Source organism: Gavia stellata, chromosome 3 (assembly GCF_030936135.1).
Source record: "Gavia stellata isolate bGavSte3 chromosome 3, bGavSte3.hap2, whole genome shotgun sequence".
Classification (NCBI taxonomy): Eukaryota; Metazoa; Chordata; class Aves; order Gaviiformes; family Gaviidae; genus Gavia; species Gavia stellata.
Genome location: NC_082596.1, coordinates 44179421 through 44251509, shown reverse-complemented (window position 1 = coordinate 44251509; position 72089 = coordinate 44179421). Strand labels below are relative to the sequence as shown.

The following is a 72089-nucleotide window of genomic DNA, read 5'->3' as shown; positions in this document are numbered from 1 at the left end:
CATCACATCTCACTCCTGGCTGGCTCCTGTACAAAGGTATGCCAAAAGGGTCTGTTGTTCGTGTTCCCCACATCCCACCACCTTTGTTCTAAGGTAAAGGCATACCTCAGCTCCACACAAGGGAAACAAGACTACCAGAGCATAACTACAAAGCCCAAACCCTTGACATCCACCCCACTGAAAAGCCAGTAGGTCAGCCTCACTGCAGAGAAGGGACAGCCACTTGTCACAGAGAGGAGGTTGGAGAATTTTCAATTTATTTTTTTCACCTCTCCCCCTCGTGAAAGATGATTTTAGAATTGCTAGGTATTGCCGGTGCACCCCCCCTTGTATGACTGCAGACGTATATAAATTCATGTTTATACATGAATACGTGTCATTCAAAGTTTCTCCTCAAACATCCATTTGCACAACTTTTTTCTGAAGGAGCAAGGAAAAGATATGCATAGTGTCAAATTGAAATGGTTTCTAGCAAAATGTTTGTCCCTACAGTTCTTCACACATTTCCAAAGGCAATAAGCCCTCCAGCCTCCAGGAAGGCTGCATGTGTTCTCAGGTTTCTTCCAGGAATTCCATACACATCTAAACTACACTGCTGTGGAGACAGATAGCATCACACTAGCTCCAAAAAAAACCCTAGTCTTTGCTCAGCATAAGTTCTTTCTCAGCACAAGCTACCCACAGGAGTCTTTATGCAACTTTTTAGACCACTCGTGGCTTTCACTGAGTTCCCTACTGTCCTGGCTGTGATACATACAGGTTGGCGAATTTCACCACAGCTCATGCAATCTCTAAGTTCTCCAGCTGTGAGAAAAGTGAGCAAAGGAGAAAACGTTTACAATGATCAGTGATGCCCAAACTATTCAGCTGGACAGGAAACATAGCCCACCTTTAATGGTGTAGATGGCCTGTCCTGAGCTTCATGCCCACAGTCAAAGTGCATGCAAGCAGCACAGTCCAGCTGCAAGTGTGTATTAAATTCACTCCTTTCTGAAAGCATCGGACTTGCAGTGTCATGCCTTCAGTGTGTATATCCTGTCAGTTTAATTCCCCATCTGCTCACCACCAAGGAAATCCATGAGGTTCACCTCAGCTTGTCTGCTGTGGCAAGCAGCAAGGATTTATGCACATAATGTGTAATGCACGTGCTATGAACCTGATGTGAGAGTGACTAGGAAATGCCTTTTGCCATCACAGCAGATCGTCAGTCCTGTAGGGACAAGGGACCTTCAAGAGTGATCCAGATGAGAGTCTTCCTAGTAGACTACAGCTCCCACCAAGCATCTGGATCTGAAGTGTTGGAAAGATTTAATGTTTTAAAGCCCCACATTTGAAATTTTTCTCTGCTAGCACTTCAAAGTCAATTTTTCTCTAACCCCAAAGGAAATCTCATTTACTGTGTTGAAACCACTAAATATTATCACAGAACCAATTTGTCAGAGTTTACAGACAGCTGGCATTTCTATTCACTGATCTGTTTTCAAGTATGAAGTACCAATAGACACTGAAAAAAAAAAGAAAAAACCCAGCAAATTTAACAGGGAAAAATGTGTAATTATGAAGCCGCCTTCACGTAGGCAATGTCTGCCAGTAACATGAGACATCAGAAGTGATAGCTTATTATGTGGTGAACCTGCTGTATTCCTTTGGAAAACCATGCCTGACATAACAAAAAAAAAACCCCTACATATACTGAAAGTTCAAAATAAATGTACTTAAGTGTTTCTGTGATTCACCTGTAGAGAAAATTCAGGCTCAAAAGCCTCACTGATGACTTACAAGTTTTGCTCAGCTAGCCAGCTTTAAAGGAACTTTTCCACAGCTTCAGCAGTTTTTGCAAGTTCATGGCAATGAAGAACAGATTTTCTGTGACTAAAATAGCAAAGCTATCCATTACTGTATATTCAGTTTATGGCATATCATAAAAACTTGACAGGTTTCAACACAGACCACAGTATTCAACAAATGACTCTTTTGCCTGCAAATTCTGGGCAAATCCTGCATCCTTCCATGAGATTTACCATTTCAGCTGGGGGCTTGCCCAAAGAACTGCAGAATTTGGCCTATGAAGGAACGTTTGGCCTATGAAGGGTTCTGTCTCTGCTCACAGGTTTAATTAATCATTAATGAATAATTTTTTTCTTCTCTTATTTTTGTTCCAAAACCGTGTATCATTTCTAACCTCTTAAAGAGAACAATAACAAGCTGATAACAATAACAAAATTTTATTTTACCTCAGTATATTTAACACGCTGTGGAGCTATGTGTTTACAGTGATTAAGGACAAGCATTTCTCCCTCTTAAACGAGGTCTTTTCTCTGAACAGTTAGTGGTTAGACACATTAAAAGCCCAGTGCCTTTGAGATATTTTCTCATGTCATAAGGTGGAGCTCAGTGACTACAATTGAACACTTGCATTCATGTAAGTTACATAAGAACTTTGCGTCTAAAACAGTGACCAGCTGGAGCAAGCCTCACAATCCGGGGATCAGAAGTTGCTTCTGACAAAACTTTTGGGTTTGCTTTGATTTAAAGCAATGGGACTTACCCATACAGTTCAGGAATGTTTCAAAATAGTTTAAACTTTTATCCCAATTACTTCAAGTGGCTCTTTTTCAACCAGGACTACATTTGTATGTCATCTCTTTGCAAAGAAAAGAAGAATTGCTCCTTTTGCACAAAGAAGTATGAACAAGTTAACAAAGTACAAATAGGATATGGTCTCATGGTTTTTTTACTTGCATGTTTCTACTTTGTACAGTAGTAATAGGAAAGTACACCCCAAATAAAGCAGATGCCATGCAAAAGTATATTTCACCATGAATGACTGGGAGGGCAGTTTGGTAGTGAAGCTGACATCTACCAGCTGCTGCATTCTAAGAAAAGGGGTTTCAAAACTCAAAACAAAGCGAAAAATATCCTAAGGTAAATCATTCCTAATTTGGCCAATAACAAACTTAATGCAATGATTAGCCAGAAACAGAAGTAAAATAACATTTGCTAAGAAGAATTTTCAAGGTTGTGCCACAGGAGAGGAAGATGGGGAAAGGAAGAAGGGCTGAAGTTTGTTGCCCCACCACCTGCATATCTCTACCTGATTAGTCCATATGGCTTTGAAAGTGCAAACTGAACCTAGACCAAAAGGAATGACTTTATGAAAAGAAAATGTGTTTCCTAGCAAGAAAGGCAACAGCATCAGCTATCATGCAAACCCACGTATTCCTTTGTGAACCTAGGGATCATGTCCCACAAGCATACTTCTTGCAGCAGACAGGCCCTTAAGTTCTTCCAAAAGCAACAGGAGCCAAAGATAAAGTATTCAGTGTACATCTATTTAACATTTAGTTCAAATCAGGGTTTCAGTTTTGAAGCTAATCTCCCAGTTTTACCCACTTACCATTCTTAGTTTCAATTTGCAATCTCAGCACGTGTGAGCAGCCTCTCATAATTGCAGCCCTAAAAATCCTCGCAGCATTCAGCAGCAGGTAACTTCAGGAACACGGTGGTCAAAACCTAAAGTCTTTGTCTATGCCCAGAAATGCCTCTATGTCTCTGTCTATGCCCAGAAATGCCTCTGTACTCAGGATATTGCCCTTGACAGGAAGGAGGTGTTCTTCATCAACTACAATAACCGTTTAGCCCAAGCCACACCAGGCTGGACAGAGCGGAAGATACTTCCAGTTTAGTGCTTTTGAAAGTAATATGTTGTTTACAACAAATTCATCACCTTCACAAAACAAGCAGACAAAGCTTTCATTTGATTTTCTGTAAGCATCTGGATAGAACTGGAGCTAACCTTATGCCTGCCAGCATGCTAGCAGGCTATTTGATAAATTATTAAGTAAAGCATATTAAAAAAAACATATTAACAACTTCCAAGATTAGACACAAGACCAGGAACAAAAGTCCTTTCTCCCATTTGCTCTGTCTTAACTGAAGGTAGACTCTTGAAAGGTATAATCTAATGTTATCTAATCTTTGAATTTGAAACAATATAGTTACATTGACACAAGCACCAACTTTAACCCTTACTTCCTATTAGGAGTGGTAAAATTCAGATTAAGTTAATGTCAATAAATAACTATTTAATTTAAGTCAAAGTGGACTGCAATTTTACCCATATTTCAATTACGTTATTGCTTTACAGCATCATGATATAAAATAGCTCTACTAGCGTAGAGGAAAATATACCTTTCACCTGCTCTGGAGATTAAATGCCATTGAAATCAGTCTAAATCCTTAATCTACATAAGGATACCATAATCTCTCTATATACTTTATCTCCTAGGCAGATATTTGACAGTCATTAAAGTAAGGCACTTATAGTTTATAATGAGTAGTCCTGAACATGCAGCATTTACTGGGTCAATCCTGATAGATTGATAGATTCCCATCTATATAGCAGCCCATCAGTTCTTGTCTAATGTTATTTATTTTCTCACTTAACTTTTCGAATCCCACTTCAGTTCAAAAATGTCTCTGAAACTCATCTTTCTATACAATCTTTCACATATTCTGGCCTGTTGCTAAAACATCTGTTGAAAGTGTTGGCCAATGGTAAGACGTGCATGTTTTCCTTTCATCTCTGCCATAGCTTTATTCCAACACTGTATTTTGGCAGAAAAGACACTATTCCCATTTCTTGGGCAAGAACGTCTCTTCTTTTCCCATGCCTAGAAACTCCTACTACCTGTGAAATCACTGCTTCGAAGCAATAGCTGGCTATGGCTTGCTACAGCAGGGACTCAGGGAAGCAGCACTGCTGACTGAAGGAAGGTGTAATGACAATTTTATCCTTCTGCACTCCCTTCCCTCTGCTGCACGCTGTTTCCTTTGAACTTTCTCAGTACTCCCACATGCTTTCCTGCTGAGGTTTTCAAGGTGCTCCTCATCTTTTCCATGTTGTGGGGGCATAGCTTGCAGTTTTAGGCCAGGATACACCACACTCCACTGTATTTATGTTGAGAACCTGGAATGAACTGAGATAAATTCACATCTCAGGTTAACTCCATTGATTTCATTGTTTGGCTCAATCTATCAGTCATACACACACACAGAGAGCTGGTTTTAGGGCTTTCCATCCCCCTTCCCCAGCCAAAAGATTTCTTTCAAACTAGCTTTGCTGTGTTACTGAGGACACTAAACTCTCTGGTAACAGGGAGTTTCAATTTTCTCTTACCATTCCACATAATAGGTCTTTAACTGATAGAAAAATAGAGCTGCGCAAAAATAAATTCACCAGCAATGTATATTCACAATGACTAGAAATTATAGCAAATTAACACTGCCTTAATGAAACCATTTCAGCTGGTAAAAAAGAGCAAAAATATCTAAAACCCAAATAGTATCAACATTATGAAAGGTGTATTTTTTTTCTTTAAGATAGCCAATATATTTATAAATCTCTTTTAAAAAAATGGCAGTGCTTATGCAACCAGAAAATTTATCACAGTATTTAGTTTCCGTTAGGACAGTACATTTAACCCACTTATTTTTCTCCTTTTCAGCTATGAAACACCACAAAATTTCACATTTTTGTATAGTTCCAATCGTAAAATACTTGGCAAGGGAAATAAAAAAGTAAAAATCACTGGGATCATCAGATAAATCAGCTTGTTAACAATTAAAATACATTCCCCTTTTCTGTCTGTTTTCTAAGTAAAGTCATCATTAAGATTGACTAGAAACTATAATTCAACTGACTTTATTACAGTTAGAATTCACAGGTCACTGAAGACTGAATTCAGTTTTTGACAGTATTAATCTTGTGTAACACTGCTGGCTTTTCCCTGGTTTAATGAAATAGTCATCTTTTGTGATGTTGCCTTTTCCATTTCATTTTTACTTTGTAGCTGATTCATTTTCCTGAACTGATGGGTTTACAAGATAAAAACGTAACAATTATTTTAACCTATTAAGCTGAGAGTAGCTCTCTCCTTTAACAAAATCCCATCTCCCTTAATAGAGGAAGACACTGCTTTTACCTGACCACAAGAGAAAGAGCACTTGGGGCTAGCGGCAAGGCATGGCCACTCCTTTTAACTGGCAGAGGAGGCTAAAGGCACTAATTTTAGCTGTCCCCTTCTCCCCAGGTAAATCCATCCTTGCCTTCTATTTGTCTTTTGAGACTGGAAACTGCTGGAGTCTATTAGTAAAACTGCTGGAGTCATCGCTTATTATTGAATAAGGCACCACTGCAAAACTGAACCCTTGAGTCGTTTTTCTCTTTTAAACTGCACAACAGAGCCAGGCAGCCCTGCTCTGGGGTGGGACTTTCTGTTCTCTGACTTCTGCTGTCATTATTATTCCCCTGCATAAATACAGCCTGAATGTGTTGCTGCCCTGTCTTCTTACTGCAGCATTTCCACTTATCGGTTGCTTGCTCACAGAAAGAGTAAAGGAGAAAAAAGGGAAAGGCTTGGGTCTTTTGGAAAGGTTCATGCATTCAGTAAAAAATAACAGTTTCTAATTGGAAGCAACTGACTCAGCCATCCCTGCTGATGTTTCAAAGTCCCTCACCATAAATAGATGCACATAACAGTAATATAAATTGCATTAAAATTCCTTACTCCTTCCACCTCGGCAACACAAGCTGCAAACATCCCTTACAGCGTGGTTCTGTTTCCTGGTTAATGTTGCCGGGGGGGAAAAGCAAGACCAGCACATGAGGTACCTTGCTGGCAGGCAGGATGGTAAGGCTCCTGACCCACAGCCAGCATCATAGTCACTACGGGGAGTGGAGACCCCCCCACAACCACAGAAACCCAAGGCAGGTGCTTGGTAATAGACTTCAGCTCAGTCACTGCATCAGCCAAATGTACTGATCCCAGTAATACGCAGATTGCGTGTATCATCATGTTAGCTATTTATTTTGCGGTAGTAGCTTGAGATTGACTTAACAGATATGTTTGTAAAGCTTAGAGACTGGACATTTCCTTGAGTCAGTGTTCCCTTTTGCCCTCAGAAAAGACTGTTTGGATTACTGTATTTTGCACAGTGACAGCAATCACTTGAAGTTAATAGAAGCAGTATTTCCACAGCTAGGATAATTTGCCATAGGTCCTAGAAGTCCCTATTTACAATCTCTTTCTAAATGTTTATTTTAATAATAGCTGGTTCTTTTCTTGAGCACCAGGTTGTTTTCACAAGATGAAAAAAGAATTCCACCACTTCATTATCAAATTGAAAAAATGTGTTTTAAAAAAGAGAACATGAATGTTACACATCCATCTCCAACTGAATTTCGATGAGAATTAGGTCCATAACACCTCCCATAGATCCAGGTGTAAGTTACTATAATTCTGTATTACTGACCTTAATCAATACCACATATATGAACTTCCAACAAAATGCAGCTGCTCTTCTATGACACTTTTAAGCTTGAGTATTCATTGACACCTTCTGTTCACTGCATTTTTCATTTTCCCTTCATCTTCTGACAAAAAAAATGCCATAATGATTTTAGTATTTGCTACTTAAACTCTAGCTTTTTCCTTTTTCTTTTTAACAGTGTGTCTTCCCGCCCACAAGGTGTTACTGCAGTATTAACCCAACGGGCCAGAACCGCTTGCCCTTCAGCAAACTCATTGAATATTAAAAGATGTGCATTAAAAAGATTCAGTCTCTTTAATCTTTACCTGATTTTATTTAAAAAGGTTGTAAAGGAAGAAGCTTTGGTAAAATAGGTGAATTATTCTAAGGGTAAGGGGAAAGAGCAATAGCTTAAGGAAGATAAAGGTGTTATTAGGCAGTAGCAGGAAAGGGAAAATAAGTAGAGGGAGGGAGGAGACTTTCAGACAAACTAATTTCAATAGTTGAACTATAATATGGTCAGTAAGGCTCCAAAGGTGATTCAGAGTACCTCAACCCAGAGCTCAAATATAACCCTTCATTACAAACAAACTAGACTCCTAACTTAAGTATCTAATTTAGAAGACTACCTAGAAACTAAGCAAAACATTTCTTTAAATGTGTTTATTTTAAAAACTGTGCACGACTAACCTTTTTTTGCAGTTACATTGAAATATCGAACATTATAGCCAAATATGTTTCAGGTATACTTCCATTGGTATAGCAAAATTACACTGAAGATGTCTGTGGTCTAATAATGTAGTTTTAAATAATTATTTCTCAACTGCTGGTAAGTGATACAATCATAAACAATTCTTGACAAAAAATTACCTTCTCTCTGATAAACAATGGCTTTCCAGACTTCAACAAATTATGGATTCAACTCGCTTCTTTTAAAATGAATGGTATATTGCACTATGCCATCTCAGTATGCTGAAAGCAAGGTTAATAAACTGTGATCCTGAAATTGCTGAATGGCTCTTTATATCAGCAATATTAAGTAAATCTGTCACCTATAGCATGTGTATTAGCTTCAGGCTATCTTACCTGCCTTTGCAATAAAAATGTAGCAGAGAACATCTTAAGCTTTTGAAAAATAGAAGTACTATTCCAAATCAGAGGAATACGTGCCTAAAAATGACTGTCCATTATGAATGGGCATGGAGGTTCTCTTTGCATTTGAACAAAATGTAAAAGGATTTGCTTGTTCAACAGATCTGCAATACGCTTATATTCCTTCACTCCCTACTCAGCAGTTTTTAATCACTTATGGAAAGTTTTCATTGCAGCAAATGTCTTTCTGGGCCAAGGATCTGGGATTACAACACGGGAAGGGATTAGATAATGCAATCTTTAATTGCCCGTAGCAGTAGCAACTCTTCTTCCTTTCCTGAAACACGGAGAGCAGTAGTTAGAAAAGAAGTAACGCCCAAACACCCATAGGACATGAAGGTCCTGAAGGGAAGAGAGAAAGACTATGTTAAGGAGGAGGTGTTCCTCTTGGAAGAGTAGACCTTGCTATTAATGTCAGGTAAACCATCCACCTGATAAGAGAGAAACAGTGGAAGTCAAAAAAGCTTGAGAAAAAGATAGGAGAAGGAAAGCAAGGAAGATGAACTCCTGAATGGGAAACAAGTCAGCCAGGTTTAAAACACAGTAGGAGTTGAAGTTTTTTCTAAAATAAGTGAGAAGTAGGGCAGAGTAAGAATTAATGGAAGTGGATCTAAAGCATACGATTCCTCTGCCTCTAGCAGTAATGTCATTTGATCCTTCCAAGATCTCTTGAAATTCAGCAAAACATTTTTTTCTACAGTTGTAGATGAACCTTTGACAGAATATGCTGGTTTAATGGGCATGGTGGTGTTTGATGGTTGGACTTGATGATCTTACAGGTCTTTTCCAACCTTAGTGATCCTGTGATTCTGTGACCCCTTCCAGGCACAAGAAAATACTAGATTTTGAGATGGAAAGCCGTTTCAGTTTCATGTCATCTAATGCTATCCCAGTATTAGCAAATAAGATGTTCAATTCACAAAAGAGCTGTTCTTAAATAACTAATAACTTAAATAACTAATCTACAGATTAGTTTTTTCCATTCAAAGTTAATTAGCTGTGTGAAACACTTTTTGCACTGGAATGCAAGAAAAATAAGAATTTCTGCTTAATAACAGAATACAAAGATTTTCAATTATATGAAACATAAACTTTAAGATTTTTTAACAATTTTCCACTAACAATTTTATGACCCATTGAGTAGCCCCTTCATTATCAGCAGAATTCCTTTAATCATTTCCCATGCAGAGAATTAAGGATTCTCTTCCACATCTTTACCTTCCATGATTCACTTTGAAACATGCTTTCATATTTCAATAAAAAGGTATCTCAACATTATATTATGTTGTCTCAGTTGTTTCGTTTTTTTTTTATTTTAGCAGCATTTAATTTTATATTTGTATAACATACCAAGACATTCCTCTTCTGCTCACCAAAATTACTTTTTTTCCTGACAATACTACTTAAGAGCTTTAGTTTTGTTTTGTTGTTCTTTTTCCCACAGCTTTTAGGGCAACTATTCCACCTCTTTGTGCTTCTGTTTTGTTTCTCTTTCCTTCTCTGTCATGTCTCTTCACCTTGTGAGCAGTTTACATTTTAGAAAAGTAGTGTTTAAAATTCTGTCAACTCATTTCTCTTTCTGGTATCTTCAGGTACCTCTTGTAAATCCTTGTTCTCTTTTGAAGATCACATAAATAATAAGGGAAAAATAAAATATTTCACTTTGCCAAAGGCCAAGGCATATTTACTGTTTTAATTTCAGCACATTTGCAATACCTCAGATTCTAAAAACATCAGGTCCTTCCTATTTTCTGGATGAGATGAGCTCATGAATGGAGATCAAATTAGAGAAGACAAAATCATGTTACCAGTATAGAAAACAATAACACACCCTTCCCACTTTACTAACATCACGAATTTAAAGGACAGCAAGAAAAATGACAAGACAGGCCATATCCATAGGTACCATTTTCTCCATTACACACATAAGCAATTTGTTCCCACTGAGTCTGGGTCTACTCACAGTGTCTTTTGTTTAGTCACCTTTCAATCACACTGCAACAACTTATTCTGTGGTCTATGATCATCACAAAAAAAAACCCTAAAGCTGACACAGTGTTTGTTGTCAAAGAGAATAAGAACTTTTGTGGGTACATCACACCTGTCTTTTTCAAGATTGTCCTATTCTCCTGTTCTTTCTTCACGTTGCCATAGCTTTAACTTTGAAATGGGCTTTAATCTACAAATTGAGGTCTGTTAGCTCTTGGATTGCACAAACTTCAGGGAAATTATAATCCACAGAAAAAATACTCCTGAGACAGCCTCTCTAAATCATTGGAAACAGAAGGTATGCAATGTTAAGATTTCTCAATGCCAAATTGCTTTGCCGGAAGAAAAACACAGAATATCTGTGGGAAAGATATTTTTCTTTTGTCATTTAAAGTATTTGGTAGAATACCGTATCAAGAACATCTCTTCAAATTGCTAGAACAACTTGCTGTGCAAAGTTTGTCCTTCCAAGTGAATGCTATATAGTTTTTCATTACAGAAATTGATGGTTCACAAACATTTTTATTAGATGTCATTTCTAAAATTCACTCAATTAATTTCTAACTCTGGGTATTTTCAGCATTTTTAAAATTCTTGTTATTGAATAAATAATAAATGAAAGAAAGTAGCTTCTTATCCTCTATGTCCTCTTTCTGCAGATCAGTTTGCAGCAGGCAGGACTTTTTCTTGGCCATATTTTTATGCTACATGTCAAGATTCTCCTTCCAGCCTCATTCCAGAAACAAGGTCCAAGAGCTTGACACCTTTGAACCAGTTTTAAAAAGGCTTGTGTCTGTTTCTGCATCAGACTCGGGTTCACTTCAGACATTAAAACACAGTAGATTTGGGGCTTGGACCTAAACTATTCATTTATCTCACAGCAACAGTTAATTGTTTGGGTCCTTCAGAGTTTTAAGAACCTGCTTTAAATTCCACACTCCAAAAGCAGGGAGGCTATAGAAACAACTTGTATCTGGACTCCTTTCTGTTGATATATTCAGTATGGCTTATGAAATGAGGGAATCTAAATTTGTTTTCTTAACATGATTTCACCAAGATGGCATTAAATGAAAACAATGTCATTGATTTTTCTTACCAGGCCTGGTTTCTCAAAGTGACAAAATCCTGCAACTTCCACCCTCCTCAGCTGCTTAGCACTCAATTGCATTTGGAGGCAGGCCTAAACCCGAAAACTTGGACGATCGTGATTTTTATGAAACATATCAGAAATTCAGTTTTTCATTCCTGATCTGTGGCATGCTACATATCTATACCCTACATGTCAGGACCCAGTTTACCGGAGGTTATGAGATTCACTGATGTAAAATTAGCCCCCATCTCTATTGCTCTGCAAGAGACTTTTTATTTATTTACATCAAACTAGAGTATTGCATGGCTTATTGTGCTTCCAGTAATTCAGTCACTTGAAAAGAGTACACAAAATCTGTTTCTCACATAGTGTGCTAAATCCTGTCTGTTTGTCATGCCTGGCATACATATTTTATTGTAGCCAACAGTGTGTGGGTAGGCCTGAATAGCTCCAAGTAGGAGGACAGAAATGGTAGTGACAAACCCTGTGGGATCAATACTGAGCCACAAAGCTGCCTCTGGGCTGCCACCACCCCTCAGCACCTTCTCCTTTTTACAGCAGTCCCCTGGAACTGGTGTGACCCTGATCATCTACTCCTCACACCTACCCCAAGAGAGAGGGAAAGCGATTACTGTGATTACTTTCAGCCTATCAAGAATATCCTAACACCCTAACACGAATATCCTAATACCCTAACACGAATGCTGTCTTTCGTTTATGATGGTATTACACTTTGAAGCAGATAGATAGAAATAAAAATATGGCCATAAAGCAAGTTTTGTTTCTTTGTAAAAATTTAAGAGGCATGCTTTAGTACCTAGAGCTTTAACAAGCCTATTAATGCCTTTACTGCCCGAAGGAGACAGGACGTGCTCCTAGGAACCTGCCACATTCATTCCCATCACCACATGTAGAAGATGTTTATGGTGGTGACCACACAATCCCATGTTCTTAAAGCAGCCACAACCTCTGCAGCTCTCCCATCAACTCATTTTGAGGAAGGAAAGGGCCTTGGGGCCAATTAGACTGCATAATAGCAGCCATAAAATGCAAGGGTATTCAAAAAATTATGACAAACTAGAATGTTTCAACATCCAATTATCAAAAGAAAATTTTTCTAATTCCTCTTTATTGTGCACTTCTCTACTGATTTGTTGAAAATGGCAGTCTAATTTATTAACAGCTTTGAAAAAGTGCTTGCTAATCATGTTCTGTCTTTGCTCTATATAAATTATTAAGTAGTTACAGACAAATAACACATTTCAACAGGAGTAATTTATATAAAATTATAGTTACTAAGAATAATCATAGCAGAAATGCAACTGCTTTTTGAGTGAGGCCACCGTTTGGAAACTTGCAAGGTGATGGTTTTTTATAAAATACATCAGAAATTGAGTGCTGTAATTCTTGAACTGTGACAGCCTTCATTTCTAAACCAAGCATGCTGGTATCCATTTATTTGATCCTACCATTTCTGCCTTTCTTAGCAGAGATGACCTTTCACAAAAATATAGTAATAAATGTAGAAAGATTATTTAAAAAAACAATGTATAGATCAGAGCTTGTATAAGTCTATTATTCCTGAATATACCACTTTGGAAAATGGCTGTCTCAGAAAAAGTAATTGCTTCAGCTGAAATGTGGCAGAAGATACTCAGAAATCAAGGGACCTGCCTACTAGAGGAGAAGTCAGATTTCACATTTCGCTTCATTTCCTTTACTTCTGCCATCACACTCTACAACTGCTCAAAGCATGTGCTGACTCCCAAAGTCTGGTTCTCATGTGGCATCTCCAGCTGGTAACTTAGAGGATCTTCATCAAGGTTCAGAATTTTCAAATTTAACTGAAGCACCACACGTTATATATCTCTTTGAGGGATGATGCTTCTGCTGGGGGAATTCAGCCCCACAGTGCCATCTACCGAGGGCAGAATTCGGATTTAAACATTTTGCTTCCTTTCCTTTGTTTCCAGCGTCACATTCTGCAAAGCACTGACTTCCCAAAATTACTTATTTGAGGTCTAATCTGTTAGTATGAGGGAAACAATTGTGTCTGGTTTTACAAACTAATCACAGAAATATACTGAATTTTCCTTACATATGCTACTGAGTATTTAAAATATGAGGGGTTTTTTCCTCTCTTTCTCTTCCTATTCACATCCTATCTTGCCAGTGCTCAAAATCCAATCAGAAATTCTAGAAGCTTATGTTTTTAGTTATTAACTGTAATTTTGTCTGTTCATTAATGTATAAGCAACTATTTTCTTCCTGCCTGGAACCTTTCTCATTACTATCGCATCTATTCTTACATGAAGACTTCCCAAATCTTCCAAGAAGATTTTCCAAACAAAAGATAGGAGGCCAAGTTCCAAATGCAGCTGAAATAACTTCTGCCAGATCTGAAGTCACTCTTTTCTGTCTGTTTTTGGAGAGGAACATTACTCTTTTCATGACTGTCATACATTGCTCATTTCAGTCCTCCGTTGCCCTTAGACTGTGGACTCTTATCTTACTGTCCTCTCCCTTTCATTAGCAGCCAATCATCCTATTTTACATGGAGCCCAGATGGTCTTAAATGCCATAATAAGCACAACTAGTCACTGAGTATCTCAGAAGTGAGACTTCAAGTGCATTGCGCTGAAACATTTTCCTTTGGGTTTTTTTTGTAACAAAAACTCCGAGCCTGAAGAAACCTGCATTTAATGGTCACGTACATCTACAAAGCACCTTCCATATTTATGAATGCTTCCTATGCTAAGCTTTGCACTTGTTGTTGAAAGAGTTTTGGTAACTTTGCAAAACTCAATGGTGTGCTGTGATTCATTCGTTACAAGAGAGGCCAGCATATACCAGGAAAAGAGATGAAATCACTGTGCATGTACATGTGCCTCTGAATGTCATTTCTTCCTAATGGCTTTTAAACCTGCTGATCAAATGTCAATCAAATATGACAGAAGGGTTGGCTTCTCAAAAGTGTGACATTCCCACAGATTTCATGAGGTAAGACAGCTGGTTACAGGAGAGAAAAATCGCCAAAAGAAAAGCTGTATCTTGAATTTATTAGTGTTTATATCACTTTACTTTACCAACCTTGCATAGTAGATGAACGCTAAGATTCACAGAAGTATTCCAACAATTAATGTAGGCATAATTAAGACACTGAAGTATGAGCCAGCATGATCCTCAGAGCTTCTGCCTTTACTCATAAGCACCTGTATTTTCACTAGGTAAGTCGCTTAAGCATGTAAGCCCTGCTTCTGCTCATACCCAGAAGACTTCGTTTTCAATGCTCAGCAGCTACTTCATGCCTTCAACTGGGCCTTCTACTGTAAAGCATCCAATTTACCAGACAAGCTCAGAAGTTCACCTAAAAAACAGGTGGTGACTGTTGTCTTCAAAGAGAGCAAAAATATGTGTTTTCACACACTCTCCTCCCACAGTTTTTCTTCAATAGCCTTCTGATCAGAGAACTCAAAGACTCAGTTGGACTTCTCTCCACACAACAAAACTAAAAATATTGTCTTTTAAAGATTCAGTCAGAAAGGGTCAGTAAGAATAAAAGAAAAGCAACATGACTATTATTAGTGATTAGACAGCTCTCTTGGGAAAGGGCAAAATGCATTGTCCATCCATATTCTAAAATCTATTTCTGCCCTTGTGTTACTCAATCATTAGCTAACATGCAGTCCTTGGAGTAAAAACATGCCTAAAGAATCCCATGTATAGCTTACTGCCTATTGCATGAACTTGAGAGTTGAGAGCTGTTTCAGACCCCTCAGGCAATGGCAAAACATAAAACAGGGAGTCCTACGTTTTTGGTAATACTTGCATCCCTATAATGATTTACCCAGGAGAGAAGAGGGATGAAACATTTCAGTTCTTTCCTAAAAGTGAATTGATTTGGACCTTCGTCTTAAGGAGGGAGTTTACTGAAGGAGGAAACAAGTCCATGGACCCCAGGTTTAGATACTTGAGCTCTGTATAGGAGTATAGGAAGGACTTTAAACTTATTCCCAACATCAGAGAGTTTTCTTGTGGCTGGTTTTCTCTACTCTGCTTTCCATACACCACAGAAAGTATAACTATCCTCCACAGGACTTAAGATTTCACTGTGCAAGGTAAGTAACTAAAAATAATGGGTGCAAGGATCAGCCTTGCAATGCCCAAGCCCATTTTTAGTTGCCCAGGAGATGACATGAAAAAAATTAACCTCATTTAGGTTATAAATCGGATGTGGTAGCTGAGGGGTCTGTCGTGCTTTGCCCTAAGAAGGAACTAAGGGATCATGCAGTGACACTATTTAAATGTTCCTCTCCTAAAAAGAGTTGGTAAATATGTTCTAAGCCTTTCCCAGAGTTAGTTTTAAAGGTTGGACCATAATTTAGACTTGGTGAGGTGGACTGTTATGCTATTGCAAAGTTGCTGAATGAGAAATCTAGAACGCAGCTTCATGAAGAAGCCCTAATGAGCATGGACCAGATAGTGTTTCCCTTTTAACTTAGAGTATCAAACCACTGTAACACTTGAAGATCCCACAGATAGTAGAGAATCATAGAATCATAGAATTCTGTAGGTTGGAAAAGACCTTTAAGATCATTAAGTCCAACCGTAAACCTAACACTGCCAAGTCCACCACTAAACGCCTAAGCACCTCATCTACATGTCTTTGGGATACCTCCAGGGATGGTGACTCCACCACTTCCCTGGGCAGTCTGTTCCAATGCTTGACAACCCTTTCAGTGAAGTTTTTCCTAATATCCAGTCTAAACCTCCCCTGGTGCAATTTGAGGCCATTTCCTCTTGTCCTATCACTTGTCACTTGGGAGAAGAGGCCAACACCCACCTCTCTGCAACCTCCTTTCAGGTAATTGTAGAGAGCGATAAGGTCTCCCCTCAGCCTCCTCTTCTCCAGACTGAACAACCCCATTTCCCTCAGCTGCTCCTCATAAGACTTGTGCTCCAGACCCCTCACCAGCTTTGTCGCCCTTCTCTGGACATGCTCCAGCACCTCAATGTCCTTCTCGTAGTGAGGGGCCCAAAAGTGAACACAGTACTCAAGGTGTGGCCTCACCAGTGCCAAGTACAGAGAGACAATCACTTCCCTAGTCCTGCTGGCCACACTATTTCTCATACAGGCCAGGATGCCGTTGGCCTTCTTGGCCACTTGGGCACACTGCTGGATCATATTCAGCCAGCTGTCAATCGACACCTCCAGGTCCTTTTCCACCAGGCAGCTTTCCAGCCACTCTTTCCCTAGCCTGTAGCGTTGCATGGGGTTGTTATGACCCAAGTGCAGGACCCGGCACTTGGCCTTGTTGAACCTCATACAATTGGCCTCAGCCCATCGATCCCACCTGTCCAGATCCCTCTGCAGAGCTTTCCTACCCTCGAGCAGATCAACACTCCTGCCCAACTTGGTGTCATCTGCAAACTTGCTGAGGGTGTACTTGATCCCCTCATCCAGATCATTGATAAAGATATTAAACAGAACTGGTTCCAACACTGAGCCCTGGGGAACACCACTCATGATCAGCCACCAACTGTATTTAACTCTATTCACTGCAACCCTTTGGGCCCGGCCATCCAGCCTTTTTTTTACCCAGAAAAGAGTACACCCATCCAAGCCATGAGCAGCCAGTTTCTCCAGCAGAATGCTGTGGGAAATGGTGTCAAAAGCTTTACTAAATTCTAGGTAGACTATACGCACAGCCTTTCCGTTGTTCACTAAGCGAGTGACCTTGTCATAGAAGGAGATCAGGTCAGTCAAGCAGGACCTGCCTTTCATAAACCCATGCTGACTGGGCCTGATCACCTGGTTGTTCTGTACGTGCCACATGATGGCACTCAAGATGATCTGCTCCATTATCTTCCCTGGCACCAAGGTCAGACTGACAGGCCTGTAGTTCCCCCGGATCTTTCTTCCAGCTGTTCTTGAAGATTTGCTAACATTTGCTAACCTCCAGTTAGCTGGGACCTCCCTGGTTAGCCAGGACTGCTGGTAAATGATGGAAAGTGGCTTGGTGAACACTTCCACCAGCTCCCTCAGTACTCTTGGGTGGATCCCATGTGGCTCCATAGATTTCACAGAATCACAGCATCACTAAGGTTGGAAAAGACCTGTAAGATCATCAAGTCCAACCAAAAAAAAAAAAACAAAAAAACCAAAAAAACCCCACCAAAACAGCAAAAACCAACCCACGCAACACCACACAGCACCATGCCCATCAAGCCACATCCCACAATGCCACATCCACACGCTCCTTGAATACCTCCAGGGAGGGTGACTCCACCACTTCCCTCGGCAGCTTATTCAAGTGTTTCACCACTCTCCCTGTGAAGAAATTATTCCTAGTATCCAGTCTAACATCCCCTGGAGCAACTTGAGGCCATTTCCTCTTGTCCTGTCACTAGTCACTTGAGAGAAGAGACCAACACCCACCTCTCTGCAACCCCCTTTCAAGTAGTTGTAGAGAGCGATAAGGTCTCCCCTCAGCCTCCTCTTCTCCACACTGAACAACCCCAGTTCCCTCAGCCGCTCCTCATAAGACTTGCGCTCCAGACCCCTCACCAGCTTCGTTGCCCTTCTCTGGACACACTCCAGCACCTCAATGTCCTTCTTGTAGTGAGGGGTCCAAAACTGAACACAGTATTCGAGGTGCGGCCTCACCAGCACCAAGTACAGGGGCACGATCACCTCTTTCCTACTGCTGGCCACAGTATTTCTGATACAGGTCAGGATGCCGTTGGCCTTCTTGGCCACCTGGGCACACTGCTGGCTCATATTCAGCCAGCTGTCAACCAGCACCCCCAGGTCCTTTTCCACCAGGCAGCTTTCCAGCCACTCGTCCCCAAGCCTGTAGCGTTGCCTGGGGTTGTTGTGGCCAAAGTGTAGAACCCGGCACTTGGCCTTATTGAACTTCTTTGTGGGTGTCTAAATGGTGTAGCATTTCCTCTTGGATTGTGGGGGCTTCATTCTGCTCCCCATCACTATCTACCATCTCAGGGGGCTGGGTACCCAGAGAACAACTGGTCTTACTAGTAAAGACTGAGGCAAAGAAAACATTAAGTACCTCAGCCTTTTCCTCATCCTTTGTCACTGTGTTTCCCCCTGCATCCAGTAAAGGATGGAAATTCTCCTTAGACTGCCTTTTTTTGTTAATGTATTTATAGAAACATTTTTTCTTGCCTTTTATGGCAGAAGCCAGATTAAGTTCTAGTTGTGCTTTGGCCCTTCTAATTTTCTCCCTGCTGTGCTGGTTTTGGCTGGGATAGAGTTAATTTTCTTCATAGTAGCTAGTATGGGGCTGTGTTTTGGATTTGTGCTGAAAACAGTGTTGATAGCACAGGGATGTTTTAGTTACTGCTGAGCAGTGCTTACACAGAGTCAAGGCCTTTTCTGCTTCTCACCCCACCCCACCAGCGAGTAGGCTGGGGGTGCACAAGAAGTTGGGAGGGGACACAGCTGGGACAGCTGACCCCAACTGACCAAAGGGATATTCTATACTATATGATGTCATGATCAGTATATAAACTAGTGAAAAAGCTGGCCAAGGAACCGCTGCTTGGGCTGGGCATTGGTCGGAGGGTGGTGAGCAATTGTTTTCATTTGCATCACTTTCCTTTCTTGTTGTTTGTTGTTGTTATTTTCCTTTTCATTACAATTTTTATTAGTAGTATCATTATTATTGTATTTTATTTCATTTCACTTATTAAACTGTTCTTATCTCAACCCACGAGCTTTCTCGCTTTTACTTTTCCTATTCTCTCCCCCATCCCACCTGGGGGGAGTGAGTGAGCGGCTGTGTGGTGCTTAGTTGCCAGCTGGGCTTAAACCACGACACCTGCAAAACCTCACGACATCCTTGTAGTCTTCCTGAGTGGTCTGCCCCTTCTTCCAAAGGTCGTAAACTCTCCTTTTTTTCCTGAGTTCCATCCGAAGCTCTCTGTTCAGCCAGGCCGGACTTCTTCCCCACCGGCTCATCTTCCGGCACATGGAGACGTCCTGCTCCTGCATCTTTAAGACTTTCTTCTTGAAGAATGGATATAAATGCACATAGAAATAGGATTGTATATTTTTTTAGGAGCAATAACTTCATCCACCAACAGCTGCCCTGACATGTTTTTAGTTTTTTAACTCTGTTTTTTCAACACCTCTCATTTCAGCCTGGCCATGCACCAATCTGGGGAAAACCACAATGGTCAATTGTTTAAGACCCTCAACTTCTGTTTCAGCCTTGAAAAAAGAACAGCATTTGAGATTGACTGCAAGCTTTTAACACTGTTGAGAACACAGTGTACTAAATACTAGACTCAGAGCAGAGGGCTTGTTTTTCTAATTTTTTCCCCAGAATTGTCTTCATAATGGGTTTGCATATCACTGACGATACAGTAATGTACTTACATGTTTTCAGGGAATGTGACTGAAACCTGGAATGCCCCCAACCCCAGATGACAGTCAGCAGCAGCCTCTCCAGCATGGCACTCAGGCTGCCGCGGAGCCGGTTCTGCAGGGCCATTGTCTTCTGGGTTTTCACAACTGAATGTATCTCCTGAAAATCCACAAGTCTGAGTTGCCTCGTTCACAGCCCACAGAAGCAAATAATGACTCTCACAGAGCTTTAAGCAGAAATGCACTTCGCTTTTCCAAAAGGCCTTCCAGGAGACAAATATAAAATGTTTTTCACTTGGACTTTCAAGATATGTTTCCCTGAGAAAGAAAGCAGTAAAGAGATTCCTATTTCTTATTACAGATCCACAGCTTTCAACAAATCCCATATAATCTATAATCTTCTGACGACTTTAACAACTGAGCAAGAAGAAATCACACCATACTACAAACAACTAACAGTAATAAACACACAGAGTAACTGCAGGTCTTTAATGAAGTCTTACAGTCTTAAAAACACTAAAAAAATCAGTGAAGACAATTAAAAGACATTAATCTGTATATTGAGTCACAATAGTTTCCAGTTACCCATGTCAAGTTTTTTGCCATGTGCCAGCCTATTTACCTTGCTCCTCTCTTTGGCAAGCCTTTTTATAATTTTCATACATTGCTCTCTTACGCCTCTGCTCCATTTTGCATGCACAGCATGCCTACACTCATCCAGAAGCCCTTCCACAAGCCCTGCATTCTCTCCACTGGTGACGTCACTCTGCAAGAGTTTCTCCTGTGATGTAAAGGAAGGAGTTCCTTGTTGTCCCAGTTCAGGAGGGTCTTGGGTGTCTTGTGCACTGTTTGTTTTTAGAAAGTCAGTAGAATATTTTTTGTTTCACTATCTTGTTCTTCCATGTCACCATTGTTCTTCTGGTTTACAGCTATTTTTAACTTGGGAAAAGACCAAGCCTACTTCTGTATTTGATGACAGAGCATTGTAGATTATACTGGAAAAATGTGTATACATGTCTATAAATGCAGATAAACAGGATTGCTCAACCAGCTGTTATATTTACATTTTTGTACCAGAGATGTGCTTGGAAAATCAAGATGTACGTGGAAAAGGTGATCAACAATGAGTCTGATCTAAAACCCACAAACCTAAGGGAAGATTCCCATTAATTTTAGAGTTTTGAAATAAACTCTTTCATATGTTGTTCAGTCAGTTGTTACAGCATTTCCTGAGGAAATTACCATTTTACTATTAGAGGAACTTAAACTACCATCATATAAAGAAAGCTACAATGCATAAATGATTTAAAAAGACTTCAGAAACTTTACTCAGCAGGAGAAAAGCTAGGATCTGTGCTTGCAAATTCATGTTTCTTTGAAGGCTGCGGATAAAGATCAATCAGAAGCAAGTAAATTATGGCAAAGTAAAGTAGAAATTTAATTAATTTGAATTAAATGGAATTAATGCAAGGATGCTGCTAAAAATCAGTAAAAGTAATTTTTTACAAAAAGAAGCCCACACTCCCCAACCCTACCATAGTCATAGCACAATATGGAGAGGCATAAGAAATCAACAAATCAACTAAACATCATCAGGATCTTTGAAAATTTGATAGCCAAGAGATGTGACAGATGGCTGAACAGCAAACACACGGACATCCTTGTTCTTATGTGGAGCAAAGCTTTTTTCCAAATTCACTCAAAATGTAATTGCTTAATTTGCTGAATTAGTTCACCTCCTACATTTGGGGAAATCATAGCAAAGAAGGAAGGAAATTTTGCCGATTTCAGAGCATTGAGATATTTTAAAACAGCAAGATCCAGAATCTCAAAGAATTTTTATTCCAGCTCTGCAGATGGAGAAACTGAGGAACAGATGGATTGAGAGGGCCTCTCATGCACTGAGAAACTCCCCTTGAATTCAGTCAGCAGTGAACACAGATTTGGTGAAAACAAGATTGCATAGGAGAGCTAACAACTACTGGAGTTAGAAGGTGCGGCCTCACCAGCGCCGAGTACAGGGGCACGATCACCTCCCTACTCCTGCTGGCCACACTGTTTCTGATACAGGCCAGGATGCCGTTGGCCTTCTTGGCCACCTGGGCACACTGCTGGCTCATAATCAGCCGGCTGCCGATCAACACACCCATGTGCCTTTCCACCGGGCAGCTTTCCAGCCACTCATCCCCAAGCCTGTAGTGTTGCATGGGGTTGTTATGACCCAAGTGCAGGACTCAGCACTTGGCCTTGTTGAACCTCATACAATTGGCCTCGGCCCATCGATCCAGCCTGTCCAGATCCCTCTGCAGAGCCTTCTTATCCTCGCGCAGATCAACACTCCTGCCCAACCTGGTGTTGTCTGCAAACTTACTGAGGGTGTAATGTTGCATGATGCCTTAAAAACCAGTTTTCTGTGTAGAAATCATTTAATTAAAAGCTGGAAGGGACTTCAGTTGACCTCCTTTCTGAAGCATGAGCAAGTAGGTCACTGCTCATCAAAAATCTGTTCCTAATGAATTCCAAAGGTGCGGACTCCATGTCGTCCCCAGATGTCCCACGGCAGCTTAGAAATTCCCCTTACAGTTACAAAGTTCACATAGAGTTTTTCATTTTCTCTTTGAAGTTTTATTTTGGTATTTATTTTATAGTAGTTTTATTTTGGTACACGAGCTTGGGAAAAAATCTGTTTAAAGTATGTCTTTTTTTTAATTTTTCTTATGCAAAGTCTCTTCATATTTGAGTACTGTATGAATAAAACTACAACTTTTCAGAAAATTTCACTTATTTTTTTCTTCAGGCAAAACGTAAGCTTATTTATATCCACATTATCACAAGAAAAAATGTTTTTCTATTACAACAGAAAAGATACATATGCAATTGTTTAATTGTTAATATTTCCTCCCAGAAAAACTCACAGCATTGAGATCACAGAATCACAGAATCACAGAATCACTAAGGCTGGAAAAGACCTGTAAGATCATCAAGTCCAACCACTACAAAAAAAAAAAACACAACACCCACACACAAAAACCACCACACAAAAAACCACCCACACCACACAGCACCATGGCCATCAAGCCACATCCCACAATGCCACGTCCACACCCTCCTTGAATACCTCCAGGGAGGGTGACTCCACCACCTCCCTGGGCAGTCTATTCCATTCTGTTACCACTCTCTCAGTAAAGAAATTTTTCCTAATATCCAGCCTAAACCTCCCCTGGCACAACTTAAGGCCATTTCCTCTAGTCCTGTCACTAGTCACTTGGGAGAAGAGACCAACACCCACCTCTCTGCAACCCCCTTTCAGGTAGTTGTAGAGAGCGATAAGGTCTCCCCTCAGCCTCCTCTTCTCCAGACTGAACAACTCAGCTCCCTCAGCTGCTACTCATAAGACTTGTGCTCCAGACCCCTCACCAGCTTCGTCGCCCTTCTCTGGACACGCTCCAGCACCTCAATGTCCTTCTCATAGTGAGGGGCCCAAAACTGAACACAGTATTCGAGGTGCGGCCTCACGAGTGCCGAGTACAGGGGCACGATCACCTCCCTGCTCCTGCTGGCCACACTATTTCTGATACAGGCCAGGATGCCGTTGGCCTTCTTGGCCACCTGGGCACACTGCTGGCTCATATTCAGCCGGCTGTCAACCAGCACCCTCAGGTCCATTTCTGCAGGGGAGCTCTCCAGCCACTCGTCCCCAAGCCTGTAGCGTTGCATGGGGTTGTTGTGACCCAAGTGCAGGACCCGGCACTTGGCCTTGTTGAGACTCATACAGTTGGCCTGGGCCCATCGATCCAGCCTGTCCAGATCCCTCTGCAGAGCCTTCCTACCCTCCAGCAGATCAACACTCCCGCCCAACTTGGTGTCGTCTGCAAACTTGCTGAGGGTGCACTCTATCCCCTCATCCAGATCATCAATAAAGACATTAAACAAGACCGGCCCCAAAACTGAGCCCTGGGGGACTCCGCTTGTGACTGGCCGCTAACTGGATTTCACCCCATTCACCACAACTCTCTGGGCTCGGCCATCCAGCCAGTTTTTTACCCAGAGAAGAGTGTACCTGTCTAAACCACGAGTCGCCAGCTTCTCCAGGAGAATACTGTGGGAGACAGTGTCAAAGGCTTTGCTGAAGTCCAGGTAGACAACATCAACAGCCTTCCCCTCATCCACTAGGCGGGTCACCTGGTCATCGAAGGAGATCAGGTTGGTCAAGCAGGAACTGCCTTCCATGAACCCGTGCTGGCTGGGCCTGATCACTTGGTTATCCTGCACATGCCTTGTGAGTGCCCTCAGGATGAACCTCTCCATAACCTTCCCCGGCACCGAGGTCAGGCTGACAGGCCTGTAGTTCCTCGGATCCTCCTTCCGGCCCTTCTTGTACATGGGCGTCACGTTGGCAAGCCTCCAGTCGTCCGGGACTTCCCCCGTTAACCAGGACTGTTGATAAATGATGGAGAGCGGCTTGCCACGCTCCTCTGCCAGCTCCCTCAGCACCCTTGGGTGGATGCCATCAGGCCCCATAGACTTGTGAGTGCCCAGGTGGCATAGCAGGTCGTTAACTGCTTCCTCCTGGATCACGGGGAGTTTGTTCTGCTCTCCATGCCTGTCTTCCATTTCAGGGAGCTGAATACCCTGAGGATACCTGGTGTGGCTGTTAAAGACTGAGGCAAAGAAGACATTAAGTACCTCAGCCTTTTCCTCATCCTTCATGACAATGTTCCCCGCCGCATCCAGTAAAGGATGGAGATTCTCCTTGGCTCTCTTTTTGTTGTTAATGTATTTATAGAAGCATTTTTTGTTATCCCTTACGACCGTGGCCAGGTTGAGCTCTAGCTGGGCTTTTGCCTTTCTAATTCCCTCTCCGCATGACCTAACGAGGTCCTTGTATTCTTCTTCACTTGCCTACCCCTTCTTCCAAAGGTGATAAATTCTCTTTTTTTCCCTGAGCCTCAGCAAAAGCTCCTTGTTCAGCCAGGCCAGTCATCTTCCGCGCTGGCTCTTCTTATGGCACATGGGGACTGCCTGCTCCTGCGCCTTTAAAGTTTCCTTCTTGAAGAAGGTCCAGCCTTCCTGGGCCCCTTTGCCCTTCTGGACCGTATATATATTTTATTTTGGTAGACAAATTTCTAATTTTTGTGAAAGTGACGTTTCCCAGGTTGCATTGTACTGTATTATGTGTGAAGAGGTACTTCAGCAATCCAGTCACAGGAATATCAATACCATCACTGTTGGTCTCAGAGGGATCAACAAATCATTAGCACTTCTATTAAAGGCTTTTTACTCATGTTCCTCACTTCACACACATGCAGCAGAAGCACGTACTGGCCCTAGATGTTAAATCACAGTATTTTAACCACATGGCAGCTGGAAGTTTTCAGAATTATCTGGTGCTCGGATCTATTATCCTTAAGAGAGGAGGACTTCCTTGCCTTGCCATGCCCTCCTCTTGAGAGATATACATTACAAAAACCACAAAAACGTATTGCTAAACCACTTGGCTGGGAAATGTGTGCTCAGGTTTTTTTCTGAGAACTTAATTTTACTTGGACCTTGATAAATGCATGCTTTCTCACCCATGGTTTCTTGGTATTAATAAAAGGAACCCATAATTTAAAACTAAATGTTTTATTTCATCGAAGTGCCAGCTGTTCTTACATATATAATAATTGAAAATTGCCTAGGCAAGCTGCATAACTACTCAAGACATGAGAAATCCTCCAGCGATACTGGCTCTGGCAGCTTGCACTTAATCTCTTTCTTCTTTAGGCATGAGCAGCAGATGATAGCCTTGCATCCATATGGTACATCGCCCTCTCTAGAGTTGGCAGCTCTGACCCTTACCTTCAGCCTGTGTACATAAGCTGGCCAAGGCTAACGCTAGCCTTATGACCTCGGTATCCTTATATCGCCCTTGCAGGCAAAAGAGGGAGATGTATTCCTCCCACTGATGGGTGAGGGTGGCTGTGCCTCTGTTGCCTCTTGAGGAAACCTGAGCCAGTGAGCCCAAACAGACTAAAGTCAGTCTTTGTGAATATGTCCCGGTCTCCACTCAAGCAAATTACGATAAACCCATCATGCATGTCTCTTAATCCAATGGCTTGTTAAATGTGGGATGATGATTTTAAAGCTTTCCTTACCACATTAAGCTTTTTCCAAAAGTCCATTCTCAAGCAACCGCTGATAAGAAAACCAACTGGGAAGATTGTTTGCATAACCTTAAATTACAGGGTTTTTCTGAAAACTGATAACACAGTCAGTTCTGTGCCACTCCATGTTCACCACTGCAATATTTTCCATGTCAATATGTGTTTAGTTTACAAGTAAACTTCCTCTGATTTTTAGACCTATACATAACCAGCAACAAGAAGGCCAACTTGATTTCTTTCCATCTCATCTTTAATAAAAGGTTAAATTGTACTCTAAAAGTATATCCAGACAATAATCATTTAAGTGACAAAAGCAAATAGCTACCCAAGGAAGTTGAGTCAAGTTGAGTAAAGGATCACAACTGTCTAATCAGGCAGGGGCAGATTTGAGCACTGGCTAATATACCACACTCTGATGTATACCAATTTTATCCATGAAATATCTTGGTCTTCAGTGTGGCATTCATAGTCTCTTACCTTTGTGTTTGCACAGATATAACCATTTTCAGCAGGAATGTAGTACTTTTATGTATTTAGGATTTTTGCAGAAGTAAAAGTAGTATCCAAATCATTTACTTTTAGAGTTCTACAGTGTTCAATAGCAAAAGTATGAGCTAAAATTTACTTTTTTAACAAAAGTAAGAAGATAAGCCTGGAATGAATGACAAGTGGAAAAACAAGCCAAAAAAAAAAGTACTGTGGATGTAATCTACCCTCAGAATAACCCCCAGCTATAAGCGGTTATGTTTGTATTTTTAATTTGCATTATCAAATTAGCATTCAGTACCCACAGTCAGGGTAAATCCCACATAAATTTAAATTAACAAGTTACAGTACTGAATTACAGCAATCTAAGATTAACTACCCTATAATACAGAGATTAAAATTTAATTATTCTTTGGAGATATTAAATTAAATTAGATTCCATATTTTATTGGAAAAAAAATCAGCGAAGTTCTCAAATCCTGGACAAAGAGTTTAGAGCCTGAATTATGTTGGCAGTGTTCTCACAAGACTGAGGGTTGTTTTTTCAGTCCAGAACTTTTAACTAACAGACTAATAATTCATAGAAATTAAAGTGACATTTTGATCCTCAATAAAAACACAAATATCACAAGCACAGTCAGTGATAAGCTCTACTGCCCCAAAATAAAAAATCCCTGGAGATATGACTGACTTTGTCTCCTGTAATATTCTTTTACATTAATTATATTGTTCCCTCATATTCCACTCCCTTTGCCTATTTAGAGGCCTCATTCTGGCTTTCGTGAGATTTTACATTTGTCCTTGTGAAGAACAGGAGCTCTATAACTAAAAAGCATGAAAAGGTTAAGACAAACGTTTCCTTCCCTATTCCCAAGATAGAAATAGGAGAATAGTCAGGGAAGGTTGTAGACATCAGTACCAAGCTTTAGCAAAAAAATTCCTACACCAAAATATAAATAAATATTTGAGTAAGGAATGTTTGTCAGGAGATACAAATTATCATAATGGATAAAAATGAAAAAACTTTCTGTCATAGAAGCTGAATAAAGAAATGAGTCAATGTCATTACATTCATGATATATATAATTCAGCATAAAATATCATTTGAAAGACAGAAGACTGAAAAAAATTACCAGGATAACTTTTTTCCAGTGTTCTGGATAAGTTAGTGATAAATGTAAAATCTGTGTGGCAGGACTGAAAAAATAAACATTTATTTTGTCATTAAATATCAGCTTCTGGAGGTCACTTTTGACATGCCTCTAACTTTGATAAATCTCAGAAATCTATAAAAAGCAGCACAAAGTAGGCAAGTGGGTTTAAAGCAGTTTTGAATTAATTTTATTAACATGTCACATATTACTTTAATTTCAGTTTCGTGACTGGAGATTCATGATGGTATAGTTTGGTAGAGAAAAAATCCTAGTTTTCAATATCTTTGGTCTGCAACTGAACCACAGGTTTGTGTTGAAGGTGTTAGTAGCTGTTGTCTTTGCTCTGCTTAGCTGACAAGCTGTCCTGAGACTTTGCCAATCATTGTTTGACAATCCTTTGGTTCCCCAGTCAGGTATACTATTTAAAAGCAAATAAACAATAAAAAAGAAGGCAAGGTAGAGTCAATTCTGTATGAGATATGTGGAAACAGCTCATTGTAAGTGTGAAAACTGTATTCTGGTTTAAAAGAGTGCATTTCCCATATTTAAAAAGCATTAATCGCTATATTCTTATGTTAAAGATCAGTAGAGACTACAGAGCCTCGAGAAATATATTTTTTAATGAAAATAAGGTGTTCAGCTGCAAATATAGGTGTTTCTACCATGTTCAATTCTCTACAATATTTCTAAACCATATGATTTTCATCAGCTTACCCCTATCTTTATCTCCACACTTGCATCTACCCGTCTTGATGGTGAGGTAAGGAGTACAAGACGTGTTTCAAAGCCCTCAGTCTTAAGGAAGGTTTCTCTGAGAAACTGTGCACAATATCTAATGGCCAGCTTCTGATTCTTATCTCAAAATTCTCATATACCGTATAAAAGGTAAGCCAAGTGTGAGAGATTATATAAAACTAAAAAGTAAAGATTCATACCATGCCTGCAGAAGACTTCAGGGTTACCTAAAATACATCTATGCCCAGCTCAGTTCTTGGAAAGGTCAAGGGTTAAACATATGGCCCACCTGAACTGTTGCATGCACCTACAACATACAGCAGAAACTCTTCCAAAGGAGCAAAAAAATTGTATAAAATTATGCAGTTTTGAAGCTCTGTAAAAAAAAGAATTATGGCAAACTAAATAATACATCAGCATTTGGGAGAATAAACACGAGAAGGAACCCTCAAGGAGATGTGTGTCTTACTGCAATTTAAACAAATATCAAGGTAGCTAACTTGCATGATAAACACATGGTCATTTGATTGCAGTAATTTCTTAAAAGGAATAAAATGATATTTTTTTTATCTCAAACAATTACCAAAATTGCATAAGCTGCTGTTATTTTCAAGCACCATTTCAGTCCCAAGCATGAATTACAGAACAGATTTTTTTTTTGTATTTCTAATGCTTTTGAACCACAACTTGTCCTACACAGGGAATTCATGTTCCATAGGTTTTCTGGGCACAATTAAGGTCATGCAAACACATCCTTCACCATTTTTTATCCCATCATATGCTAGCTATATCCTCACACTCACTTCTAGTGTGAAATGGGTTACTAAAAAATCAGGCTTTTAAATTATCAGATCTATTTTCTAGGAACCCACTTACCCTCACCCCATCACCACAGTACCTAAGTCACGCAAGATTGTCACATGTAGAAACAGGCTTTTTCGTGGTTCAGTCTCTACAGGTCTCTCAAGTTAGGTCTTGCTTTGTGCTCCCAACCAGTTCTGTCTGCAGCTACATACCCCAGGCAGAGGACTCTTGGTCCAGACCTCCTCATCACAGTCGGACCCTACAGCAAGACAGTTTCTTCAGCCAGCGGGAGGTGGTACCATTACAGCTGTGAAATTACTTAAATCCTATAGCCCATCTTTGTAAAGGTATCTGAAAATGCAGATACGCCTCCAGTGTTATTTTTAAAACATACTGGCACCCAGCTCCTTCGGGGAGTCAGCTGCCTTAGCATTTCCAAAGTAATCTTTCTTGAAACTGCCTTGCAAAATTTTCCCACCTGACTTCCTTGATTTTCTAACAAGTATCTGTGACAGTGTCTGGGAGTGAGGTCCAGCTTCCCAAGTCTCAGTTCAGGATATCTGCAGGATCATCCTTAAACTCCCAGAGCTGCTAATTGAAGAGCTAGACTGGGAGCTTTGTAAGGGGCAAAACATTACCAGCTTTTTTTTTTTTTTTTTTTTTTTTTTGCAAGCAGTAGCTTTGTTAAAAGGAATTTGGAATTCCCAGTCAGTTTCCACCAATGCAAGTTTCCCATGGTTACTATTTAGCTCCACTTGTTGAAAGCAAATGAATAATGTGGTGTGGAACAGAGCTAGCATCTGCACATTCACTTATGCCCAACACATTGTGCTTTGTCATATGATACGCCAAAACACAGATTCTTACATGATCAAATCTCAGATCAGTCAAAGCATTGCCTGCATGAACTCGTGCTAACAAAGCAGAGAGTAAGGAAATAACTGGAAAAAGAGGAGAACTCTCTTTTCAACTGAAAGCAGCTGCTCAGGCTGTCTGAAAAATGAGAATTCAATTTGTAGCAACAAAACCAAAACCACTTGAAAATGTTGAGGGAGAGAGAGAAAAATCCTCAAATACAGACCTGACAAGCCTCCCACACTTGGCAAGACACTCATGCAGCTGGCTCCCATCTCGCGCTCCTCCTCCAGCAGAGCTGTGTCCCACTTCTTTGCAGCACAGTGTTATGGCTTCTCTCCCACTCCGTGTCAGACGTGGCCTTGGGTATCTGGGTCTAACACAGCAGGTCTGACACTGCCTGGGCAGGGCCCACTTTCCAAGGAGCCCAGCAAAAAGTCTGAGCGTCCTGCCTTCACAGCCCCTTGCGATAACATAGCTTCTCTGAACCCCCCCATGCAGGTCATCTCTCCCATGGCATGAGCCATTCCTGGGTCTCGCACCCCTCCAGAGGAGAGGTCCTCACAACTGGAAAGTGACTGCCAAAAGATTTCATTTAGTCCAGGGATGAAGCCACCATCTAGGACATGGGAAAGCCACTTTACAGGCCCTGAACACCCCTTTACAGCTGTACTAAACTCAGTCTCCTGTATCCCCCATAAGCACACAGCACCTGAACTGCAGCCCCTCTGGAGGCTGTTGTGTTTGTTTTCACTAAAAATTACACCCTTCCCTAAGAAACCTCCCCTAGAAAGGTTTTATCAGCACAAATACATTTGCAAAGAATTTCAGTTTTGACAAAACAATACTTGCTAGTGATAACTACAACTCTCACGGTTGCATACTAGAGCAGCAATGTGTGCTAATTACTGGGATGTGGTGAGCTTTGTTCGCTGTTTACAAAAATGAAAGCATAGGCATGAACTCTTTCTGACAGCTGTCATAATTAGCAAGAAGCTGGTGTTCACTGAAGAAAGTTTCTGGCAAGTTGCCAACCAGAAAATTGAAAATCAGAAAGAGAACATTTATCAGACTTGAAAAAACAAGTGTCGCATTTAAGCATGCTTAATGCAAGGCTTAGTTTCACGGCAAACAGCTGATCTGCGTTGGGTGGAACCAAACAGAAACGGGTATCTGTTGAGAGAGAAGGAAGGGAAGAGACTAGCTGACAGGGGGAAAAGTGCTATGGGAATTTGCAGGAAGGTCTAAAGCATCCAATTTATCTTGTTTACTAAGTTGGAAATTTCTGGATATAGCTTACAGTAGAAGCCCTTCCTTATCTGCCCGTTTTTGCATATCTACCGAGGGAATTTGCCTTACACTTGCTACACAAGTGTTTCTATCTCCACTGAGGACAATGAAGAATGCTGAACTGGAAAAGACTTAACCAAAAAGCCACGAAAGTTTGTAGGATTCACCATGTCAAATTGGCCTGTTGCTCTAGCAAGATCAGTGTACTACTACCATAGAGACAGTGACAAATGACTTGGCAGAGGGAAAAATGCAACATATCTGAACCCAGATTTAATGGAACAACTACATATCAAACTGGCATTTAACCTCCTAATTTCTCATTGACTTTTAACTCCACTGATAAATATTTTGAAGCATGATATCGGATACTATTTTTCTAGCATATGTAACTACATCAAGAACAGCTATATAGAGCCTTCACACTGAGTATGGAGCATGTTAGGAATATATGCAAGGCTTACAAATAACAATCCAGATGAAAGCAATCTAAGACCACTTCAGGGCTATACAACTCTACTTTTATTACTGGCAGGGCTGTAACAAGGAACAGGACAAGCCATGCCTGCCCTGAGATGAGGGAGAAGGGTTGCCAGATGAATACAGAAGGGCGGGGTCAGGAAATGGAGAGTCTCTCATCTCAGACACATGCAAGATGAGGTATTTGGAGATTATGTATTGAGTCAGCAAGATAATTTTAAAAGAAATGACATGGTTACTCTAACAGCTTTTTTGAGCTGCTTACCGCACTTCAGTAGAAAAACTTCCCTCATAAAGAAAAATACCCTCTATATTCCCATATGAATCCTTCTTTAATGTCCAAAGCAAGGAGGGAACGATCTGGCAATTTCATATCAGACTAACACCATAAAGAAGAAATTTCCTGAGTAGTGCATTTAGTTTGCAGTGTGGATGTTATTCACGGAAAATATCACCAGGGAGAAGACTGACTGTCTAACCCTGATAATCTGTGCGCTCTTCTCCATCCCTCAAAATAATATTGTGATGCCTCAAAGGCTAGATTGAGTGGCTTTTCAGATTTAACTTTAAAGATACAGGCAATATTGATGGTTCCCAAAGGCACATCAAGGATGGATGCCCCTCTGCGGGACAAATTAACAGGGAAAATATTTCCATTACCCATCAGCTACTACTGCCCAAGAATGAAATGGCAGCAGCTGGAAGGATCTTGGGGTGGGATAAGGGAACCAAAAGGGCAGCTCCCACAAGTGCCTACCAACTGGCTGATTGTCTTCCTCACGATGACAGATGATTGTTTCCAAAATATTCCCCATCACCACCCTTAAGACTCCAGGACCTGTGTCAAATGCAATGTTCATGTTTAAACTTCTGCTTCCAAAGTACTTTCTTATCTTGAGAAGGAAACTGCCTAGAAGCCATACCAGTACATATTACCAGTCAGAGGTTATAAACCAGCATTGCTTAGATGGGCTATTTCAAATGCCCATCTTGCCTATAACAACTTCAACTTGTCTCACCCTCTCTAGTTAGCTGTTTCTAGGGAGAAGGTTACTATGAATACTTTCTTCTGGACTATCTCATTCAGCTTTTCATGGAGTTATACTGACCCAAAATTTTTCTGTTCATATGCAGCCCACAAATACTGAAAATTCCTTTGAGGCACCCTCAGCATGGGAGCAATATAATGAGTCTAGGAAATGAATAGTGTTTTTCAAGATGAAAATGAAGCTCTTAAAAACTTAGCTGTTCAGTAAGTACTAGTATCTGAATAAGCAATAGGCACAGGAACAACGTTCTCCATAGGTGCTTTACCTGGGCTTGGCAAAATGCATTTTCAGAGCTTAGTCAAATGTGATGACAATTTTTAAAAAGATTTCAAAGGAATTTTCAAGTTGGTGAAAGTTAGTTGCAAAGTGCATATATTCTTTTTCATGTTCACCAAGAGGGAGAGCACAGGACGTACAAGGAAGGGCTGAGAGAGCAGGGTTTGTTCAGCCTTGCAGAGTGGAGGTTCAGGACTGACTGTATTACCTCATCCAACTGCCTCATAAAAGGGTGTAGAAACATGCAGCCAGGCTTATTCTGGAGGCGCGTGGTGAAAAAATAATGGGCGCAAGCTAAAACATGGGAAATTCCAGTAAGGTACAAGGAAAAAATATTTCAGCAGGAGGTTGGTCAAAAACTGGAAAAGGTTTCCCAGAGAGGCTGTGGGATTTCCATCCTCACAGATATCCAAAACTATGTTGGACATGGTCCCTACATAATGGTCTCTCCTTTAAGCAGGGGTGGGATTAGATGGCCTCCAGATTTCCCTTCCAACCTGAATTATTCTGATATTCTATTACAAGCAGTTAATGAGATTAAATTACGGCAAGGTAGTTTGTTAGACATGTAGATAAAACTTACCAACATCAGGAAGAGTGAAAGTCTGAAATCACTTGCCTACAGAGTATGAACAGGTCCCCCAAGCACAGTGTAGGGGAACATATCAAGTCTACTTGATCCTGTTTTGGGGTGGGATACTGGGAGTTCTATTCAGTGTTTAGACAAGTTGCCATAACATCTGAAGTGAAAAGCCTCAATGCCCTTTTTTAACACTGTGTTAGAAAGCAGAAAGTTATTGACCTACTTAAGCCATTTAAAGGTTAAAATAAACACATGTAAATGAGATCTGTCAATCTGCCAAGCTCCAACTTTGAAACAAGGTACTAGAGAAAGGCAAAGGCATTGAGGCAAAAAATTTTCTTAGATGAAACAGAAAATGCTGTCAGATTAACTCCTTAGAGGACATACATAGAGAAGCATAAGGCTGGTAGTAGAGAGATTTCTGATGTAACCCATTTTCCACAATAAAAAGGACAGACCTCGATTTGCATCTAGTCTTGCAAAGTCCCAGCTTTGCGACTAACCTGAATCATTTCCCTTTAATAAGAAATCTTCACACTATGTAGCCTGGAGAGACATTATCAAAGGTATGATCTTACTTTTGGGACAAAGTTTGCTATGCAAATTGTGTATAAAGAGCTTTTCACAATTGTACGCATGAGAATAAGTAGAAACCACCATGACATTGTTGTTTCCAGTAGACAAGGGGCCTGCTAGCAAGTGTCTCGTTTGATTAATCTCCCACTCCATCACCAAGGATATAAAAGTCCAAAAGAAGATATGGACAGGTTTACAGACAGTCAGAGGTAGGGACGAATGTCAGGTTAAAAAAATTTAAATAGTGATTGGAGGCTAATAGCTGATTAAATATATTTCAAGAGTAGGAAAAAATGTTTATGAATATGTGAGTAAAGAAGGTATTTCAAAATTAAAAATTGTGATAATGCTTATTGTAATTAGAAGCAGAAAAATACTTTTTAAAACTACAAGCTACAATCACAAGACAAAAAAGCATACTTAACAGTACCATCTTTTATAATATTACAAAAATGTCTTGATCACAAGCAGAAAGTTGTTCAGGATGCCAGTTTAGCTCCTTGAGCAACTATTAGCTCACAAGCCATTTCCTTCCTGCTCCAACAACATCTGCCCACTACCAGCCTCATCAGGGGCTGGGGATCAGAGTACCAGGCCAATAGCAATACGCTATTTTTCCCCAGAAAAGAAGAAAAAAGATTCTGATTTCCTATCCCGTTTTTCCCCCTCCATCCATCATAATGTTTTTCTGAAAGGAATTCCATATTCAGATGAGCTGTATTAATAAACAAGGCAGCTTCATCTAGCAACTCCTTCCCTGCTAAGCAGCATATTTCCATTTCTTTCCTCCACTTATTAAAGCGATGATTTATTTTATACTTCGGAGCGTTCCTGTAAGGCTGAAGCACCCAGGATGTGTGAAATGTTCATATCACACCAAGCCGCAAGACACTTTACAAATTCATAAAAAGCTGTTAATATCATAGTAATCTACAAATATTTTTCTCACTGGCAGATTTTGACCCCTGTTTGTGTTTGCAGGGGGAAGAAAGCTCATTCGACAACGCTCATCTCATTAAGACCTCTTTCCCCAAGCAGTCACTTTAAAAATATGACTCTCTAGGCCCTGCCTGAGTTTATTCCAAGCCTTTAAGAGTAATAAAAGTAAGTGGTGGAGCTGAAACAGAACACACTTTGTGTTTTATTCTGAAAATAAATGTTTAGCAAATAGTGGATAGGCAGCAACAGAACAGATATGTGAATGCTGTGGCCCGCCCTAATCTTTCCTATAGAATCTTCCAGCATGGCATATGCTCCCAACCATGCAGTGACATAGCTGGCAAATAGTCAAGTGTCCCCATCGATATCAGTGCTTTGTCTGGCTCTGGATGGAGCTAAAATCTCTTAAAAGGCAGCACTTTTTAATCTCTCATTACCCAAATGAGAGAAATTAGAGAACAAATTTGTGAAAAAAATATTTTCTTTCAAGACATTTTTGCAAAAGTATTGCCATATATCACTTGTTTGGGGAGGAAACCAGATAAAAGGTGAAAAGAGTAAAGCAATATCCAAGAAGTGTCTTCTAAGTGTTTGCTAAAAGACCAGAGGTTTTTGAGATAAAGAGCGGTGTAACTATTTTTTAGCTTCTGAGGAATGTTTTTCAGTTTAGTTGACTGAATTGCTCACAGTGCATGTTGAGACAGCATAGTCTTTTCCGTGCATGTTCACATGTCATTTGTATCTTGCCATGAGGTGCCACAAAGTTTGTTAGACTGCCATAAAATAGAACGAAATAAAATAAATAAAATAAAGTGTTCCTGGGGTGTGTAATGTTCAAGGACTTATGACTAGAGCCAATACTGACAGACCAGATCAGATGAAAAAGTCATCTCTATTACTTCACTACACTTCTCCCGCAAACAAAAAAAAAAATCTTAATTCTAGCAATTATATAAGCTTAACAGCAGTTTTATAGCATCTATGAACATTATGATGACAAAGGACAAGGTGAGGTGGATTAATGTATTACAATTAAAGCAAAAGCCTGCACTAAAATCTTGATGATTGTTAGGATACAAATGCTATTACTCTGATTTTTTACCTGAGCATGGCAGTATCCATGTACCCAAGGTACTCCTACCTATATCAGCTTCTTAATCAGCGATACCCAACACTGAAACTCATCCTCACTGGGATGGAGCATAGGAATCAAAGCTTTTTGAGTAGGAAGAAGTACAAACCAAGGCTTTCAGCTGCATTTCCTGTGATGGCTACAGGGCCAGAAGATGCCATTGCAATACCTCTGTGTAGATGCCTCAGCCTTTGAATTGCCTTAACAAGATACAGTTATTCTGTAAAACAGGAGGTCCTCAGAGTATCATCTGAGGGACTAAGTATTTTCCAACCAACATATCCTCCAGTCCTGTCTCCTGCCTGGTTCCTTATACTTGGTCAGACCAATCCCTTTCCCTTGTCATGAGCCACTGTTTGCCCTTTGGGAACATCTCTGCTGTACAGAACATCAGACTGGCTGGAAACCATATCTGCTTGTTTTCTGCAAAACCATAGCATTTCCTTCCAAGGGGCTGGCCAGTTATAAGCCTGGCAATTCACCTCAATAACTAAATAGCTTTCTGCATTTCTTCAGCAGGAAAGAAATGTTTATTCATTGTATGTATTTTGTGAAGTACTTTGGGATCCCTCCAAATGAAAAGGGCTATAAAACAATACAGTTTTATTATTTTAATTTATTTGTAAGCTCTATGCTGTTTGATAAGACCAAAATGCTTCCTACAGAACAGCATGATGCTTGTCCTGACTATCATCCGATTTTTTTTAAGCCATATAAATGAGAAATATCCCTTTATAAAAACTTTCTATGTTTTCCTATACCGGTTAAGAAATGAATAAAAATGTTATACATGTATTGTACAGTGGTTGTATCAGGGAATTTAATGTGACATGTTGCATATGTGACACCAGTTAATATTACTTGAATAGGTAGGATTCAAAACTTGTGTGCTTCTGCCCAGAACTGATATGAAGAGTTAAGCTTGCAAGTTCACAAAAAGAGCTCTATATTAGTCATCTGATGTTAATGGGGTCTGAGTGGCAGCTATGATGTTCATGGGGTTATCATTAGGTCTATGTGACTTAAGTGTATTTTATTTTCTGTTTAAAATGCATTTATCAGAGTGAAAGCAGAAATGTGGTTTCTGTCACCCACAGAACAATTACTTTCAGTACAAAGCCTGTGAAGAGAAAGGTCTGATTCTCTTTAAAGAATAGGTAGAATTTAACAGAATTTTGTAGGCCAGCAGCATACTTTCTATATCTTACCCAGCTGCCAATTAACATTACAGAAACCTATAGGCATATATGTGTTCCTGAAGTTTTCCACATGTCGAAATTTTTGCTTTTTGTATGCCAAGCCTGTGTCAAACCCAAGCAACTCCTTGCCTAGTTCATGCTTTTGCCTTACAGTTGTGGCTTGGAAACCTCTCCCGCATGTCTCTTGGGCTTCAACATAAAGTGCAGTTGCAGCTGCCATCATTTGGCATTCAAATAGGTGAAAATAACACTGTAGTAACAGCATTAACGTGGGGGCAGAGCAGTCTACACCATGCTCAAATCCAGCTCTGAGACCTACTACGTGACGTTCTAACTTGTATCACTCACTCAGCTGAAAGTGCCCCAACAATGCACACGGAAACTCCTCTGTGTTGCAGAAGGTTTGTTGAAAGCTGAAGTTACGGAAAATGAAAGCTTTTCCACCGTATAAAAACAAATAAAGCCCATTGGCCATAACTGAAGAGTTCTCGGGGGATGAGGAGGAGTCCTGTTCTCCCCCTGGTCCCAGAGACAGTACATCCATTTTTTCATTAAACAAATGAAATGTCTCAAAAGTCTCATTTGGCCAAGAAAAATATTTCAAATACTTTCATAACATTTTATACGATTCACTTGTTATTACTATTATTATTATTATTACTCACTCTTATGGCCGTCACACTGAAGAATCAATTTATATGTACCTCTGGGTTATGGTGCAATCAACAACAAAACATTTTTAAAACGCACAAACAAAAATGCAATTAAGAGCCATCGATATCATCATATGTTGCTGATATCTACAGGGTGCAGTACAGTGGCTAAATTTCACTTTGCCTTGTCAGATAAGAAAAGATAAACTCCATATGAAGAAACAGCTGTCAGGGAGCACTTATATACAGGGCAGAACTGTAACACCTGCCATAGTTCACCTAAGGCCAAAGCACTATATTTTTAAGGTGACTCATATAGTTTGAGGTACTCACTGAATTTTGGGGATATATAGGAGTTGCTAAGATGGGAAAAAAAAAAAAGAAGGAAAAAAAAGCAAAAAAAAGAGGGTATGGATGTACAAATAACAGCTTTATGCCTACATATAAAATTTCTAAATCTTTTTTTTCAGCCAAGAAGTCAGGAGGTGGAGCAGGAGCGGAAAGAAGAGGGGGGCATGATACACTAGGTAAGCCTAATCCCTGTGCAGGAGTTGTGCTGCCTGTGGCAACACCAGCAGCACCTCCTTCCTCAGCTGGTACCATGACACATTGCTGAGCATCAGTCAGCCCATGCTTCTCCCCATCCTGCCCTGGACACTTCTTGCATGGTGAACAAACCAGAGACAAGAAACATCACCAGACTGAGGAGGAAAAATGTGCTCTGAGAGCACAAAATACCAGCTTACCTACTACAGAGGGTAGTATGTTAATGCTATTTTTGAGCTGAATAAAGGCATTTTTAAATAAGGGCATCTTTGGCCATATAAAATTCTTCTTCTAGAAGAAAGGGAAGACAGAAGGTAGGTATGTATCCCTAAAATGTGTCCTGCTATTTTCTTGGCTAATTAACAGTGGCTTTGCCAAGTACATTGTAATTTCACAGTACAAGAGTATTTTCACAGATCAAGCAAACAATTGTCCAACAGATGCAGAACTTCAATGCTGTGTTTCAGACTTTTAGAAATGGAAAATAAATACATTCAACAGGTTTCTTGCCCACTGTAAGCAATAACTGAAGAGCAACTTTTAGTCCCAGGTCTATCATCAGACTGCCTTCATGATTGCTTCCTGGTGTTGCTTTTTGAAAAGCTTCTTGTACAGCAAAATATTTTAAGAATGTCATGGATTTTTTGGACATAGCCAGCTAAGTATTTGCTTTGACAGGAGACAGTCTGGAACAAAATGCATCAGCAGTAATAAGTAGTTTTCTTCCAAGATGTGTCTTCTTCCAAGACATGATGGCCTCTACCAAGAAATTCTGCAGTATTTCATAGAAGTTTCCAAACTCCGTTTTTACCTTGCACCTTTTTCCCACTATACCAAATCTCATGCCTTACTTTTGTACTTCAGTACCCGTCTTTTCTACTGTATTGCCATGCACTGAGGTCCTCTAAATTGTTTATGTTTTCAAACCTTTTAGAACATATTTCAGTTGATTTGAAGAGAGAGAGGTTGCTTTTCTATTGAAATGATAGGAGGAAATACAGACTTCCACCTTCCAGAAAATAGACACAATTCTTTCAGTTTTTTTCTGAAAAGCAATTATTTTTCAAATACAATTTTCTTCAATTCTGAGTTTGTTTGAAATGGAAATATTTTTATTTTTCTTTGTCTGTGCCATAAGAGAAAATGCAAATTAAACAATTCTCATTTCAGATCAAAATATAAAATCCTTCTTCTATTAAAATCTTTTAAAATGAGATATAAATAGCACTTTGGCATGCCATCCCGTCTCTACCATTAGTCCTCAAAGCCACATTGACATTTTTCCTTTGGTAATAGTTTTTCTCCACTTTTTATACATCTCTCTTCCTTTTTGTAGACTAGAACTCAGAATGGCAAACATGCACTATTTTACAGAATCGTTAGCTCAGCCATTGCCAAAATATTTCATCCAGTCTTACTGAGTGCTGATGACCATTAACAGCTTCTCCACAATACATACACTTCATCTTAAAACTCAATATTCCAGGACCAGTCTTCTACAAAACAGCATTTTATAGCACTTAACTACTTTACGACAAAATTATTCTACTAGTAAAATTTGCCTTAGGACAGATACAGAGATCCAGCACTCAAACTCTGCTAAGAGCTGGTTTGTGAAGAGGATTTGCACACAGAAGTTGTCCAGGATGTCCATCTATGCACGTACTGCCAACCTGTATAAGTCAGAGGGATGCCACTTTTACCTGGCATTTTTATGTTTCCCTGGGGCTTCAGCTCCACCGTAGTGATGCTACCAATAACTATCTTTTTACTCAGAGCTACTGACTTATGCTTTATAGTAGCTTTCTAAAACTGTGAGATCAGGGTTCTGTGCCTTCCCATTACCAAACTCCCAGACTCTTACTTCAACAGAGAGATGAGCAGGTAATTGTGCTGCAATGAATGAAGAAACACTTACAACCAAATATTTACAACAAGCATTAGGAAGAACATTATTACAGAGTTACAGAGAGGAATCCACAAAAACTTAAGACCTTTTAACCCTCATGCTTTATGAAATCTGAATTTACCTGCAGTCTTCATTTCTAAGCCAGACCAAGATTAAATCCATGTTTAATTCTGGAGTCTTGTGGAGTATTTCCATTCTGAGAAACAGATGGTAAAGTCAGCTGTTTCTTTGATGTAACCCATGTAAAACAGACACAGTTTTTAATCAGGAAAAAAAAAGAGAGATCTTGTACACCCACACATGCTCACACACCCTATTTCTCATGTCTCCTAGCTTTTATACTCTTTTCCTAAGCATCTGCTGTCACTGTTAATACACTTTTCTCAAACTGTGTACCCACTACCAAGTTTCCATGCCATTAAATCACTAATAAACACTAACACCTCCAGGAGGTTACAGGTTTTGGTGCAACTTTGCAGTGGAGTGCAAATCAACAGATATTTCTAATATTCCTTTTAGCAGAGAAGTAGCAACCTAGATCCCTACAGCCATCAGCCTTCCCCAGGACTTTGTTTCTTACAAGGGAGATGGGTATTTCCCTTCTGAAACTCCCTAAATCCATTTGAGGTGTTGCCATTGGTATAAACAGCTTTGGGAGCTGGATGAGAGAGCTTGTATTTGCTGCCAAGTTAAAATCAGCATTGGAGGGAAAGCACGCTGAACAGGCGGGTTACTTCCATGATTACCTTCCGTAAGTGGTGTAACCTAAAGCTGAGCAGTCCTTGCACACAGCTTGTGACAGGTAAGTGGGCACAGGCCAGGACTTACGCAAGGCAGCAGCCGAAGCAGCTGCCGAAGCCGGTGGCCTCCCAGCACAGCAGCGCGGCTCATGACAACAGCCTGAGCTCCTGCGCCAGCCGCTTTCCTCCAGCAAGCAGCTCTCAGTGCTTGCACGCCACCTTTCTTGCATTAACCAAACAGTTGGATGATTTCTGGATGTCAAAACGCTTTTCAGTTAAGTGATCAAAATTTGCCGTCAGAGACCACGAATACTTTGCCCATCAGTGCTTTATGCAACAGCCGCTCCTGAGCCACACACAGTCCATCAGACAGCTGCTCAGATATCTGAAGAAGCAGGTAAAGCTTGTAGTTTTCTGGACTGTTACAAAACAACTTTGCCCCCACAACTAATCATTTATGAAGAAAGATATCATTATGCCTCTGAATTACCAAAACTGCTGCATATTGGCTTAGAATTTTACAATTCCCTTCAGAAGAGGAGAATATTTTCTTCCTTGCTAGAAAAGCAAGGAAAGTCAGAGCCCAAATGTTAATGTGAGCAGAAGACTTCAAAACAGATACTAAATCTTAGCTTTCTAATTATCAAATGCCTCACAGTCCTGATCTACTCCAAGGACATGCTCAAAGCTATCAAATCGCCATTTAGGAGGCATAGGCAGCAAGGTCCCCAGAATTTCTAATCAGGGCTGAAAACGTGGTAAGTCATACAGACAAAACAATCTTTATCTTCTACCTCCTTGATGTCGTCATCTCTAACTACGTGCTTTCTGAGAAAGTTTCAGCCTTAGCATTTTACTTGCAATCACAATAAAAAAGCTTCACCTCTTTAGATACTTTCATCAAATATGGTATCAAGTAATGCTGAGCAACGTACCCTGCTGTTTGCATGTAGTACGAACACAGCTGGAGGGAGGAAACTGTTTATTTTCCCAGTTACATTATAATCAGTCACATGAGTAATTTGTGACAAATACTTGTATTGATTTTGAAGATGTGGACAAAACGCATGTCTTTTGAAAACAGGATTATTTTGTCAATTATCCCCATGTCACACATGCAAAGCACTGTTGCAGATACTGAAGGTGAAAACATGGTTTTCACCTCTTTTATTTTTCACAATTAGATCATTTCATGCATAATAGAGCATTGGCATTATAGTAACAATGTTTTAAAAAGTTGTATATAGATCAAAATGTAGCATAGAATAGAAACATATAAGGAAAATATTATTAGCTCTTAAATTCAGCTGGTTGGTCAAACACTGCTGTGTTTCTTTATTCCCTAGAATGTACTTTATGAAAATGTCCATTTTTTCTTTTTTAACTTACTAAAATAGCACTTCTTTACTATCCAGCAGATACAGAATGCCTTGGCACATACACCAAAGTACATCATCAGCTATTCCTTTCCTAAGCAATAGCTCTCATTTTAGATTCTATTTTAAAATTGTAGTTTCTCAGTCCTAAGGAAAAGCTGCTTCTTATAACTAGTTTCCCTTCCCATCAGACACTGTAGTTCAGCCTAGAATTCCTGGGTATCCTTCCCAGAGCAACATCTACTCAAATGCCCTGCTGCGCTAAGCAGGGGTTTGGAACAAACATGGACACCAACTTCCCTTGTGTTAACACCTGTTATGTCTCCTAAATACCTGGAATTTGTGTTATACTCCTGGCAAGGTTGGTGTTAGTTTAATGTCTGAAATGGTGGTTGAAAACTTGAAGGTTTTCATTCTCCTAACTTTCTGATTCAACTACATAATTCTTTTGGACTATGACTGAGCCGTGGCCTTTAATTTCATGTGCTAAGGATACATGCTCTGTGTATAAAAGTAACGATGCATAATCTTCCTTTAATATTTTATGTATCCATGTAGCTAGAAAACATAATGCCAAATATTTATTTCCTCTTCAATTCAATGCACCCTGAATGCACTAGCAGTGAGGCACTGAACATTTTTCCACATGCATGTGCACCTGCACGGGAAGAAAAGTTATTTCTCATGCACCCAAGCAGGGAACACAGAAGGTGACACCCTAATATACACGCTAGTTCATTGGAAAGAAACGCCACAAGCAGGTCAAATGACCATGTATCATACTTTTGCAATAAGGAATTTTTGGAACCTTCCAAAAGGAAGAGAGGTGAGACTGGCTGCAGCAAGTACGGCTGATTCCCAGGCTGCCTGCATGTGTCTGCCCCATGTTGCCTTCCTCCAGGACCCATGGGACAGCACAGCCTGTCCCTGCTGCCCCATTCCCTACCCAGCACTACAACAGCTGGGCCGGGCAGCTCTCACCCCTGCCTCCACCTCTCGCTGCCTCCCGGAGATAGGCGGCTACACAAGAGTGAAGGCAAGTCATTTGTCTGGAGTTACACAGAAAGTGACATGTTTTACAAGGCTTAAATACAGGTTTCCAAAGTCACCGTGCATGTTCCTGTGAGAATAATTGGTCTTGCCTGTTAGTCATTCCAGTCTGGGAACTGCTGAACAAACAACGGGAATTTAATCATCTGGAAGCAGATTCTGTGAGCAAAACCATAATATTATTATTTAATACACTTTCTCAGCTACAAAAAAACTTGGCCAACTTTCCTTTGCTGTTCAATGAAGTGTGGTAATTGGCCTAATTTGACAAGAAAACCTCCAAGACTCCTTTCTGCTGCATCCACACTAATTTGGCTGTTAATGTTCCATGAAAGAAATAAATCTTTAGAACACATTCTTATACCACTTTTCAAGCCTAATATTTCCATACCACAAAAAAATTGCTAGGATCTCATATTTTCCTCCCACTGTGAATAGGAAAGATGGTCTCCTTGCTAAAAACATGATCACAAAAAAGAATTATGATTGTAAAGCTCCTTTTTACAAATTAAGTACATTGATTTTTCATTACAATGAGGAGCACTGCACATAATGTATAAAGCAATAACAATTGAAACACAGATATACATATGCAAATGGTAAATCATGAACAAGAACACAGGTTATTTGGAATGAAAGTAATTCATTAGGGCCTAGTTCTTTCACAGTTCATTTGCTCCCAACTTGATAAATACCTTGAATTGTCAATTTTTACCTTAAACATTCCCTTTTTGTGATGGTTTAAAGGTCAGAACTTTATTTAGAAAGGTGTATGCATGTAAAAAAAAGAAAGAGGGACAGAGTAGGAAGTTAGACTCACTCAATCAGTTGTGTGAGCATCATTCATCTCCCCAGACAAATCAAGTATCCTGAGGTCAGCTAGTCACTCATCATGTAGAAACAATCAGAAAGTGCTAGATTTGTCCAGAAAGGATTATCTTGAATATTTTCATTAACAAAGATAAGTGCATTAGAGCAGCTAGTTCTCAAGTACCAGACTCCATGGCCTGAATCTCACAGCTCTGCTCCACACGGCAGCACCACTGGAAGGCTGTCAACACCTCTGACTGTTCGGGATTGGTTTGGTGCTGCAAGACGAACATAGGAGCACTGCATTCATCAACCTGATATCAAAAATATTTGACATACATGACTGTATTAACAATAAAGGATGTGGAAGTTATGCAGAGGGATGAATCTTTACACCATTTCCACAGGAACTGTACTGCCAGCCACAAGAGCAAATCTCATGATTTATACTGGTGTGCATAAAGGATTTTTGGTCCACTAGGACCAAACCAGACTGTGTTTAGTTTGGAGAAAAATTGCCATGCAATGAAGGCACCACCTTATTCATCATTTTGCATAAAGGACAAAGTTACCAGGAAGATGTCTGGTGAGCAGATCTGTTCCCAGTGAAGATAATGAGAACATTCCTCCAAACTTCACCAATAGCAGAAGTAAGAGTAATAATATATAACCATTAGGAAGATAAAAGACTACAGACTGAAAGTTAGGCTCAGTTTTATCATAAACTTACCTTCAGCAAGCCAGGAACTTGTGTAGCTGTGCCTTGGCATCTCCATCTTCACAGGAAAACAGAGAAATTTACTGAATTCATATGACTGTATCAACGAAAATGTATCATCATCAATAAAATAGGAATTTTTCCAATCAAGTGCCATTAAAGCATCCAGATAATTTAATCTTCATTTCCTTTGTATCAATCGAGTTAATCCATGTGCTAATTCACTAGTTTCTAATTCATCAAATATTTATTTTAGTCACTTAGAAATTGTCCAGGAAAACAAGTACAGCACTATTTTTAAGTATGTCTGTTTGTCCCTTTACTGAAAATGGAATGCAATTATTTCCCCCCATGTAATGAATGTGGCATGGTTTTTCATCAGTTTTGTAACAAGTGAAGTATTTGAAGTTTTCTAGCCTCTTGTTCAAAATACACTCTGAAAACACATATTATATTATTCACAATCAATAAATATACAATCATCTTGGGAAATCACACATAGAAAACATTACACACAGGTGATTAAACACACACTAAAAATATACTAACAATTGTCCTTAAATCCCAATATTTTTAAATGCCAAAATGCTTTACCATACACAGACACAAAAAAATCACTTTGGTGTGTAGGCAGATAATGCTTAAATCGGATTTCCACAGCACAGACAAATGTTACAGATATATTACTTGAAGACAATATTGATTTTAGCTCTGGCATTGTTCTGCAGAACAACACTCTTCACTGTAAAAGAGTATGACAAATCAAGTTGTCAAACTACATAGTTCAGAAGCAATCACTGTTGGGGCAGAAGTTTCCGGCGTAACTCAGTGTTATGACCAAATGTTGCTTAATATAACCTTACGTATTGTAAAGAGAAAAGACAGAACTTTCCTTATCCAGAATCAGCTGGCACAACACTATCTCCTGTCTCCCCAAAAGTGTGTATTAGTACCTACTCAACTACAGCAAACATGGTACCAAAACCTGACCATCAGCCAGGTCCTTCTCATTTGAGCTTATTTTCAGGAGATTCTTGTTTGTCAATAATTAGCTTGCTTTAGTTCAATCTACTAGGATTTCTGAAATATTCCAGAAATGTCTGTCTGGATGAATCTAGTTCAAACTGCAGTGGTAATCTGTGTCAGTCCTAGGTCGTTGGACTCTTCTCTCTCTTGAGGACAGAAAGATGACATTTCCACGACTAGTCATACAGGTTTGTTTGTCCCATCTGCTTCCCTCATGTAACTCGGATCTTGCACAGTGTTTCTGACTCTGCTGGTGCTCTGCCTGTCCATCCTCATCTTAAAGGGGAAGCAGAAGTCCTTGAAACATCTCTTGAAGTTTTCATCCAAAAAAGCGTAAAGGATTGGATTGAGGCTGCTGTTGGTGTAACCCAAAGCAATACAGAAGTAATAGCTGGATATAGCAGCAGTACTGTGGGACACATCCCCTAACGCTTCAACCAGCACAAAAATGTGAATAGGAGTCCAACAGATAATGAAAACTGCCACAACCACAAGAACCAACCTGGTGATGCGGCGCAGGTTTCGGTCTTTTTCTCGAGACCCTGAGAGAAGCCGTACACTTTTAAGGCGCAGGATCATGAGAGTATAGCAAACAATTATAATGAGAACTGGAATTACAAATGCAAAGACAAAGACACAGATTTTCATGAAGATGTCCCACCACACGTAATCTCTGTCTGGAAATTGCAAGGAGCATTCAGTGCTAGCAGTATCTGGGAATGAAAGAAGCAAGAAGAAGAAAATTGCTTTATTATTAGATATTCTAAACAATGTAATTATCATAGCATCAGCTAGGAAAAGTGATTATCATGTAATGTGATACTAATAAATGCAGGAAACCTTTCAATTACCATTGAAACTGGTTTTATGCAGCTGTCTCTAGAAATTACTTAGAGAGATAGGGGCTTTTTAAAACGCATTGTATAAAATTTGTTTCCCATGGGAGGCTCTAAAAATTCAGAGCAGAAAAATAAAAATTTGTAAAGATGTTGCCATTTGAGTCTCACTGAGATTTAAAGCCAGAACAAGTACTGAGTTCAATGGAGTAAAAATCTCATCATTATTATCAAGCTACATATGTTTTTGTCTGTGGGCGGAGACAGATTTTTGGTATCATGAATGGTGGGAGCCGAATGAAGTTTTGATCATAGGAAGATTTTGCCAATGTATGATGATTGCGAAATTATCTTTTTCCACGTGCCTTCTTCAGTGCAAATGGAATACATGTAAGCACTTGCATTCAGAAAAACTTATTTCCTGGCAAAAGCTTCTTTTCAGTTAAATAGAAGCAAATAAAATATGTGTGTGCGTGGAGTCAAATGGAAGCTGCTCTTTTTGCAGATCACGTCATTGAAAATTCAGCCTGCACAGAGGCTGCAGGATCAGGACCACCAACACCAGCCCACTCCCTTTCTGATTGCCCATGCCAGGATTCAGAGTCACAGGCTATCGCTTTATTTTATGTCCCAGAAATATCTCATCTGACAGGAGGCTGCTAAGGAATGAAATATTTGAGGTTTCATTTGCTGACCTCATCGGAGCCTTCTAGCATATAAACCATATGGAAAACCAAGAAACAAGATAAATGGCAAGGCAAGAGAAGGGATGAATTTACAACTACTACCAGCAGTTAAACTCTACTGAAGATATGTTAAGGTAACACAGGGATTTTTCACTCTGAATTGTAGCTTAGATTTTACCCTCTTGAGCACTGCATTACTCGTTGGATTTTTTTCATTTTCCCTACTGAATTTGTCATTCTTCTACAAATTATTATGTATTGGCTTTTACTGAATCAGATCTAAGGGTGGAATGATTCAATATACCCTTGCACATCACTTTTTCATACCTGTCTCCAGCAGAACTAGTCAGAAAAATTCCATCAAGCCATATTTCCCTGCTATCAAAATGCTTCACAAATCAAGGTGATATTGCAGAGAATTTGTTTTGAAAAACAGCTAGGGAGGAAAGTTATCATTATGGTATCATATAGGCATTTCCGCGGTTACATATCAGAAAGCTGTTACTGAGTGCTATCGAATACTAAAACATTTAAATAAAAAAGTTGAAATCAAATAATATAACAACTAATGGATGATTCTGAAAGCTGGAAAGTGAAAAGGCATATCTTTCAAGCCTGATGGAGGATGCTAAGCTGAGAGCACAAGTATGACTTAAGAGGGTCTTGACACTCAGTCAACTTTTCTAAAACCTTTGTGATCTAGGTTTTCATAAGTATAGTTTCTTTTACTTAACTTTACTCTAGAAATATCAACAATCATCTTCAAAGAAGTTTTCACGTTGATTATTGCTGTTATTTGTAGTAGATCATGGCCTAGCAGCAGCAATAAAATCAGGATGCAGCTATAAATATCTAAACTAATAAAGGCGCATCTAGATGTGCAGTTCTGGATAAAAGTGAGGTGTGATCAGGGATGACTGCTCGGACCATATCCAGCTACTCACTGAATCCCCCTCCCAGAGGAAACTGCCACTTCAGATCTACTGACATAATTTCATATATTTATCAAAATTATTAGGTCATGCTTCCTACATTTTAATATAATTTGTAGTTGGAAATGGTGTTTTAGAATTCCAAATTATTGAATACAAATTTAATGATTGTCTTTACATCTCATTACAGTTTACTTTCTATGGAAAATCTTATTCTAAGTTCATTAATATTCCTGTGTTTTACTAGATATATATAATGCTATGAATTGTATGGAACTCTTTTATATTTTCCCAGATTACAACTGGCAAACAATCAACAAAGATCCTTGTCATAATGCACAATATCATAATAATTTTCAGGAACTTTGGAAGAGAATAAAATCCAAGTTATATTTTACTCTTGTTGCATGAAAATATGCAGAACTAAGTACAGTGTCACAACAGAGTACTAAAGATTTCATACTGACCTTTTCCACTCTGAAAGCCAAATAGTCCAAATATATTGATATATTTAAGGAAAAATACTGCATTCTAGATGGCATTTTAGTGTAAATACATTTTAACATGTGTTTAATAAGCTACCATTTAAGATTAATCTTAACCTTGACACAGGAAATATAGTTTTGTTAGATACATTATTATGTCACCTTCAGGCATCCATACTCCTCTGTACTCAAATGGAGCCTTCATACTATTACTGGGAATACTAATAGTACCTCTAATTTTATAATTTTTTTTAAGTGAACAATTCTTCAGCAAGAAAGGTTCCATTAAGGCCAGAGAAGGAATGTTTACACAGATGTAAAATTATCCAGAAGGACACCACTGGGAGCAATCCTGTACTGTGAGAACAAAGGGGACTAACTGAGCATGGAGTGGGAACTTTAAATATAATCACTTTCCATTTGGTGTTCAGTTGTTGTTTAAAACTGAATGCAGCAGAGGCCCTGTAGTATATAAACAACAACTATTTTGACCAATATATCATAAAGTTTCAGTCCTGAGCTCCAGTTGTCAGGAAAAGGAAGGATCCTTGCTTTTCCCCTTCACCGTTTGTCAGTGCAATTCATGAACACACCAGACAAGATAATTGGCAGTAAATGCTCAAGAGAGACCTTAGATCAGACAAGCAGGGCTGAACAAGAGGGGCTGACAGGCATTTGTCAATAATTTCCAACCTCATTTGGCTCAGCTGAGCTGTGTATTACTAGTCTCTGTTTCAGGAGGAAAAAAAAAAGCTGCCTGCCATGTGGTGTGGAAAAGGCATTTAATCATTGCTGGTCTCAGAGCAGCCCCCTGCTCTAAATGTGATGCTTACAGTGAATGACAGGAATATTCTGCTAGTTAAGCATGCTCCAACAAAACACCTGACCAAGGCAATGTCCCGTGACCTTCAAGATCTCATACATAGTGAGACGATCATTCTTCCCAAATGAAGATGCCTGGCAGTGAATGTTCCTGAGCTAGACATTGTTTTACAGAGCCTGTCAAAACTTTACCGTGGAGAAGAGTTATAGCACTGCACACCAGGACACTTGATCCCCCAAAAGGGCTGAAAAAAAAGAGTTTCCAGAGGACTCTTCTGTCACCTACCCACCAGAAGACCAACAGCAAGAACAAAATCTATACATCTTCAGCCAAAACGATCAGCCCTTGAGCAGCTGTTACTGAAATATTTTATTTGCATTGATCTATGCCAAACAGTTTAACACACCGCATTTATTGTCTCTGCCAGATAAAACAGTGTCCTTATGTAAAGTTCACCATTTCTCTTGGGAGAAGTGAAGCCTTTCTAATAAAAAACGTTGTTAATCAGGAACTTATTAATCATTCTTCAAAAGATTATTTACATCTCAAACAAGACTACCACCAAATAAGTATGCATGTCTTGTATTTTATCGAGCCATCCATAACAGATGGCCCCAACGCAAGGACATCATTAGAGGCCTCAAGACTTTTGAAGACACTGAGGTGCTCCTGCACCAGTGTCATGCTTGTGGGTATGAAGTATATGTGTGTGAGAATGCTTCTCCCCTTTCCTTCTCAAGGACGATTTCAAAACAAGATTAACTCCATAGCAAGGCCATTTTGGTAATAATTCGCCAGTTACAGGGGCTAAATCTGCAGTCCTTCATGTATTATAAATTTCAAGCAGAGCCTACACGTGGTCTGCATACAGATTTCATTGACTTCATGTTCTTGCGGTTGCTTCCCTACCACGGTCTGTATTCCCAGTTCCTCTGCTGATCCTTATTCTCAGCCTTTCCAAGCCTCCATGTACATCCCCATCCCTTTTAAACAAGAATTTGAGACACTGTCATATTCATAGAATTTAGCTTCATTTTCTCTCTCCAGCTACTGACTTTTTTCCTTTCTTCACCACACCTTCAAGTTCTGCAAAATGGCTGCCGATAATAAGCTCCCACGTCTTAATACTAATGATAGTTTTAATATTAATACTAATGACAAGCAACCTAGTTTCTGCTCTCAGAACTTCAGCAGAACTACTCTTACAACACCTACAAAAATGCACCTTAAGCCCACATTTCAAGTGTCATCCTAAACTGATCTTTGATCTGTCCACTGTAATCGAATTCCTGATTCTTTTCCCCTGGTGTCTGCTACTAGTTTTTAATGCTCTTATTCTAGCACGGACAATGCTTCAAAGTGCATTTTGTTCTCTTAGTTGGCAAAGGCATCTGAGCTTAAATGATTTATATGTCATACTGTAATGTTCCACAACATATTTCAAAATGTCAGAAATTTAGACATACTTTTTGAACAAAGGAAAGTGGATGAACATTCTGAGTGTGCACAAATTATTGACAAAGGAATCAGTCAGATTTAGTCAATATTCCAATCTACATTTTATGTCATTTGAGAAACAAAGAGACTCAATTTTGCATGCTCACACTCACCTTCCCTGACTTTGGTACCTCCAAGAACTATCGCAGATATACCAACAGATGAGGACAATAGCCAGATACAGATGTTGATTATCTTCGCCTTGAGAGGTGTACGGAAGTCCAGAGCCTTCACAGGGTGACACACTGCAATGTATCGATCAACACTCATCATGGTCAGTGTGAATATGCTGGTAAACATGTTATAATAGTCAATCGAAATAACTATTTTGCACAGCACATCACCAAAGGGCCAAGAGTTCATCAGGTACTCAGTGCTTTGGAAAGGCATAGTCGTGGTAACTAGTGCATCTGCCATAGCCAGATTGAAAATGTAGATGTTGGTTGCTGTCTTCATCTTTGTGTACCTGAAGAACAAAAAAAGTAAGGTTTTATTATTTCAAAATATGATTATGCACATTCAGATATGTTACAGTTTTTCAGTCAGGCTTTGCCATAGTTGGGTTTTTTTCTGTAATTTCTAATTTATGGCAGAAGTGCACACAAATGCGAGACTCTTGGTATAATAGTAAATACATTTGACTCAGTCTCTCAGCACCTGCATTAGCAGCTAGAACTAGTCACCATAGCCAAAAACAGGTATATGAAAACATTTAATCTAATTAGCCAAATGCTGGCTTCAATTCTATCTTCTCAATTCTTTCTGCAAGAAAATATCATTATTACATTTGCAAGTGATCAAAATGGAGTTTTTTTCCTTTTCTTATAGCTAAATGTCAGTGATTGTGAGCCTTCTGGGTCTGTTTTGTGGAAGGAATAGTTATCCCATTCTCTGGTAAGAATCCATGTTAACTGTTGCATCTGCTGGGCCAGATTGCCTCTTATATGAAAGTTTCTCTTCCTTCAATTCACTGCAACGATGCCAGCTTATACAAGTTTTAGTCATTTCACTTCTTTGCTCCTTCATTTCCAATTTCTCCTCCTTTCTTATCCTCAGCTTTTCCCAGTCCTCACCTTTGTGACTGCTAATGTAAAAGATGACTATTGTTTAAGTAGGATACCACAGTGAGGAAGAAATTACTATAGCATTTTTTCTGCATCCTTTAATCACACCAAAATAAAGCATTTGTTTTGCCCAGCTAGTAAGAACCTCAGCCTACACAGAAGAATAGGATCTGTTTTTTTGAGACAGGACCCTGCTTTGTTCTGCCCTGATGACACTCTGACTCTGGGGCACAGCCTGTGTCCCAGGGTGCAGAGGACTGCTTCTGGCTCTGCTACAGACACAACAGATGATGAAGAAGAGCCTGTTAACACAGGGATATACCTAACTCTCCTTTCTGAAATGCTTCCTCCCCCTAGTTACTTTTGCTCATTGCTATTAATTTATTTTGAGATTCAAAGACAGATTTTCCTTCTCAAAACTGTTTCACCCACATATTTTGAATGTGTATCCAAGCTAAAAGATGCACATGCAACACACTCAGAAACATGTCTAGCTAGATTTTTATATGTATCATTAATAATTTATAGTGGAAATACAAGATTTGATCAGTCCAGCTAACGAACATATAGGGCAATGTGTCTATTTGCCTTTAAAACTTTGATATGTAAAATAAAAAATAATTTGAAAAAAAAGTGTTGACAAAACATGCCCAATGAATAAAATAGCTATTAATTAAAATATGGGCAGAAATGTCATTGTATGACCAACAGGAAATGTTAAAAATAATATCCGTTTTTCTAAAACGCTCTAATTACGACTCATTGAGAAAATAAAACCAAATGCTGGTTCGAAGCAAAGAAAAGACAACTGCAAGGGAAAAGAAAGCAAAGCCTTCTCACCCAGATACCAAACCCAGACTCACATCTTGAACAAAGCCATAGCTAGTGGAGCATTAGAAATATCTGAGCAAAGACAGCCAAAAGGAAGCAGCAACAAAAGCTCTACACCGATGGCGTGACCCCCATGGGCTAGACTCTCTCTGCCCTGGTTTGAGCTTCTCTGAAATCAAAGGCAGAGCAAGGAGGCACCCACCAGGCAGAGCTGGGCTTCTGCCCCCTCCCAGATCAATCTCCTCAACAGGCCCTCCAGCAGAGGAGGCAGTCTGTCCTGTAGGTCGCATTATAGCCCATAAGGCACTGTTCAAACACAAATATGAGAGTATAAAGATAGGACAAACAAATATAAGACACATTAACAGACTAGGAACTTTCCTCCCAGTAAAAAAAACAAAGTAGCTCCAAGTGGATCTCAGCTGTAAGGACTGAACAAAAACTCACTAAACACTCAGCCTACATATCAGTGCTAAAATGGACTAATTTCCATTAAATGTCTGAAAAGGAGTAGTAGAAAGGTGATTTTACTTCTGTGGACATTGCTGATGATATTTGGAATTGTTGTCTTGTTCATATTGCAAAAAAAGACCATGAAAAGTTGGAAAGGATACGTAAAAAGCACCACAAAAATAAGTGAAATGACTGGAGAAAATTCTTACTGTGAGTGACTTAAAGAGCTCAGCACATTTAGTTTATCAAAAAGAACACGGAAAGGTGACTTGATTACAGTATCTGAAGACCTCCACAGGGAGAAAATAGCAGGTACTGATGAGCTTTTTCAGACTGCAAAGAAAAGCATAACAAGGACAAATACGTAAAAGTCAAAGCCAGACAAACTCAGCTTAGAAACAATGACAGATTTTTCCTAACAGCTAAGGTGATTATTATTGGGAACAAATTACACAAGAAAGGAGTAATTTTTCCTTCTTTTGATGTCCCCAAATCAATGTCTGCTGCTTTGCAAAGGGTGTGCTTCAGTCTAATACAAGATACTAGACTCAATACAGGAATATTTAAATGAAATGCAATGGCCTGTGATAAGCAGAGGGGAAGTTCTTCTGAATCATTACTTCTGTAGATCTTTAAAAACTTCCCCAAGGGTTTGGATAGGGAAAGTTTGCTTTCACATATAGAAGAATTAGTTTGACCTTTTTTCCTTATAGAAGAATTAGTTTGACCTTTTTTCCTTATAGAAAATCAGAAAAATTGTGAAAAATAACTGAGAGGATTTTATTAGCTTTGAAAAATCAAATATCTGAAAGACTTTGTATCTGTTATTTCCTGTTCCTTGCAACCTTAATTCAATTCTTTCTTGTGTGTGACACTGTGACCATACATGTCATATTTTCCCACTACCTCTTTCCCTTCTCCCCCCAGCCTTCCAGTGGCAGAATATGAAAGACCGTCTGTAAAACAGAACTAGTTTTTTAGGTAATTTCAAAATTCAAATTTTTAAAGCTGCAACATAAAGCATGTTCTCTGTATGTGTACTGCTTATGTTATACATATAAAGTGAGTAATTTTGATTTTGGGGACTATGCAACATATGCACATATAAGAAAATTAATCTTCCTCACAGGAAACAGGAAGGATGTCTTGTCATTCCCAGGCAGCAAGAAATATAGAGTCATCCCACCATCAGCATTTAGACAACTTCCAATGTAACCAAATTAAAGCTGTATATGGGAGTGAAAATATAATGAGGAAAAGAAAAACCCACAGTGTGGCATTCATCCCATAAAGCTCTGTGAAAGCTTTAGCTCATTTCAGGGACACATATGCACATAACAATCCCAGCTTTGATAACCCTACCTGGTCTGCATCTAGTGCTTCCCCACAGCTCACCAGCCTGGCAGTCTCATGACTAGCTGGCCTTGGCGAAACCACTCCAGTTCACAGACCACAGATGCCTCCTTGCACCACTCACTCTGAGCCAGAATAGGCACCTGACCCCTTTTCTGCCAGACTTCGAACAAGAAGGTGGGAGACCAATAAATACTGCTCCAATAAATACTTTATTACACTTAGGCAATTGGTTCTCCCAGGCACTGCAGAAGGATCATGCATACCTAACTCAGGGATGAAAGGTGCACTGGTTAACCTTATCAATGCTAAGTGCAAGCACTTTTTACTGATGCAAACTTAAAACTGATTGATCTCACACTAGTAATGTAAAGAGCTTGATTACTTTCACCTGAAAGCATTGGCCTCCATGTAAATGAGATGTTGGCCTTTAAAGTTGTTAGGCAATATAGATTAAATCATACATTCATTTAGAAGTTCATAAAATTCAGAAATGCCTTTGAGAATCTGGACTCAATCATCCAAACTCTTTTCAGTGTTTTTAATTAGACACCTAAAAAATATTAAATGCCTACATGCCTCTGAAGATATGTGCTTGCAGACTTAATCCAATGTCCAGTTAAAGTACTGAAGTGACCGCTGTTGCTGCCAGACACTTTGAAGTGGACCCTGATAGAATCTTGACTCAAACACGAGATGAGGGGTTTAACTGCTTTTCTACAACTCATTCTATTGCACCAAAATATAGGAGGCAATATTTTATGTGGTTTGGGGTTTTCCCACCATACCCTCCATTCACCCAAATCTGAACTTGAACAAGATCAAAGCAGTGATCAAATGAGGAAATCTTGACTTCCTTTGCAAAATTAAAATTATTGATCAAATACCTGAATTTCATTTGAGGAAAAAATACTGCTCTCTGTTTTAATTAGTCTAGCAGAACAGATAGGGGAAACCTGGACATAACTACAGCATAAATGGCACAGTGGTAATTAATGACAAATATTTTCTTAGTGTCTTTGAGATATAACTTTCAAAGACCATTAAAATATTTATTAACCATTGTTGTATAAACTGTTCATAGGAAATCCTGTGTCTAGAGAATGGTTTGTTAAATACTGGGATTTCATAATAAGATGACAGCTTTTCTAATATTATATAGGAATGGAAGGTCCCTCTCTTAAATCAGGTGCTAGAATCTAATTTCAAGAGGCAGAAAAACCTCTGATGACTTAAGCTATTTGGTGGATCTCAAGACTGCTTGTCAAGCTATAAGCAAGCCTCATGCCTCTGTAGACTTTAAATAACTGGAAGATATATGGTATTCCTGCAGAAAAATAGTCAAGATGAAAAATAAAACCTTGGTTTGGATGTATTTTTTTGATGAATATGTGATGAGAGTTTTTAAGGAGCAAGATTTAAATGATGTCTACTTCCATGTCAAAAGTAAAATTCACAAAACTATCACAACTTAGGCTAAGTCCACTTTCCAAAAGTGGAAAGTTCTTTGACACTGACTTTAGACTGACCCTTAGAAAATTTCCCCTATTTTTCAGTTGACTCATCATTACTGTACTTTTCCTTCTGGAGTAGAATTTACTTTGCACATTTTTTTAAGACAGTAAATAGGAAGAAATCACACCTCCAGAATAAGCTTATCGATGAAATTGTGGTAACAGAAGAAGAAAGCATGCTATTAAGAAGTTGGTATGCTTTCAGAAAAAAATCAAAATGCATTACTAAATGTGCTAGTAGAGCCCCTTAAAGTTACTATCTCAAGCAGAGGAGAGGAGTTTGATTCTAAAGTACACCGTAACATTAGTAAAGCTAATAAAAGCTGAGACGGAGGCTCTGGTCACATTTTTTTCATGTAACTTTAATAGGCTGACATGTTCCATGCAGTATGAAATGAGGGATGGGGAAGGGAGCAAGACTAACAAACATACTACAACAACATTCTCCAGCAGCAGAGTGAAAGTACAAAACCATGAAATACAACGAGGTATAACAAACACATATTTTTGGCAGATACCTGAGTCAGTGAATGAAAATGAAAGATAAAGCACATCTAAAAGCAAATTGCAAGAACACCTATCAGCAGGATGCAGGCTCTGTTCCACTAGGTGCCTCTGAATGAAGTATATGGAGATCAAGCAGCTGAAAAGCTTAGTCAGGAAAGCTCTAACTCTCAAGGCTATATTCAGGGCACACTCAATATCCTACTGCGTCAGAGCTGGGTAAAAAACAAAACCCAAAAACCAACCCGGGAGGATCTATTCCAAACACATACCATGCCAAAAGGATGGCTCAGCTATCTTTTAGATCTTCATAAGTCAATATAAAAGGCTTATGCCAATATGAAACTAAGACTGAGGTCATTTAAAGAATGTAAAAATCAATATGCGGCAGTTTCCATGTTCATATTGGGTTATATGCTATTACCACATTTTGAATGACAGCCAGAATTTAGCAGGGGATAGGACCTCAGAAAACACTTTAAATAAAGGCAAACATTCTTACTGCACACATTTAAAGGTTGCCTGTCTTTAGCATCAAAATTGTTAGGAGCCTACAAAAAAATTGTGCCTTTTGCCTACAAAATAGAATCCTAAAGTGGAATTCTCTTTATTAATAAGCACCTTTAGGTACCTATTTTTAAATGGCTTAAAGAAGAAAGTCTTTAATTCTCCCCTCAGGGATCATAATCTACCTGAATGTCAGAAGGTATCATTAAAATCCTTACAATTTACCACTACCATTACTCCTCTGAACTAGCCATAAACTGAGCCTGAACAAGATCTTGCAGATTTAGATTAGGTGTGGAAGCTTTCCTTCTTGACCTAAAGAACCAGCTTCTGAATTATAGAAGAGAAGTTCAAGTCTACGTATATGGTCAAAATGAAGAAAAATTCACTCTGCTTAACAAAAATGCACTTTTTTTCTTCCTTCTATGATAAGGTCTTTCAATATTTTTATGTCAGCTTAAGACTCTCTTTTTGAAGAAATATGCTTAATGTTAGAAACACCAATACTGTGAAATCTGTGCTTCCATGGTTTTGCTAGGGGAGCTCAGAAAAATGTCAAAGTGCTGTGATTTATTGTGGCTTAAACTGAAATAGTGAGAAAGCAGAATTTTACAAAATCAGTACTTTATCCAAAACCAGTATGTCTAATATTATTATTAGAGAGCCTAGACGATTAGCTTAGACTATGTCCCTGATTTTTTTGACCTCTATTGGTAAGTAAGATGAATCTAGACCTTGTCAAGCAGCTGACTCTGTCTTTTGAGAAACTTTAAGCTATTGCAGATGCTTTTCAGTGACCAGTCACGCTACGGGGAGTTCCCAGTGTGTTACACAGCCCGTCCTAATACTTCTTACTTGCCACAGGTATGTTGCCCTGGTGAGAGCTGAGTCTCTGCCTCTGGTAACATCCACCTTTCCCATTGTTCTTCTCTCTTGGAAGGACTTTTTTTTTCATGAAGGACATGAGCTCCCTTAGCAGAGCAAAGTGCTTCCTATGTGCCTGTGGGAGAGGGAAGTCAGTAGAACAGAGATTGCCTGGCAAACAGAATAAATCTCATTGCTCAAGAGGATAAGGATAGCAGCTCCAGCAGAAGATTTTTCAGGGTCTTACTTTCCTTCGTATTCTTTGGAGAGACTCTGATCTCCATAGGTAGCTATGTATGCAGAAGCTGGCTGGAAGCAGCCAAATGTTGAACGTTTGCTTCTCCTAGATGTTTCTCCAGGAGGCAAATAAGGAAAGAATTCAGAAATCTCTCATGCAGGGGTCCTGGGGTGTGGGTATCAATCTTGTTCTCAAAACAAGGCACCTGGTCTCCATTTTGCCACAGGGATGAATAATAACTGCCACTGCTGGGAGTGTTTTATAGGACAACTACACACTTGGATGTGTGGAGACCTGAATCTCTGGTCAGCACTCCTGTAATAAAGTTAAATAGGAGACAAGGGACCTCACTTTATAACAAGTATAGGATTATGCGGTAAGTCAACAAAGGCATATATCAGTAGTGAGCCAGCTCAGGGAAAAGTCATCAGTCCCTCATAGGAGGCAGTTGGGAGGCTTTCTCTGGACTCTGACCATTCATCTGTTTTCTTCACCTGCCTCAGAGAAGTCCACAGCACAGACCAACTGAACACACACTTTCCCAAAGAAGAAGATACAAGTGAAATGCAGGAAACTTTAAGACACAGTCAACTGAACAGCACAGCTGATAGCTTCCATGGTGAAAATATCTTCTCCTGTGCACTTTAACAAGCCAGTCATTCTGAAAGGCATGTGTAAGAGTAAGTCCTGATGCTGTCCGTCAGCCAGCAGTGTAGCAATAAAATTTTTCTGGGTGTGAACACTAAATGAACACTGAATAGCTTGTCCGAACTAATCCTACCATGCAGATTCCCATCTGTCACTACTCAAGGAGGCCTTTCTGAGCTGTCCTACAGTAGCCACGGTGGCTAGGCTACCTACAGTGCAGTGGGAAGTGGATTTAGCTATGTATGTAGTCAGTCAGCAAATATAAAATCATCTGTCTTCCAGGTGCAGGGTAGCTAAGTTTGGGAACCCTAGATATTCACACATAATGCACTGCTGAATGGCACTGACTTTTAGAGCAAAAACGTGCAGCCAGGCAGAGCACTGTGTGTTGCATAGGTGGACTGGTGTGAGGAGCAGAGAAAACAGAAAGGTTCTGCACATATTCTTGCCATGTATTAGTGGAAACTCATGCACTTAAGTAAATCATGTTAGGCTCTCATAGTCATGCAGAGAAGGCAGAGGTTTCTTTGTAAATAATGTCTCAAAACTGAAAATAACAAACTGCCTAGAATTAATTTTCACTTCCCTAGGGATTAGAAGGTGAATCTAATGAGAGCTGAACCCTCTGGCTTCAGACAAAATAAATATTTCAAAGATGATACACAGGCTAGCATGCAAACTTCCCAATAGGACCATGGAAATGCTGTGCACATTTACATATTCTTTATTTATATTCTTTTTACATTTTGCAGAATGCCGGCATGGTCAGACACTCCTCTTCCCATGTCCTCATTTTATCTGTACACACCCCTTCCCCACAGCTAATTCAGTTTGTGCGCTCACATCTGTCAGTAGGCAAAATGACATTCATACTGCCATTTCCTCATGTCTCTCAAACTCCACAAAAGAGACTAACACTAAATAAGGCACAAAGTCTTCCTTGAGGAGAAGAGCACAGGGTTCACACTTTGCAAGAATTACCTGATTCTTATAGATGGGAGGACCAAAACAGAGACATGAAGTAAACTTGCTAGAAATAGAGTTTATCAAAGTTTTTCTGTATGCTTTTCCTTTAGAAAGCAGTATGTAACTGAAATCAAAACTCTACTTGGGAACTCATCTGTTTCAGAGAATTTCACTTAAGGGACAAACCAATCACAGTTTGACTAGACAGTGAGAGTAGGCAAGCCAGGATGATTATCCTCCCCTGATCTTAGTGCATCCCAGGCCATCCAAAGTCACCAAGTTAAGAATTTCCTGCCACAACACCCTTTCAGCAAATTCAAAATCCTCTGTTGGGAAACACCAGATGAAGGGTCCCCACTCTTCCCTTGCTCTGTCCCCTTCACTAAAAGGGCTTAGCCAGCCTGTCCCCCGCCCCCCCCCAACACCATCTCCATGCTGTGCGCCCTCCCCAGGCTTCAGCCAGGAGCATAAGCTTCCCAACCACTCTCCTGGCTGAGGACAGGCAAGATATCTCAAGCATTCTCCCTTGCCAGCAGCTAAACTGGGAAGTTCTTGTAAGTTTTCACTTTCTGCCAGTTCAAAAGGGCTCCCCGTAATTTGTCTTGCTTCCAGACATTGATTCCAGTTATGCCTTTCTCTGAAATAAATGACTACCTGGCTGCTAGCCCAGTGGAAGTGTCCGGGTGGATACCAAATTACTTTTCAGAAGGCAAACAAATTACTCACTATAAGCTATAGCCTCTCTCTAATACTGTCTCTAGTAAATGTTTCTTCCAACCCTTTCCTCTGCTTTCTCTGCTTTTTCAGTATCAGCTCTTCTTATCACAGCATCATACTGGGAACTCATGTTGAGTTTCTTGTCTGCTTATAAACCCCAGGTCTCACTTAGTCATTGGCTAGCATGGTATTAAAAGCATTAGAAACATTCAAATTTTGTTTAAATGAGCTGTGCTTGTCAAACTACCAATACTGTTTTATAAACCTGTCCTCTCCCATGTTTCCTGCTACCCTGGTCTTTGTGCCATCTGTAAAAGCTGTTGGTAATGATCAGTCTTCAAAGTTGTGATGAAAATTATGCCAAGTTTGGCCAAACCCTGCAGAACCCACCAAAATTACCTCCATCCAGTGAGGTAAGCCCAGATGCTCTGAGGTCCTGTGATGAATTACTCTTAATCCATTTGACACCTCTGTACTCATAGTAGTAAGGTGTCAAATGTTTGATCTGGTAAAAAAAGGTAAAAAGCCATAAATTTCACAAAGTATAGTACAGCCTGGCCTTTACTTGTAGCATCCAAACCCTTGACTTCATAAAAGAATGAAATCATACCAACTGCAAGTAATAGGGAACAGGTAATTCAGTTAGGTTGACTCTTCTGGAGCTTTATTTTTCATTTCAGAACAATATGCTTTCCAAATTTAATTTAATAAAATCAGAACAATAATTTAAAGCAAATTAACAAATAATCTTCTTATGTTATCAAAATCTATTATTGATTTAAACCAATATATTGAATCAATTTCAATTTTGTATACTTTTTTCTGTATTTTCATTCTCATTTGGAAAGAATGATGGAGAAGATTTAAAAACAATCTGGAAAGGAGTCGATTTTATATGACATTGCTTAATAGACTCTTCCTGTTACATAAGATGACACTCGGTTCAATGAATATAAGAACAAAAACCTATTACTAGTTATATTTTTTCTTCAACATTAGACTAAGCTCCTTTCCCTTAGGAATGAATCTACATATCTGTGACACAGCCTCTTGTTAAAACTCTTTTTGATTGTAGAAAATTATTCAGTTCACTGGAAGCTTAAAAGATAATTTTAAAAGAAAGACAGGATTGGCTCTTTAGGATCCTGATGATAGCTCTCAGTAAATAACTTCAGGAACAATGAGGGTAGAGCACCTAGAATAAGTGAATCTGGAGTGGGTAAGAGACAGCATCTCCCAGAGTTTTTAACACAGTAAGTTTATGGTTTTGATTAGAGCAAATCCGTAGTTAAAGTTGTAACTTTAGTCAGGGGACTTCTCTTCCCCTCCAGCTGTCACAAGAAAGCACTATTTTCTTTAAAGTCAGCACGAAATTTTAGAGAAATAAAGTCAGGAGGCAGGAGGAAGGAAAGAAAATGACTTTTTGCTTCCAAAGACAAGTCATTTTATTTATCAACTTCAGCCAACTATTTCATTTCCAGAAATATCTTCTAAGACCTCAGAGGTAAAGCTAATCTCAAAAGAAAAGGTTTGGGGTTGAGATAGATTCTGATCGTGCCAAGACACACATAGCTGTATAACTTTACTAAGGTGAGGTCAGATAATTTCAACAAGTGCATTTCATGCCTCTTCTCCTCCTCCATAGGGGGAGGAGTGTGCTTCCCACATGGTATCTGCATTTCCCACCAGTACAAGAGGCGACGTGATGACCTCTTTCTCTCACTCTCTCCCCAGAAAAAGCAGCAGCCACAGGAGAGCGTTACATCCCGTGTGCCATGGCTTGAGGTGAGCGAGGCACTGGCCAGCCACTGGCCTGACAGCAGATCCCTTGGGGCTGGTACACGTGCCTCAGAGCTGATCTGAACATGGGGAGAGTTCCTGTAAACCACCCACACCATGAGACCCAACTGCAGCGGGCATGCAAAGACTGCAGGTTGCACCGCATACTCAATACCAAGCCCTTTCTGCACGTTAATAATAACCATTCTTGATGTGCCCAAGGAGTCTGGGGTGCTTACAATCGTCCTGGTCTTGCTCTGTTAGGATTTTTAGTGATTGGGCTTTGGCTTTTAAATCTAACAGTTTCTGTGTGTTTAAAGACAGTGAATACCAGTATCTCCCCTTTACACGTGAGGAAACCAAGTCACAGAGCCATGAAGTGACCTTCTCAGGACAGGACAAAGTGTTGAAGCCTGGTAGTAAAAGCAAAAGAAGAATGCAGGTCTCCTGAGACATGGTTTAACAAGCCATGCTGCCACCACCGTACTAAAGTACCATTCCCACTCTGCCTTCAACAGAAATCTCTATTTACAGGACCTGTACCAAACTCAGCTACTTTTCTTTCAGGAGATTTTACATGTCGTCAAAGTGCCACTCTCCTGTTATTTTTCCCTCTGAGGGAATTCTGAAGGGGTTTTCCCTCTCAGGAGAAACACCCCACCACACCTGACGGAGATTTCAGACACCCAGTGCTCTGCATGCAAGCTGCTGAGATGCTGACTCGCTGGTCTCCATGAGCTTCTTCAGCAGCCTTTGTGCAGAAGTAGCAAAACTGCCCCTGTGGGCGTATTAAAGCAAGGAATAGGCCAAGGCCTGCCTACGCCACAGCTTATGGCTGAATTTGAGCCTGTTTCTGAGACATCTCAAGACTATTTGGAGTCTCCTGAATCTACCACAGCATTGACACTTCAACAGTTTCACTGAAAGTCTCAGAACAAAAGAGGTCTTCTTTGTGTCACCCAAAAGATGACTCGGTGTCAGCCCTGAAGTGGTCAGGCAGTTGGACTAGGTGATCATTGTAGGTGCCTTCCAACTGAACTGTTCCAACAGTATCAGGTGTTGTTTAACAGAGCAAAGGGAGGAGGAGCTGGGCCTGCGCTGCCTGCTGGTCTAGAGGGGGTTAGGAGGAGGAGAGCAGATCTGGGGTTCAGAGAGATGAGAAACAGCAACAAGGGGCCTCACACAAACCCTGTGCTCAGCTGGAGGGCGAAGAAGAGCCGCAGTCTGTCCCCGGCCTCCTTTAGAGTTGTGGCAGCTGGATGAGAGGCAACGTGGAATGGCTGGAGAACACAATCCCCCTCTCCCTTGCCACCTTCTTTCACAAACTTCACACAGACATTGGCTTTCCACACAAAAGGACATCACTGCAGGCTACATTTTTCAATGGGTCATGAAAAACCCCTCTTGAGATGCAGCCATGCAGAGAATGGATGTAAGGGAAAGAGAGAGAGATGAGAGGTTAGGACAAAAATGAAAAAAATACCCCTCTTGCATGAACATTTTGAATATTTCAAAATCATAAGAAAAGCTTGAAACTGTAGGTGGGGGTATACATGCACTTCAGCTAATGATTCTAGCCGTGTTTAAAGCATTTGCCACAGAGAAAACCTAGGAGAGGCGAATACTGAAAAAAGAAGAAAAAACCCAACAGGTGTTTTGTCATACTTATTTAGTTTTTTAATCATGTAATCAAGAGATGGACCAAGAGGAAACTGAAGCAAAAGGCTAATGTAGGAACCGGTAGGAGAGTGATCCATAGCTAGCTAGACCCTCACAAAAATAATCTTAGGAGGGCAACAGAAGGAGAAAAAAAAGGAAATACATATGCACCAGTGTAATCCATATATGTTAACTTCCAGGGCTTTGGCTAATTTAGAATTTATTTCCACTGCCCAGGCCAGTTAATCAACTATCATTGTCAGTGACTGATGGCTTAGAAAACCTCTGCCTTTGCAGCTGTGTGTGTGTGTCAAGTATGGAGTTTCTCTTCTTGAAAGATAAATACGAAAAGGAATGAAATCTCTACTCTGAATGAAGGACAAAAAAGGGTTATAAAAATTACAGCATTACAAAGCTGGATCAAACCAGTTTCTCCACATTCACCACAGGCACCTTTATTTCTTGCACTGACTATTAAAGGGGATTTATTTCGATCTTTCAAGAGTATTCACCTGGTTATAACTCATCTTTCATAAAGTACCTCATCAACAACTTCACTGCTTCTAACTTCCCCCTATATCGTCTGACAGTTATTTCACCATTCTGCAATTGCTTGACCCTTATCATGCACGCTTTACTAACAAGATCCCTTCCAATACCTCCCTTTTTTCCTTCTGAGTACAAGCTGATTTAATTTGAGCAATGAATACTCCACAATTATATTTTTTCAGAATTTTCTGCAGGATTCAGATGGACTGTGAAGCAAGAGTCCAAAAAGTTGCATGATTTCAGTCCCCTTGGTTGCTCATTATGGCCCTGCCGATCTGCACTGTCCAGACGTTTTTATAACTCGCAAAAGGAAAGGACAAAAAGAGAGAGAAATCACAGTGCAAGCTAAAATACACACCAATACACAAATGTAAGTACAAATGCAAGTATTGGTGCATTTCACCAATAGTGTAATACAAAAAACTAACTAACACAGCTTTCCCATGTTTCCAGAAAAACATTAGGAAAGGTAGACCCCTCTCAGCATCTGCTTTGCTTTCTTCAAGCCAACACCAACAACTGGAGTTAAACACCACTAGACAGAGAAACAACATCCCTTGCTTTACATTAAGCATTTCCACATATTTTTAACATTTCCTTTTTTCCCCACCTTGTTAAATGAGCCGCTGGATGACAAGGCAGCAATGTATCAGTGTCCACATGACTAGACACATAAGTCATCCCTCGGGGACTCCTCACAGGGGAAAAAAGCTGCCTTGCAGAAGTTTCTTTCCTCCACTGGAGCTTTCTCCCAGATGCGAGCAGCCTCTCATCCCTAGAGGGCACCCCATGAACGCAGCTCCGGGGCGCAAAGCGCCTTCCCGCAGGCTGCAGGATTTATCACTTTTAAACAGCTTCTCCCTTTTGTCTCTAACTGCACATCCAGGCAAACCACTGGGACTGGAAAGGTTTGGGTGATTCCAGTTACTTTCTTCCAGCTCCTCATGTAAGAACTCCCAGAGAGCTTCCACAAACTACCCCCCTCCCTCCACTGCCAAATTTAGGGATGGCCATTCGCACCTCTTCCAACAGGTACTCCACAGCCCCTTACCTTATGATGACAAACATGACCAGAGAGTTTCCCACCAAGCCGACTACGAAGACCACTGAGTAGACAGCAGTGATGATGATGGGGATGGCAGGGGAGATGCTGGTGTGGTTATGCTGGGCATCCCCGAAGGCCCCGGTGGTGTTGCTGTCGTAGTCCGCCCAGCCCAGGAGCCAGCTGCTGCTGGTGCTGGGGGGACGACAGGGCCCTGGGGAGCAGGTGGAGTCCGACTCCTCCCGGAAAATCTGTACGGGGGCATCCATAGGGGCACAGCCACCACAGGCAGGAGGGAGACCAGGAGCAGAGTGCAGACAGCAGGAGGTGAGTACGCTGGAAAGAGGGAAGAGAGGGAGAGAAACAGATGTGCTATCACAGCCACTGGACATTAAGACGTCCAAAATTTGTACGTGTGAAGGGGAGCTCTGCTGTGACAGGAACTGTAATTTGCCAAGCAGAGATTTAAGCAAACCACATTCATATTAAATAATTACAAGTTTTACATCTCACTATGTAATGGGTAAGTGCTGTTCCTCCAGGTGCACAGGGAAAGTTTTCCTCCACTTTCAGAGACTGCACAGAGAAACAAATCAGATAGGAAACAGCTCAGATCCACCCCCACGCTTTAACCCTGTCTCTCCCATCCTCCATATTTTAAGTTAAACAGTATCCTAATGACAGGGGCTCCTTGCTGCCTAAGCTCTACTACAAAGCAGCAGAGAGAGAGAAACTCACCACCCCTCTGCACATCTGCTTTCACATCCTGCCCTTCACATCCTGCCCTCAGCTATTTTCTTCCCGATGCCATACCTGCTTTCAAAGAAGAGACACATCAATGACACAAAATACCTCTTTCAGCCCAGGAAAAGGAGCAGAGTCCTCAAACAGATGTTCTTTGCAGGAAAAGAAAAAAGTAAAGCAGCTCCGCTTGGCTCCTGGAAGTACCACTCACCTTCTAGGACTTTTGAACCTGAGGCACCTGCGCTTTTGGAGAGGCGTGCTGGCAGCGGAGCTGATTCCCGGGCATAAGATGCGACCGTGGCAGCAGCAGTTGCTGCTGTTCCAGCTCCCACCACTTCGCCTTTTCCCTTTCAGGCTCCCTCTGCCTCCCTCTCGCTCTGCCAGGGCTCCAGCAGCACTCTGCACTGATGCACACGTTCTCCTCTGTCTCTGTCCCTGCAGCTCAGAAGCTCACATGACTTCTATCTAAACACTGAGAGGCAGATAAATTAAAAGAAAAGCAAGAAATAAGTTCTGCAATGAATGAATGCTTATTTTTAATACACTTTTCCAGGCTGCCTTTCCTCATTCGCCATGCAAACCCAGGCCTCAAGCAATGATCCTCTCTGCCTTATTGAATCCCACATGTTTTACAGACTAGTAGATGCTGAATAAAACAGGAACTGCCAGTTTAGATGCCTTGCCTGCCTGGTCCATCAGCTCTTTCGGGCCTCAGGTCCACAATTGTGCATCCAAAACAATTCTCACTCTGTGGCTGTGCCCCTGTTCCTTTACACCTGCAACTTAAGAGGAAAGTCAGAAGCTGGCTACCAAAGCAGAGAGAGGCACCCCAATTACTGTACTCTCCTTAGTTTATTCAAGCTATCCCACGCTGTGAGTGAAGACAAGAATTCCCTGTAGCATTGCTAGAGCTCTGCTCTCCTCAGGCTCCAGCTGCAACCAAGGATGGAGAGATGGTATGTGCAGAAATCACATCCCTCAGAGCTTATCCCTAATATAGTCCATCAAGCAGGGGTTGGGAAGGCACCAATCTGTGTTCAGGATATCCCTGAATTTGCACACAGACCTTGAAATCCCTACCAGGAGTCCCTCTAAATGGCAAATTGAAGAGGTGAGGCAAGACCCTGAACTGTTCCCACTCCCTTGGAAGAGGTGGGGAACAGACAGGCTGGCTGCATCTCATAGTGCGCAGCAGGATAGCAGGTCTCTGCTGGCAACAGCAGACGGTCATGCCTCTCTGGGCATTTGGTGAAGCTTAGATGTCCAGGAAAGGTGTTGTGGGCTTCCTTCATCCTTTTCTAATGTTGAAACGTCACTTTTTGTTCCTCTTGTTGAGTGTCTGTGACCAGGCTGCGATTTCTGTTTCTAAAAATTTTTTTTCTAGACCTATAATCAAGAGGAGAAAATATGTCACCTCTAGAGTCAAAAGTCATGAAGGAGGTTTAAAAGGTACAGAATCTTCTCTCTTAGAGGCTGAGGCTTGTGCAAACATGGTGATGGCTTTGGCTCCAGTCATTGTTTTCTCCAGAACATCAGCATCTGCTCACTATAATCTGTCTAAAAGTTTAACCCTTAATGAAGATGTAAAAAACTGCAAAACAGCAAACACATGACAAAAACACCCCCAAGCCAAATACATTTTAAGGACGGAACACAGACCTGGGACAATAATAATTTCTTGGAAGACAAAGGGAGATCCTAACGTAAAATGTACCCTCCATCCTGATTTTCTCCTCTGCAATCCGTGGACTTTTGCAAATATACTGAAGGGAATTGCTACTGCTACTCCTTGTCATATATAGATTTCCTTGGCAATTTTCAACTTCTTGTTAACATTTTCCTTGGACTTCTCCACATTCTGGAATTAAAATATACCAGAGAGCTGCAAGATAGCAATGTTTTAGCATTCATTGATAATTCATCTCTTATGAGCAATCATTTTTTTTATAAGCACCTTAGATTTGAGCATATACAGCTGCATAATAATAAAATGGATTCTAAGGTTTCAGCTGAAGTGAGGGAGAAAGAAGCAACAGTTTGTCACTGCAGTTGCTACAGTGGATCAGAAATTTCTATATGGGGAAGAAAAGTCTATTATTGCTCTGCATAAATCTAAAGCACAGATGATGTAAAAAACTCAGTAAGATTAATAGCAGACTCAAAGCTTTTTCAAGTATGAGTGCCTGGACAGTAAGCTACTCTTTCTCTAGCTAAATTCTGTGCTGAAACTCTCCAGTGATCTTAGAGCTAGCACAAAAAAGATGTGCTCACATCTACAGCCACTGACCCTTAATGGAGTGTACATTGCAACTACATGGTACTGGAATGAGGTGGGAGTTTGACCAGAACACTGCAAATTATAGAGCAAGTCAGGGGCAACATTTAAGTTGCCTGGTGCTTTCCGCCTGTGTGTGCTCCACGTTGGAGGCTCAACTCTGGCTCTTGGTAGCTGTAGGCTTTTGTAATTCAGTAGAAGGAAGCACATGGGCTAGAGAAATGCCTTTTCTTCTGAAAGTCAAGTCAAATTCATATAAACTGTTAAAAATAATCTTTTCCTGTCTTGTGTTTGCTTTCTTGATGAAAACTTTAATATCTATATTATCAGCAGAAACTGGTCTCACCGCAGGCACTGGAAACACCTTCAATGATATCAACAGAAAAACCAAGGGCAGGGGAAGAAACATGCTCCATCACCATCTTCCTCTTCTTCAACTCATAGCTGCTCAGTGCCTCTGCACCCTTCCCCCTGGTCCTGTGGAAAAGGCCAGGAGTCTCATGAAGTCACAAGGGAAGAGAAAGAAAGGGTTTGCAGGTGACCTAACCTGATCTGTCCACACACTGATGCCAGAAGTCCCTGTTCCCTCTGAGGGCTCCCATTAGACAAAAGGCCCTGTTCTTTCAAGGAAAAGCAAGGGAAGATTTTGGGAAAACAGACAGCATAAAAGCAGAGTCTCACCACTCACCAGCTGCAACTTTCCTCCAGCACTGTTGTTGCAAACCGGTGGCTCACATGCCCCCAAATTTTTCACTACAATACTGTAGAGTCATTATTCACCTCACTGGACTTCGGGAGACACAACAGAAATGACCTGGACTTTTTTCAGTAAAAATACAAAGCTATATACCAGATTCTATATTTAGGGAACATTGTTTAAGTTGTGAATTCTGGCCCTCAAAGGTAAAGAAATACCACATTCAGCTGTCCAATACCTAGGCACTACAATACATGTGCATTTACACTACCATATTTTTTCCCCAGACTCTCACCCTCATTCACAGATCAGCTACACAATATTGCTGCATTTAAGTGGAAGGACAACCATAATTTGGGAATTTTGCAGCTGTAAAGTGTTTTCATCTGCAATCCTAGTCAAATTCTTTGAATGAATAAGGAACATGGGGGGAGGGAGATATGTGATATTTAACAATAGGAGGTGGGAAGGGCTTCAGCGTTGTCTATTTTATTACCAAAAGCTAAAGTAAAGAGCTGCCCCCATCAGCACACTGCTTCAAAGCCTTAACAATGTGCCGGGACATTAATTCAGCCCTGACTCAGAGGTAAGAATGAACCGCACTGAATCACTGGCACGACTCCGTGCGGCACCCGCTCGCTGTGCCGCAGCAGAGACCCAGCTCCATCACTCCAGCACATGCAGGTTTCAAGTGAAAGCTGCTTAGTTGCTGATATTGTTTCCCTGAAGACTGTGACACTTTCTAGGTTTAAGTTACGTTTTCAAACGAGGGCAGACCTTGAAGTTCAGCCATGAATTGTAACACTAGGTATTTTGATACGGGATCATTTGCAGGGGTCACTTTTTATTCTAGAGGTTGGGAGGGACGCAAGATGAGTTAAGTGGAGCGAGCTATCAAGATGCTTTTTTTGGTTCATAATTGTTTTTACTACCTGATTGACCAAAGGCTACAATGATAGTGAACCTCAGTAAAGGGAGGAGATGCTGGAAACGCTTTCTGGTGGCTCCAGTTGCCAGGGAAACAAAGTTCTCCTGTCTCTCTGCATCCAGAAATGTTAGCTCTCTGTGTGAATGCAGCTCTTGGGAAATGGTGTATTTTATCCTCTTCGAAGACCAGCAAGGGAGAGGAAGGGGAAAAAGAGAGGCAGGAAAGTAATACTTTCAGATGGCAGAAGTTCATGTTACATTTTAAAATAAATTGCTAGTACAGATCTCCACTGTCACCTTCAGAAACCAACCCAATGAGACCCTGAGCATCGGGACTGCCTCTGTGGCCTGTCCCAAGACCCATCCATCTTCCACAGGAAAGTCCTTGGGACTGGGGTGGGTGTTGAAAGGTTTCTGATCCCAGGACTTTAAAAAGGAGAGCTGTTCTACAGACAGGAGCTAACTGGCAGCGAGGAGGTTGGTGGCTGGGCTTAAGGAGTTCAGCAGGTCATAACAGGAGGCCATCCGCTCTGCTCTGCTGTCGCCCTGCCACTCCCCAGATGGCTGTGGCACACAGGCCAGCGCCTCGGAGCAGGGGCAGAATGGTCAAAGCAGGTCACAACTTTTTGCCATCTTCCCTGCATTTCATTTCATCAGGATCCCCAGATGAAAGTTTTGTATCTTCCCACTTTTCTGGAGCAGGCTGCAGCTGTGACTCCCAGAGGAGGTGCAAGGATGCTGAGAGCACCTGAACATGGGCTGAAGAACAACTTTTAGTGCCTCTCTTTAGAAGTCAAAATTGTAGTATTCCTCAGATATCTGTAGAACAGATATCTGGTCTACAGACCAGCTCATCAGATACAGGTGGGTTTTTTTAACTAAAAAGCAAAAAAACCCAAAGTGTCGCTAATTATTATTTACAATTAGTTCTCCTGTGGGGCGCTATCAGTTAATCACCTTTCACAGCAAGTTGGCTTCCCAGCACGCGGAAGTCCGGTTCTGCAGGTAGCTGGTACTCTGATCCAGGGAGGGGATG

General features: G+C 40.3%; 1 protein-coding gene across 2 annotated transcripts; it reads right to left on the bottom strand.

The window, feature by feature from the left end:
* Nucleotides 1-46643: 46643 nt before the first annotated feature.
* On the bottom strand, nucleotides 46644-66679 carry OPRK1 (opioid receptor kappa 1). 2 transcript variants are annotated; one of them, XM_059836300.1, is made up of 3 exons: nucleotides 66420-66679; nucleotides 51832-52188; nucleotides 46644-47166 (listed from the first exon to the last, which is right to left on the bottom strand). In XM_059836300.1, exons 1-3 carry the CDS (start codon nucleotides 66677-66679, stop codon nucleotides 46644-46646), a joined length of 1140 nt encoding a protein of 379 aa, XP_059692283.1. The 2 variants fall into 2 exon arrangements, with proteins under 2 accessions (XP_059692283.1, XP_009813631.1); XM_009815329.2 differs by having other exon boundaries at nucleotides 46644-47176; nucleotides 51836-52188.
* Between the last annotated feature and the right edge of the window lie 5410 nt (nucleotides 66680-72089).

Coding starts and splice junctions, on each gene's coding strand:
- OPRK1 (XM_009815329.2), bottom strand. CDS start 66,679: ATGGATGCCCCCGTACAGATTTTCCGGGAGGAGTCGGACTCCACCTGC. Junction 52,189..66,419: donor GTCATGTTTGTCATCATAAG/GTAAGGGGCTGT, acceptor TTTGTTCTTCAG/GTACACAAAGATGAAGACAG. Junction 47,177..51,835: donor AGGTACCAAAGTCAGGGAAG/GTGAGTGTGAGC, acceptor TTTCATTCCCAG/ATACTGCTAGCACTGAATGC.